General features: G+C 33.3%; 5 protein-coding genes and 1 long non-coding RNA gene across 7 annotated transcripts; 1 reads left to right on the top strand and 5 right to left on the bottom strand.

Moving 5' to 3' along the window:
* Positions 1 to 8,905: 8,905 nt before the first annotated feature.
* LOC131622903 (uncharacterized) lies at positions 8,906 to 10,866 on the top strand. 2 transcript variants are annotated; one of them, XR_009290038.1, is made up of 7 exons: positions 8,906 to 9,235; positions 9,362 to 9,434; positions 9,554 to 9,614; positions 9,710 to 10,008; positions 10,103 to 10,336; positions 10,441 to 10,476; positions 10,692 to 10,866. It is a non-coding gene; the product is annotated as an uncharacterized LOC131622903 (long non-coding RNA). The 2 variants fall into 2 exon arrangements; XR_009290037.1 differs by having other exon boundaries at positions 10,103 to 10,476.
* A 2,477-nt stretch (positions 10,867 to 13,343) lies between these two features.
* LOC131622861 (uncharacterized) lies at positions 13,344 to 22,765 on the bottom strand. The gene is made up of 11 exons (XM_058893882.1): positions 22,760 to 22,765; positions 22,432 to 22,651; positions 20,989 to 21,117; positions 20,814 to 20,912; positions 20,584 to 20,715; positions 20,159 to 20,323; positions 20,002 to 20,070; positions 19,461 to 19,896; positions 18,446 to 19,374; positions 15,149 to 16,357; positions 13,344 to 15,004 (listed from the first exon to the last, which is right to left on the bottom strand). Exons 1-11 carry the CDS (start codon positions 22,763 to 22,765, stop codon positions 13,344 to 13,346), a joined length of 5,055 nt encoding a protein of 1,684 aa, XP_058749865.1.
* Positions 22,762 to 23,627, bottom strand: LOC131622862 (uncharacterized). Its single transcript, XM_058893883.1, has 3 exons — positions 23,503 to 23,627; positions 23,263 to 23,417; positions 22,762 to 22,930 (listed from the first exon to the last, which is right to left on the bottom strand). Exons 1-3 carry the CDS (start codon positions 23,590 to 23,592, stop codon positions 22,762 to 22,764), a joined length of 414 nt encoding a protein of 137 aa, XP_058749866.1. The 5' UTR covers positions 23,593 to 23,627.
* Positions 23,628 to 24,333: 706 nt separating this feature from the next.
* LOC131622904 (uncharacterized) lies at positions 24,334 to 25,006 on the bottom strand. The gene is made up of 3 exons (XM_058893915.1): positions 24,905 to 25,006; positions 24,604 to 24,765; positions 24,334 to 24,491 (listed from the first exon to the last, which is right to left on the bottom strand). Exons 2-3 carry the CDS (start codon positions 24,754 to 24,756, stop codon positions 24,336 to 24,338), a joined length of 309 nt encoding a protein of 102 aa, XP_058749898.1. The 5' UTR covers positions 24,757 to 24,765; positions 24,905 to 25,006; the 3' UTR covers positions 24,334 to 24,335.
* A 3,508-nt stretch (positions 25,007 to 28,514) lies between these two features.
* Positions 28,515 to 29,989, bottom strand: LOC131622905 (transcription factor ORG2-like). The gene is made up of 3 exons (XM_058893916.1): positions 29,643 to 29,989; positions 28,993 to 29,352; positions 28,515 to 28,904 (listed from the first exon to the last, which is right to left on the bottom strand). Exons 1-3 carry the CDS (start codon positions 29,952 to 29,954, stop codon positions 28,773 to 28,775), a joined length of 804 nt encoding a protein of 267 aa, XP_058749899.1. The 5' UTR covers positions 29,955 to 29,989; the 3' UTR covers positions 28,515 to 28,772.
* A 15,445-nt stretch (positions 29,990 to 45,434) lies between these two features.
* LOC131622906 (transcription factor ORG2-like) lies at positions 45,435 to 48,303 on the bottom strand. Its single transcript, XM_058893917.1, has 3 exons — positions 47,910 to 48,303; positions 47,013 to 47,372; positions 45,435 to 46,771 (listed from the first exon to the last, which is right to left on the bottom strand). The coding sequence occupies exons 1-3, from the start codon at positions 48,213 to 48,215 to the stop codon at positions 46,679 to 46,681; spliced, it is 759 nt and encodes a 252-aa protein (XP_058749900.1). The 5' UTR covers positions 48,216 to 48,303; the 3' UTR covers positions 45,435 to 46,678.
* Between the last annotated feature and the right edge of the window lie 23,786 nt (positions 48,304 to 72,089).

Below are 72,089 nucleotides of genomic sequence, written 5' to 3' on the forward strand. Positions count from 1 at the left end.
CTCCTACTTCTCCCGCATCCACGGCTTCCACATCGATCATGCGTATGTGGACGCCTTGCCCAGGGCCGCCAGATACGATCTCCAGAGGGGGAACGATGCGGTGGGACCATACCGTTTGTACCTGGACCGCACGATGCACGACGACATCACCTGGAGGCCGTTCGTCGACTACGCTCAGATTGTCCCCTTTAACGGCATTGCACTTTATTCTGGCTGGTTGGCTTGCGGGACCGGCATCATGGTTCGATATCTCCCTGAGCGGTGCATGCGTCAGTTCGGATTCGTGCAGCGGATACCCAGGTCACCCTTTGAGGCTGCTCCCGACACTGTGACCCGAGTGCAGCTCACTGCCATATGGGAGCATTGGGAGGATCATGTGGTACCGCTGGAGTACCGTCTCACTCGGGTCACCCAGGACTGGCACAGTGAGGAGGGATACGTCACATGGTTCTACCGGGTGTCACATCCTCTTCTGAGACCTGACATTCCCGGCGCTCCTAGGCCAGCACACGAGGAGATCCTGGAGAACCAGCAGGCCGAGGATGATGACGCCATTGATCTCATGCCGATCTGCCAGCGGATATCGATGATTGGGCGGAACGCGTTGGATCGAGGTATCGTGGAGCAGGGCGGTCCAGAGGCAGTCGCGGTGATGGAGATGATCGTCCTTGATGCGGACCGTGCAGCGACATACACGCGGCAGAGGAGGTCTCAGGGCGAGAGGTTTAGGCACACCCAGTAGTGGTCGGGTTTATATATTTTTTGTTATCGGATTGTATCTTTAGCACACTATTTTTATTTTTTTCGGTTTGTATATACTATTTTCATTGGATTAATATATTTTTTTGTTTATTTATCATATTAGTATTTTCAGTTTATCTATTGCTTATTTTATTTGGCGTTTGCGTTTAATTAAAATGCGAGACTGTTATGAAAAAACATAAAAAAAACACAGTTTCTGCATAATTCGGAAGTTCATTTCCGAAGACACCCCCCATGAGTTTTCGGAAGTTCATCTCCGCAGACACCCCCCATGGGGTGTTTTCGGAGATGCACTTCCGAATTAAGGAAATTTTTTTAAAAAAAAAAAACGCTTCGGAAGTTCATTTCCGAAGCAGGGGTATTTTGGGATTTTCGCTGGGGGTGACCCCCATAGGGAGGTGGCCAAAGAAAAAACCTTCAATTATTATGTTTTAACGGGTACCATACATTTTTCTATTAAAAAATATACCTCTAAAACAAATGCGCGTCTCGTACTAGAACCCGTGCGAACGCACAGGTTTGTTACTAGTTTTGTAAGGATGACACAAAAGCATGAGGTTATGTGAAGATGACACATAAGCAAATTCTATATGAAGATGACACATAGGCAAATGCTAGAGTTTTTGGTCTAGAGTTGTCATCATCACAACCTTACATTTATATTAAGTAGATTGATTTTTTTGAAAACAAAATATATATTTTTTATAATAACCGTTATTATTAAAAATTAATTTTTGGCTAGATAAAACTCAAAATATTGATGCATGTTGATTAGGGGTGTTCATAGGTGCGGGTCGATATACGAATCCGCTAACCCAAATCGAACCAACACATAAATTATTTGAACTCATTCATTTACTAGTATATCTAACTCAACCAACAACAACCCATATAAGTTTGGTTCGGATATCGGATTTGAATTTTGCAACCCGCGAATTCATTGACTCAATCCATTAATGTGACATTAGTAATTTCTTATTTCTTATTATTATTATTTTAAATAAAAATATGAAATTATTATCTCAGTACTAATCATAATTTTTTCAAAAAAGTTTTATTCTCCATCAATAATACTACTAGATCAATGAGTTTACGTAACTCTAAGATTATATGTTTTTTTTTTATCATTTCAATCTTGCGTATTTTATAAAAATAACGTGTCGTATAGAATTTTATACTATTATACACTGTTATGTCATGTTAATGAATATTATTAAATATTATATAATGTATTTTATCCATTTTGTATGTTAGAAATGAATATAAATGTATTGAATCGTGTTATATGAGCGGGTCGATTCGAGTCGATTTTGATGATAAAATTGCAGATTAGACGACCAACCTAAACCATTAAAATTTAAACAAATTGAATAATGGATAGGCCAAACCCTATATCCAACCTAATTCATATACACCGCTAATGTCGATCATATATTTTTTAGTTGAAGTATTATGCATTGCACTATCTGTATAAAAGTTGTACGGTGTCAGCACAACATAGTCATTCACAAATATAATCTTAAAGTTAGTTATAAAAAAATCAAATATTTTTGATAATGTAACGATTCTGATCAATTAACTAACAAATATAAAACGTATTTACATTAGTAATAGGTTACTATGAATCAATTACATTTTGACTTTTATATACACTTTTGATCTTTAATATTTTTAAATTTTTAATCTTTCTAAATTTTTTTTTTTTGGTACTTAGGATGGCCAAGGCCCAAGAAACAAGGAAAAACTACAAGGAAATATCCCTAACAACACAATCAGGATCTTGATCCTTCTTCAAGTAATTATGCATCCAAATAGGCGCCGTTTGATAGATCTTACTCACACCAATCATCCTTTTACCCTCCAGCGCAAGAGTATTAGCACAGTTATTCGCCTCTCTGAATATGTGTTGAATCGTTACTTTATCAAATAACTGTATCTTCTCCAAAATAATCCTCACTAAATTTCCCACCATTCTATTCCTACAGCTTCCGTTAAGAATGCAACTTGCAGCTTGTCTTGAATCAGTTTCAACTTCAAGACTACGATGTCCAAGATCGAAAACCATAACTAAGCCATGATAAATACCCCATAACTCAAATTTATGCTGATTTATTAATGATGATTAAGACAAAAAAAATTATTAATTATGTGCCAATGATGAATAGGATAATTAACTATTTATTATTTTTTTACAATTAATAATTAATGATTTTATTAAATTTTTAAATACTAATTAATTAAAATATAGAAAAGACATTGCTAGGTTCCAGCCCACTTTGTTTCCGCTTCACCCCAACACACTTCTGAAGATACACCGCTGAAAATTGAAAATATTTTTAAAAACGCATGCTGCATGAGAAATTTCGGGATGAAAGATTGTCGTGTATATATATATTGGCGGATTCAGAATTTTTTTTTAATGGGGGCAAGAAATTAAGAGATATTTTTTAATAATAGAGTTAAAAAAATAAATACAATTATTAAACTGTATAAGTCGATGGAAAAAACAATGTCTATGTTGAACGAGTTAAAAAATGACTATTAATAATATTGATTTTTAAATAAATTTTTTAATTAAAATTATGCTATAAATGTTACAATATATTTCAGTTTATCAAAAAATTAAATAAATTAAATAAGTTGGTGATTTATATAAATATATAATTTTTAACCTCCCAAAAAATTTTAAATATATTAATTTTCATCAATAAAGTTGATACTACCTATTAAAATAAATTTATATTAGGCTATATAAAGGGACTAAAACTTAACATTAAATTTATTTGATCAAAATAATAATAAGAACTTAGAAGAAAATAACTAAATATTTATTTGGTAATTGATAATAAAAAATTGGTTAATTAAGAATATTGTTTAGTAAAATAAAGTTAATATAACTATTAACTTGTTTACTAAAATAAAATAGGAGATGTAATGAAAGATTAGGCAAAACATAGAAATTGTATGGGAACAAGAAATTTCAATTTTTATATGATGAGAGAAATACTATATGTAATGTTTAATGGCAAAAAAAAAATTTGTGGGGGCATCAGCCCCCATAAGCTTGTATGTACATCCGCCACTATATATATATATATATATATATATATATATATATATATATATATATATATATATATATATATATATATATATATATATATATATATATATATATATATATATATATATATATATTGTTAGAAAAATCAATTTAAACGAATGGAATCGAGGCTAGAATCGTGAACGAAATCACTTTCCTTATAGTATTTTAAGCACTCCCGATTTGTCTTGGAGTTTCTACGCAGGAATACCCAGGATAATTCAGCCTTCTCGAGTTTGCGCAAGACCGACGAAAACTCGAATATAGCGAAGAGTGCTCTGGAATTATTCTAGAGGATTTTCAATTTTCTGATTGTTAATTCTGAATCCGAAATCAAGCTTTTATAGGTCATGCTGATATTGTTTCACAAGGTAGCGACCCTTGGTGAAACAATTTCTTTTCCAAGAGTTATGACTTTTGGCCCACAACATGGTTCACCAACGGTTGCAACATTTCATGAAGAGTTGCCAACTTTCAAATTCAAAATTCAAATCCATTAGCATATTTTCCTTGTCATTTTGGAACACACCCATATTATTAATTATAATTAATAATTTACAACAATCCCCCACTTGTTCTAATAATGACAAGTCTAATTCTAGAATATAGAAAGCAAAAGAGTGCTAATACAGTTAAGTATCTTTCGATTTGAACTTAACCTTAGTAAAGATAACGCAAAGCCTAATCGGAACGTTAGGTAGCTATGCTTTGAACCGTTATCCCATGTGATCAGACCGGCGTTACTATACACACACTCTTTAAAGGTTCTTCGCCTACATATCTCGCCTAGCACTATTTATGGCCATGTGCTTTTCCTGTTTTCATGAATTTTTCATGAGAGAAACTCCAACTCTCACTTTAAGACGGCACCATCTTGAAATTCATATAGGTGAAGTTCAGTTTGTATCCATTTCTTGAGATACATATCCTCCTCGATATAGAACTTCATTAAGAGTTTCTAAAAACTCAACCCTCAACTATGTAATAGTCAACATTGTCAGAAAATGTTGCACCATCTTCCAAATCAACGACTTGTTGTTACCCATTGAATCTTAGGTTAAGATGTATTAACTTCAGATTGGGTTGCTATCATTGTTGGAACACTTATTCAAGGAGTTTCAACCTCACACCTCTTGAGATTGTCTTTACTAATCCATGACCATTGGTTTAGTAAATGAATCATTCAAATTATAGATCGATCGTATATATGTGAATGAAATGATTACATCTTTAATCAATTTTCTCACGAAAGAATATCTAAGGCCCGAGTGCCCAAACTTTTCATTTTACACTTATCTGAATTCTTTTGCTAAACTGGCTTAACTGTCACGTTGTGTTAACACCTTTGAAACACCGTGTTTATAGCCAATGGAACTTCCAACAGAAGGTCCCTCAATCATTCAACTTCTTTGACCAGTGGTAGAAATATCCACACACTATGGCTTCATGGTCAAGATAGTCATGCATCTTTATTTATTGCTCTTCCAAGAAATCTCACCCCAACTAGTGTACATATCCACTTAGTTGTAAATATATGAACTCCAACACTCGATATCCAACTCATATTGGTATATCCTTCTACTATGGTAGGAAACATACCATAATGGAGGTCAAGATTTTGTTTTGAAAGATAATCAAAATCCTTGTGATTTCCTTGGAATGCTCACCATTTGGATTGCTAGTAAATCTACTCATTTACTAAGTGCAAATGTTATGTCAGGTCTAGTACATTACATTAGAACACCAATTTCACTTGCGTATTCTAATAAAGCTGCATCTCTTCCATCATCATTTTGACACTAAGATCAAATTGAATATTCACTTTCTTGAAACGTGATAGTTTGAACTTATCAAGAACTTTCTCAAAGTGTCTTTGACTAAGTTCATAACCCCCACTATTTTTGAATTACTTTGATCTCCAAAAGAGTGTCAACTTATCCAAGATCTTTCATCTTGAATGTGGTTTTCTCAACCCCCACTCTTTCGCTTTACTTTAATCGAAAAAAGTGTCCACTATTTCAAGATTTTCATCTTAAATGTGGAAGCTAGAAACCTCTTTGTTTCTAAGATTTCATTCATCTCGTTGCTAATGATCAGCATGTAATCAACATAGAGACAAAGAAATATCACAATATTCTTACACAACTTTGTGTACAAACACTTATCACAAGAATTAGATGAAGAAGCTTTTTAGATAATCATGCATGATGATGCAAGAAGGTTTTTAGATGAAGTGAGAGATGAAATTATGAGCAATTTAAAACAGTATAATATAAATTGCAACAAGTACCTTGGTTATTTTTACTTCTCTCAAATCTTCACTTGAATTTATATCGTAAACCTTCTTGGTTAACTTCATCATTGACGTGCATGACAGTTTTGATTCTTTTTCTTCTTTGATAGTCTTTGTCTTCATCAAAACTAGATATAAGATATATTCTTTACAATCTCCCCCTTTTTGATGATGACAAACTTTTTGAATTCTTATTTTGATAAGATATGGGATTCTCCCCCTAACTTGTGTGTCTCCTCTTTAATTTGCAAATCTTGCAATGATAGAATCAAACTTTTGGTGCCATTGTTTTGGTGCATATTTTAATCCATACAAGGATTTGAAAAACTTGCACACCTTTTTGTTCATCAGTAGGAACAATGTAACATTCTGATTGCTCCATATAAATCTCCTCAATGAGATTTCTATTTAGGAATATCCTTTGACATTTATTTGATGAAGCTAATGCAAACAAAACTATAATTTTCATTATGCTTGCTTCTAGTGCATATGTGTCAAAATAATCAACATCTTTATTTTGTCTAAAACCCTTGGTTACTCATCAATCCTTGTAGATGTTTTAATGTACCATCACTATGATACTTTTTCTAAACATCCGTTTGCATCCAAAGGAGTATGATTTGACATTGTTGATTCCATTTTCTAAAAGTCCCTTGAAGTTACTTTTCCATTGTAATTCTTAGGATCATCATCTTCCACTTGAAGAATAATAGGAATATTACGAACATGATTCTCACTATTTTCTTTTACTAGATAAAAGAAATATGTCAACAATCAATTTTGTTCGGTTCTAGATCCTTAGTCTTTTAGACTTTCTGCTTATTCTAAGTTCGATTTGTTTTTCAACAATCAATTACGAACTTTGATTTGTGTTTCAACAATCCACGGAGAACTTTCCTCACAAGGTTCTCCATTTGTCGAAAACTTGAATTCCTTATCCTCCACGATAAGATTCTCAAAATTCCATATCTCGGGATTCAATTACATTAGAATCCAAATTCAAAAATATATATAAGTCATGATCCATTCTTGGATCATCCTTATATGCCTCATAGAAACCAAATCAAGACTCAATCACAGAAATCATGATCTTAATAAATTTGACTACATTGGTAATAATCGATCCATATTTATAAAATTTTAAATTTTTTATTTCAATCTATCTTTCCATTTATAATAATATACTATACATGGTTCACACAGGTCATAGAAATACATGCATCTATATCAATTATTCAATGCAAATAATTCATGTATTACATATCAATTCCGATTTTGTACTATGAATTACTTATCATCTTATCATATAGTATAGTTATATATCCAAACCATATATGCCAAATAACACATATATTGAAACAATGCTTTCCGAAAATTATCTATGCAGTGTTTCGTTTTATTAATTATGTATATTTTCACTTTTCGTAAATCATCATGTATACATATGTCAAAAAGAAAAAATTATATTGCCACAGCCCACACATACATATTAAAGCATATATAATGGATTGTTTGCGTTTTAGCAATAATAGTACACTCTTAATATTTATATGAAACTACTACTTATCAATTATCAAATCAATGAACATATATATTAACACCTTCAACATGTCGTACCGATGAATTAGGATAGAAAAATACCATAATATCAGTAACACGACTCGGGTACCAATTATTAGAAAAAATTCAAAAAGAAAATCGTCTGAATTTTTATTTTTTATATATTTTTTTTTATATTATAAATTTTACAATACACTAATTTCTTTAACGAATAATAAAACATACCCGAATTCATAATGGTGATTCTTCTTATGTTCAGAATGTATCAACGACACAATAGTTCCTCCTTTCATACTTGATATAGAGATCTCGATTGCCATTTAAACAAATACTATAAGATTGTTAGAAAAATCAATTTAAACGAATGGAATCGAGGCTAGAATCGTGAACGAAATCACTTTCCTTATAGTATTTCAAGCACTCCCGATTTGTCTTGGAGTTTCTACGCAGGAATACCCAGGATAATTCAGCCTTCTCGAGTTTGCGCAAGACCGACGAAAACTCGAATGTAGCGAAGAGTGCTCTGGAATTATTCTAGAGGATTTTCAATTTTCTGATTGTTAATTCTGAATCCGAAATCATGCTTTTATAGGTCATGCTGATATTGTTTCACAAGGTAGCGACCTTGGTGAAACAATTTCTTTTCCAAGAGTTATGACTTTTGGCCCACAGCATGGTTCACCAACGGTTGCAACATTTCATGAAGAGTTGCCAACTTTCAAATTCAAAATTCAAATCCATTAGCATATTTTCCTTGTCATTTTGGAACACACCCATATTATTAATTATAATTAATAATTTACATATATATATATATATATATATATATATATATATATATATATATATATATATATATATATATATATATATATATATATATATCATACAATATAATAAAGCAAAATGAGTTTTTAAGCAATTTTGACAAGTGTCGCAATTAGAGATAGTCTTACTATTTTAATTATTTCTACTTTAGGAAATCTTACTATAATTATTATAATATATTATAATATTTAAATATTTTTTATAATGTTTTTATATTTAATATTTAATTTAGACTTCCAAAACATTGGCCACCTATGCATTAATTTAGTTAATAATTTGATGTAGTTAATAATTATTTTTTATTTAATTTAATCTTGAATTTAGTTAATAATTTGTGACCTTTCATATATATTATTCTATCCCATACAAAACCTCAATCTCCATGAGAAGCTTCTACCGCTTCACGCTTTCACATACCAACCTCGATTCCTCAACAATTCATTAATTTCCATTTTTCAAAACCTGATTCATGAATTCATCCATAATTTCAGATGCTTCTCACAGCCGAATTGCATTTATTTTCATCAATGATTTATATTTTCCAACTAATGATTTACGTTTTAGGGTTTTTCTTCTATTCAAGAGAAAGTGCTTCCAATCCAATTCAAATTTACTACTTCCAACCATGGAGAAAAAAATATTCATTCAAGAATCTTCATAGCAGATAACATTACGGTCACAAGAAGAAGGTACCGCTTTTTTCTAACATTTATCTTGCTTCTTGCGGTTTAATTCTTAGGTTTATGTGAAAAAATTCTCTTTTCAATGTTTTTGTTTCATTTCTCAAATGGGTATTGTTTCTTTCTTTTCAATAGGTGCATCTTTGGGTTGCAATTAAATTGGCACATAACTTGCAGTTGCTTCTGTTGATCAAACTGCTCGAATCTGGTATATTGAACCACATCATGTTTTTCAATTGTAGGACAAGCTTACAATTCACATATTCAAAAACTCTTTTTTCAAAGTTTGTTTATTTATTTATTTATTTTGTTTTGGACTTCTATTAGATTGTTCCATTGTTGCTTGGAGAATGGAGCTGATGTTAATTCAAAAAATTATTCTCGCCAGGTATCTCTCTATGGCCCCTTTTTGATTTGAAACAAGAATTGTAGTATCATATGATTATTCTAATGAATGAAATATTTACAATTATTGGAATTCAGATGCTAAAGTTGGGAACTCTCCTTAGCAACCTCAACCTAATAGTTACATATCTAAAGCTGCTTCAGAGAGTAAATTTAATTTCAAGCTTTAGCTTTATGAATATCGCAAAATAATTGAGGTCTACTTTGATATTTCTTGGAAATTTGTATTTCTGTTAACAATATTGGCTTAAAAGCTCCAGTTTGGAATTTCTGTCATTGTTTCACTTTCTTTTTGGTGATAAAGCGCAAGAAGTAGCAGAGCTGCGCGAGAAAGGAGGTACTTTGAAAGTTCCTCTACAATTTGCCAATGTATCAAGGTATGAAAACATATGTTATATTTTTTAAGCAGATTATTAACAGAATCAGATTAAATGATGATTAATAGATGCAGATTATTAAACATATTTGTAGGTCTGATTTACAAAGTTCAATGGATGGATGTTCTGCTTCCATTCATGAATACAAAATCCCGCCTAAAGCTCTTCTCAGATTTCATTCCTATTGTCATGTTTACTTTGGTGCTTTCCATTCGGTCATTGCTGATACACATGTTCACATCAGTCTACAAAATATTTATGAATGAGCTCTTATGTCTCTAGCGAATCAGCTCTTATGTCTCTAAAATATATTTATGAGATTCCACTGGTTTGTTCAGACATGTCTAAATAATTATTTAAATTTGGCATTTAAATCCTTATAGCACTTTAACCTTGGTGAGTTTTAACACACGTCGTCGTTCCTGATGGCAGCTGATGCATTCATGTTATATTACCACCACTATAATGGTAATTATTTATTTTTCTTTTACTTCCCTTTGCTCTCCTTCAATTCATTTTATTCTTTCTATTTTGTATGGTTAGACAAATGTTGCAGATATTTCTGCTTGGGCAATTTGGCATGGTGTGTTGTATCATTCAGCAATTTCTTACCTAAGTAGTTTAGTTTACTAATTTTACTACTTGCCTTTTAAACCAAATTTCTTTATTTTTTCTTCTTCCAGAAAAAGCATCGACCTATTCCTCTAGCTTTGGCATATTGCACTCGGTAGTTTGAAGGCATGTCTGCCACAAGAGAATCATTTGCAGCACTTAAAAAACTAAGAGAGGGCAATTTTGATTCTTCTTTACCCAGGACATCCAAAGTGATTCTTCCCAAATACTACATGGTGTTTCTGATTGTCTAAGTCCATTTACATCACAATTATGTAGTTATCCAACATCTCTGCATCTTTTCAATTCACAAAGCAATGCTTAAAATAGATGTTATTAGTTGGAGGATAATTTATTTTTGTAATGTGATTTATTTATTCCATCTGGTTTAATATTTTAAGTGGTTAGATATTTTAAGTTCTTTCTAATCACACTCTCATGTGCATGCTATTCAATTTCAACCGTTCCATTTGATTGGTAAAGAGACTCATGATTGAATGTTTGTGTGTTGAATCATTTGAGAAGAGTGTAATTTGTATATTTTAATTATAAAGAATTATTTGTGTAAAAAGAAACTATAAAGAAATTGTCTTATGTAAATGTTACACAAGTTAAAAATTTTAATTAAGTAGTGGCTTAATGTCAAGATGCTTAGTTTATATTTAAATTTAAATTTGTAATGGAATAACCCATCAACTTTGTATATTTTACTTTAAAGATAAATGAATGATTAAAAAATATTTAGATATCTAAAAAAAGTAGACATTGAAATAAAAGAGAAAATAATTTAAATCCATTAAATCCGTTATATTTTACCTTTACATTAACTGTGTAAGTTTATTTAGAATTTACTTTTTATTTTTATGTGCATTTTATTTATAGAGTATTTAAAATGAGATATAAATTTATTAGTATTTTAATAGTCTTTTGTCATTTAACTTTCTTATTTAATTTGATTTTTATTTAGTTGTGGATATTCATTAATTAAATAATAATCCGTCAAAATATTTTTTTTACCATAGACGATTCTTTGTTTTTTTTTGTTAAGTTTATTTTTTATTATTTTAAAATAAAATAAAAATTAAATCCTTTTTAGATTATCTGTTGTTTTTGTTAAATAAAATTTAAATAAATTTAGTTAAAGAAATTTTAAGAAAAGATTTGAAGGAATGGGGCGCTCCTTCCTCCTTTTGTAGGATAGTTTTTATTTTATTTTATTTATTTGTTATTAATTTAATTTAATTTTATTAATAAATTTTAATCATTGATTAATAAATTTTTTTGTTTTCTTTTTAAAACCCTGAGCGCCCATTTCCCCCTTTTGTCCCGTGCCTTGCACGGGTATACGCACTAGTATATATATATATATATATATAAAGGTAGTAGATGATAAATGAAAAGAAGCTTAACATTCAACAAGTTTGTCAAACCAACTCTATCACTCTTTGGTACCTTTAAGTAAAATTATAATGATTGATATTCTCAGGTTCATCAATGCTAGATGAATCTATAAGCCTTTCCACCAAAATTTTAAAAACTTTTTGAAAATACCGCCGGTACTAAAAATTAATCTTCTTACATAATACATACTATTACTATATACGGTGGTAGCTAAAGCATTAAAACTTCATCTTATGACAGTAGACTCATTTAAAATTTGTAGTTTTTTTTTTTTTTTTTGATTTTATGTAATTTTTCTTTTTCGGACTTCAGCCCTCCTTATTATTAAAAAAAACATTAAAATTGGTCGTCAAAATAAAGATTTATTTAAAATTTAAAAGAATCTAGACTTGTGTGACCATGTCAACTTATTTTATTATTAATTTTTTTTGGTAATAACTTATTTTATTAATTTATTTAGCGGCTCAGGATATATAGTACTTAATGCATGTGAATTAAAAACACAGAGGAATGCATGTGTCTTTACTTGTTCATTAAATTCAATTTGAATGTCAAGTAGTAATGTATGTTATTTGGAAAGTTTTGTTTCTTCCTGTAACAAAGGATGTATTCATCGAATGTTTGGAGGGAAAGGTATAAATGTACATCAAAGTCAAATTGCACTGTTTTTGTGCATTCAACTTTTCTAAGTGAATAATGGATGCAGGTAATCGAACTTTCTCTGGATAAAATTTTCGCATGAACCACTCCGAATTGGGGGTCCTACCAAGGATGGGGGGTGGAGTTATAAAATTTTAAATAAACTAGTGTCTATACCCGTGCGAGGCACGGGTAAAAATTTCGTATATTAAAAAAAATATTTTATTGCTGTTTCAATTTGATTGAAAAAAATATTAGTTATAATCTTTGAATTAGAAATTATTTTGTTTTATGTTGTTTCAATTTGATTGGAAAAAAATAATAGTGATTATGATACATTGATTTTATACAAAGTATGTAATCAACTAATTCTTTAACCATAATATTTGTATTTAATAAAAAGAGATTACTGTGTGAAAATTGGAAGTGTAATAAACAGCAACAAAATTGAACAGTTTGTGATAAAGAGAATTGAAAAGTGTCATCAAAAGAAATACCATGAATAACATGAGAATTGAAAAGTGTCATCAAAAGAAAGATCATGAATAACATCCAAATTTCATTCAACAATAATAGGATATGCCATTAACTTTCACATCAGTAATAGCATACATCTTGAACTATCCAAAATGCTGGTCTTAACAATCAAGATACAAAAGAAATTTAACATACTCGTCTTATCCTTACAAATTGTCGAAAATCTCGCCATAAACAACATTTGTAGTGTCCGCACACGGATTTCCTTCATCATCTAAAATAAGAATCTTCAATCCTTTTCTAGACTTCACCCTTGAAATAGCCACATAGAATTGACCATGAGTGAATACAGGGCGTTGTAAATACAAACCGACCTGAGAAAGAGACTGACCTTGGCTTTTATTTATGGTCATTGCAAAACACAACGCAATTGGAAATTGTCTCCTTTGAAACTTAAATGGAAAACTTGGATCAGAGGGAATCAAATTCATCCTCGGAATGTAAATCTTATCACCAATATTTTTTCCTGTAATGACAGTGGCACCAATAATATTTGGGCAAAGTTCATTTATGAGCAACCTTGTCCCATTGCAGAGGCCATTGGATTGGTCTATGTTTCTTAAAAGCATAACCGGGACTCCAATCTTCAGCCTTAACCGATGGTTTGGCATTCCTGAACATTTCATTTCATTCAAGAATTCGGGTGTGAACCATTCTGCACGAACTGCACAATTTTCATCTGAAAGAACCGTCGAGTCAGCACTCAAATATTCCTTTTCATCACCTGGAATTAAGGATAAAACAAATTCATTAACAATATCTACGGAATCATGAGTCGGAGATAGTAATGCCCTTTCTTCATAGTATTTCAAATTGTTCATGTTCTGCAAAAGAAGTGGATACGTTAATTCAACCAGACACAAAAGAGGATTATGAGAATCAGTGACCAATAAATCTTCAGGAATATGAAGTGTGCTCTCTCCGGACTCATTCGAGGACTGTCTACCATTTCCAATATCAAGCATCCAATCTGAAAATTCTTTAACTTCTTTAGAAACTTCATTGGAGCTAGGAGTTGACAACCGCATGTTCTTTGACAGAGTCAATACCTTGCAGAAGTTCCATAAATCAGAAGAGTTTATCGAAGCTGACACGATGTCATGCCTACAACCCTTTCTAACAACAGGTAAGATCTGCCTGAAATCTCCACCAAAAACAACCACTTTACCACCAAATGGCTTATATTGGTTAGAGTCGTCTATAGTCCTCATTATGTCTCTCAAAGAACGATCGACAGCTTCAGCACAAAATCTATTTAACATTGGAGCTTCATCCCATATAATAAGCTTGGAATTCAAGATAAGATCACATCTATCAGTGCGTTTTTTGATGTTGCAAGCAGATGTTTCATTTGTAACTAACGGAATTCCAAACATAGAATGAGCTGTCTTTCCTCCAGGTAACAGTAAAGATGCAATCCCACTCGATGCAACATTTAAGACAATTAATCCTTGTGATCTAAGAGCAGCTGAGACAGTTTTCCAAATAAATGTCTTACCGGTGCCTCCATACCCATGCAAGAAGTAAAAACCTCCCGAATTCGTTAGCACTGAATTAATTATTTGATCATAAATCGACCTCTGTTCAGCAGTCAGTGTTTTCATCAATGACACGTGGGTTGAAATCATCTCCTCTTTATCATAGTTTAATTCACCAGCCATTAAACTATTTCTAAACTGAGCCATGTCTGAATTTGAAGGTTGCGGCATCGACTCAATATTAGAAAGAGACTTGCCATTCATGGATAACAATCTTTCAAACTCAATCAAACAAAGATTTTTCAACTCCTCATCGCTAATTTCAAGACCTACAGCACAGAAAATGTATTTAAACATACAAATATAAAGAAATTATGTTTATAAGTATAAGATTGATCACAGTAAGATTGATCATAATAAGTATGCAAATATAAGTGATCAATATATTTATATAATTTATGTTTAATTGTTACCTGGGTTATTTAGCCTCTTCCTTGCGTCATACAAAATTCCATCGGAGAGAAGTTTCCATGTTGCTTCCCAAACGACAAAGGGATTTGTCATTGAATCCATAAACAACAACATAACAAACAATCTCCTCATCTGATCACCAGAGGCTAAATGATTGGATTCAACAATGGCATCCACAAATTCCTTGTCGTTTTGCAACAATCCAAGTGCAACACATGCTTCCTTAAAGGTTTTGTGAGTTGTTCCAGCAACCGTCTTAATATCATCGTAACTTGTGCACCCTTTTTGGACAGTCAACAGGAGTCTAAAATAAAAAACATTACCACATCCGGGAGGAATATATGTAAGCCTTCCGATAGAGTTACCTCGTTGTCTCGGATACCACGCTCTAACACTTTTATCATAAACAAACCTTGAAGGATAATCACCATAAGTCAAGTCCCTTCCATCTGGAAATTTTTTATTTGCCTCAAACCAAGCCAAAAACATTGTATCAATTTCTTCATTACGATTCATGACAGACTCAACCGAACTACTTTCTGAAAACATTACAGACTGCTCGTTTTCTAGGTGAAACGAAAGCCTTATTACGGGAGGCCACCTCTGATGTATGTCATACTCAAAAATCCTCCAGACAGCCTCACAAGGAGCCAAATATCTACACTCATAGTACTGTTTTATTTCATCAAAAACTCGGCCATTTTCATCTTGATTTGAAATTCCAAGAGTGGCTCTGTCAGGGCCTTTATTAACATACTTAAACAAATACTTGATAGCATTTCCCTTGTTGCAATACTCAACATTGATATGTGCTTGGTATCTATCCAACAACTGTGGATTGTAAGGAACTACATACCTGTTGTCCAATTTTATTCCCTTTTTCTCAACAGACAAACCATTATCTCGTCGCCGGTATTTTGGATATCCTTCGTCACTAATTATAGTGGAATTCTGGTAGTCCTTTGGAAAATACTTCGAGCATTTACCATCTTTCATGCATGGGGAATTTACGTTGGTTTTTCCACAGGGGACGTGCAACATAAAACTTGAAACAACATTTGCAAGGTTTGGATAGAGACTACGATCGGGTAGTTCTGCAGAAATGAACTTGTCGATGTCAGTTCCGGTTTTCAGTGAATTTGATGCTTCAAGCCATAGCAAAATATGTGCGTGTGGCAGACCCCTCTTTTGGAACTCTATAGTATATGTCCCTAATTATGAAAGAGGTATAAATTAATTTTCAATAATATTGAACATTGATAACAGTACTGGAAACAAATATAAGTTAAAGCAAACAATATGACATTAGTAAAAAAAAAACATGTTGCAGGTTACACTACTTGAAACAACATGTCCCTAACTATGAAACATGTGTAAATTAAACTTTGATAATTCAATTACCCTATGGAATAATTTTTAGGGATAAATACTATTTACCCCTCTGCCAAAGTAGCGAGATTCGGTTTTCCCCCTTATTAAAAAAAATTTAGCCTTCGCCCCTTAGAAAACAAGATTCTGTTTCCAGGAACCCCCTATCACCTGTTTGGCTGACTGTGCTGGGAGAATCTTGCTGACTGGGCGCCTGATTTCCTTGTTTGGCTGACGTGGCTGCTGCATTTGGAAAGTTTGAAATATTGCAAATTAATAAGTTGCAAAACAAGGATTCAAAACCAGGTCACCAAGGCTAAATTGCTACAAGCTTACCACCAGACCATGCATGTTTAGTTGCTTAGAATTGTAATGGAGTTCTATATATTATAAAATATAATTATAAAATACATGGCTGAATACAATAATTAAATACATTGCTGAATACAATTATAAAATATATTTTAATGCATTATTTTATAACATTTTTAAATGTATTTTATAATTATATAATTATATAAATGCATAGTTTTATAACGTTTTTTTTAATAAAATATTTAAATATATTTTAAAAACGTTTATATAAACGTTTTTTTTAATAATTTTATTTAAATAAATTTTTAATAATTTTTTTAATTAACGTTTTTTTTAAATAATTTTATTTAGTTTTTTAATTAACTTTTTAAATATTTGTTAGGAATTTGCTCAGTTTTTTTAATTATTGCATTATCTATATATTAATTATAAATCATTTTTATATTTTTTTTATAATGGTTCTAATATATACAGTTTTTTTATAAACAAACAAAAATGTTTTTAATAACACTTTCTAGTTAATGTTCAGTTTTTTTAAAAAATATTCATTTTTAAAAGTATATATATTAACACTTCATTTTGTACATATTAATTTTCATTTTTATAAACTGTAACTAAAAAACATTAATATGTTAATAAACATTAATATGTTAGTTATTTATTTATTTATGTTTTAACATTTTTAAATGTTTATATATTACTTTATGTATTATTTTATTTATTTATTATTAATATTAGTTATTTATTTATTTAATAAAGTAAATAAATTCAGTAATAAATAAATATTAATGAACATATTAATAATACTAATAAATAAATAAAGTAAATAAATTCAGTATTATTAGTATTATTAATGAACATATTAATAATACTAATAAATAAATAAATAACTAATATTAATAATACTAATAAATAAAGTAATAAAGTAATAAATATATTAATAATATTAATAAAAAATAAAGTAAATAAATAAAGTAATATATAAATATTAAAAAACATATTGATAATATTAATAATAAGTAAATAAATAAAATAATACATTATAAGTATTAATATATACTAGTAGTATTATTGTAAAAGAAAAAAAAGACATAAAGTATGCTACATATTGAAATCCTCCCTCGTATTGAACAAGAAAGGCTTCATGGCCCAGTGGTTGGTGTTGTGCTTGTTTACCTTTAGGAGAGGGGTTCGAATTCTTGCTTTTGCATCTTAATTTTTCTGCTATTTCTACAAGCATCCAAGCATAAGTCCTGCGTGTCAACGTCCACGTATGCAGATTCATTCCAGTCAGCAAGATTCCACAAGCCCAGTCAGCCAAACAAGGGATAAGGGGTGTCTGGAAACAGAATCTTGTTTTCTAAGGGGCGAAGGCTAAATTTTTTTTTAATAAGGGGGAAAACCGAATCTCGCTAATTTGGCAGGGGGTAAATAGTATTTAACCCTAATTTTTAATTATGTTAAACTTTGATAACAGGAACGTCAAGCAAATAATCCATAAAGAAAAGAATGAAAATTATTGTTAAACAATTGAACACATCAACATGAATCAAGTATAAGTTATAGAAAAAACATGGCAATAATTTGAAGAGAAGACAAACTTCTACTAACATTACCTGCAACAATTTCTCCGAATATTTTATCGTGTTTAAACGCATTCATCATGTGATCAAGTTTTCCTTTAAAGATTCTACATACTATGTCTGGACGGTCACTGGCTGTAAGGCCTCTTGCAGCAACAAAGTTCTTTATTTCTGGCCAATTAGCATTGCATGTGATGGTGATGAACAAATCAGGATACCCAAACCTTTTGCAAATTGCCATTGCATCCCGACAGTTATTAAACATGTACCGCGGTCCTCCGGTAAAAGATGCAGGTAGGACGATACATTTTCCGACTTCAGATGGTTGATTCTCTCCGTTGTGAACTGCTTCCTGCAAACCTCTTAATATATCACATCTAATTGTTTCTTGGTTCAAGCGATGCCAACATAACCTTTGTGACTCAATCATGGAGAAAGTGTCGACAACAAACTGTTGAAACAATCTACCAGCATTCACAATGCTTCCATGTTCAAATTTCCTTTCCTGTATGCGAAATGCAACAAAATCTCTAAACGTAACTCGTAGTCTCTTCCTTTTTCCTCCTTTGATAACAGACTCTCTGTAAGGTATTTTTTCATGATATTGGTCTTCACCAAATGGGAACAACAACGGATACTGAAGAGGTAGGAACGAACAATGAGTTTCTTTGATGTGTTCCAAATAACCAGAATTCTTCTTAACAATAATATCTCGACCAGCTTCAAGGTTGTGAAAATCCCCAACAATCAAGGCAGCTACCTCATCGCACGACGGCAAATTATGTGTTCTTGGATCCTTTGTTCTATTTCGAAATAGTCGTAAACAGAAATTGGACGTGTTATTTTGTTGTATGTGGTCGCGAACCATTCTAAAAGACTTGGCCAAGACATTATGGTCATCCACCATCTTAGTGATGTCCTTAATTAATGTTCTGTCTAGACCGGTATTTTTATCGCTGGATCTGCATAATGTTTCCATATAAGAGTCTGTCACAAAAGAAAATGTACCAAAGCTAGTAGAACATAAAACACCAACATAGGAATATACCTGAAATGACTATATCTATTAGATATTTCATTTTGTGTGTCATAAATATACAATTGGGCAAATTTGGGAGTTGCTCCTTCATCTGGAATCAGGCTACCCATTTTGTGATAATTCTGCCCACTAAGAATAAATTGGGGAGGACCACCACTCGAGTTTGGTTGTACTTTCCCACCCATGGAGGTAAAACAAAACATACTGTTATAGGCTCGTATGTTTTCTTTGTAATGTTTGCTCCTTGGATCTTGACCATTCATCAAGTTAATTAGCAAATCCGGAGGTCTTACTTCGTAAGGAAGCTCAACAATTCCCTTAGAACAACAAAGTGAAAATCTAATAGTTATGGTGGTATTGTCACTTTTGTCAGATCTTTCCTCGTACCACATCTCAGCCCCACAATGCGAACACGTATATGATGGATCTCCAAAATCTACCATTTCTATTGATAATAACAAAAAATCATTAAGATCATAGGAAAAATTAATGGAATTATGCAGTCATTAAATCTAACTCAGTTTCTCAAGATCTGAATATGTATGCATACCTTCAGTTTCAGCCTGATCATATTTGTCGCAGCGAAGAAAACTTGTATCGTTATCAATGCTTGTACTTGCTGGGGTAATGGAACATGATATAACAAAATGAGTACTAAAAATTCTAAACTATATACAAATAAAGTATTGTTTCAAGAAACAATATACATTGAATGTTCACTGGTTTGCCTGATGGATATTCATGAAAATCGAATGATAAGGAAGGTATCGATTCAAGAACACTGACTGGTTGAGATACACGTTTTGTAACACGTGTTGTAGATAGGTTTAATATTTCGGACGCAGGAGTGTATGTCGTCGATTCAGCGAGGGCTATACAACAAAAAAATAGAAAACGTAAATGTACATTACTTGATATACAAATTGTATCGGGTTTGGCAGAATTGGATTGTAAAGGTGTTATACGAACCACAAACTTGTTTAGCTGGATGTGTCGTCTTGTTTCTAATTAACATCATTCTACGTCGCCTAGATGCCGCTGAAGTAGATAAATCAAACTGACATGGATCATTTAAAAGAAACATATGTCCAAATTAATATACACAAAAGTATATATGATTTGCATCCCTGACCTGCATCATTTGTATGCTCAAGCGTGGATGAGGTCAAACCAGTAGGATGACTAAGTATTTTCCTCGAACCGTAAGAATACGTGTCATAAGATGATGTAACAATGGAATTTGTATGTGTTAATCCACTGGCAGCTGCATAAAAGTTTCAAGATAAAAATATCAAAGTATTCATTTCAATTGAAAACAATGTCATAATAGTATTGAAAATAAAGATTGTTTTGAATATTTACCAACAATTAAAGGAGATAATGGAGTTCTAGGGACATGATATTGTCTACTTGTTGAAGCTTCATGGCGAAATGTTTGCGTAACTGGTGTACAATTTTCATCTAACAGAAAATAACTAATGTTTAGATATAATTGAGAGGAAATAAAATACAAAGAGTTCATTTTGCACGTACAAACCTTGAATTCGTTTTTGCCGTTTAGATTGTCGGTCTTTCATCAACATCTTCCTCCTATATCTGGAATTTGATGTGTTGATGAGATCCTTTTCCAGTAGTTTCAAAAGATGACAATAATGCAAGGATGTTCCTGTCAGTTTTGAAAGTAGTAGAGGTAATGTAGAACTACAAATGAGCTTGATGTTTAGAAAGCATAAATGAGTAGGTGTGTATGGACATAGTATAATATAAACAATAGCATAGCATATTAATTAAATATATGAAGATAATTTGTTATGCTTATTGGTACTGTGAAAAAATTAGAATGTAGAAAGACACCTTAGAAATAGTGCATACTTAATGCTACAATCATACAATACCTTGAGGAATGCAAAAAACATATAGTTATAATTAGTATTTGTTGATAATAGAGCCAGTGGCAGCCAAGAATAATAAAAACGGATGATCAAATAGCTCAATTATGGTGTTATCCATTAGCAAGGCAAGTAGCATGGGTAATCTAAATTTTGTTCCAAAAAATTATATTTATATCAACTCAATATCAGTTCAATTCATCAGCTAGTATACCAATATGATATAGTTAATTATGTGTAAGCTGGAAATTCAAAGATTTGAATCTTAGAATGAAAAATCTGTTTCATTGATATTACTCAAAATGAGTTTGAAATTTCAATTACATTCATGATGGACATGATAATGATAATTAAAAATACAGCATCCTAATCACTAATTCGAAAGAAGTGCTTTATCCAAATGAGTAGTCTTCAAGTATCTTCTCGCCATGTAACACTTTCTATTTCCAATTTATTGCTGCAGCATCTTCTAACCTGAACAAACATATAACATTGGTTAGAAAACTTCACAAATAAATAATAATAATGAATTATGCTTAATTTGAATGTCCTTACCTTTAAGGGAAGCATCAACAACAATCACACAATTTTATAATTCACATGTCAATTTGAACAATTTCCACTACTCAAGAGCATGACAGTTGAAATGCCATAGCAGTAGAAACATTACTAATAACAATAGTAATGACAGTAGATCCATTGTAATGTAACATTAAGAATAAACCAAGATCATGCATATACGGGTAAGGTGCTACAAAACTTAGTGTTTACGCAATGAAACTTAAAACAAAACCAAAAACAAAGGGCAGAATTAATGTTAACATGTCCTCGCAGAAAATTAAACATAAACCAGTCGGGCTAAACACATGCCCCCAAAACAAAGTAATAATAATCGGGCTAAACACATGCCCCCAAAACAAAGTAATAATAATCAGGCTAAACACATGCCCCCAATATCCAAAGTAGAATTAGTTTAGGCCATGAAAAGTGCCATAAGTTTTAATAAATAACTAAGGAAAAATTTAACGTAAATTAGACGAAGCATGTCAATCAATCCTTCTCAATCTTTATATTTTTGGTAATTCTCGTACTGCTCCCATCATCCTCATTAGCAACTTCAACAAAATCCCTTTTAACAGGAGAGCATTCTGCAGCATCACATCCAATAGGCTTGGAAACCGAAGAAGTGTCTTCACACATATCATCAGTAATGGTGTTTTGAAATTTGGAATTCAAATCCTGAACAACCCCAACATCCATAGATCTTTGATCAACACCGACAGCTGAATCATCCTCAATACCAGTTGAATTCTAATCAACACAAAAAAAAAACAACACAGTTGTTACTTATATTACTAATATGAATACAATTGTCGTATCAGCCAAAAAGTGTCAAAATCATAAGATAGTAAAAAGTACCTTCATAACAGATTTGAATTTGTTGACAATTTCTTTATCAACACAAACTTTTTTGACACGGAACGACTTTTCAAAACCAGAATTGTCATCATTCTTGACATCAATCTTAAACAGCATTGTTTGTTCAACAAAACCAGAAATAATTCTAGGCACAATAGTTGGCTCAAGTTCCTAATACAAAAAAATTTAAAAACAAATCACATTTACTAATGAATGTTATAATAATAAAGATCAGATAACAGTAAAAAAAGAAAAAAGGTGCATATTTGAAAAACACTAACATTATCCATCTCTTCGATCAAATCAAGACATGTTTTCATTGTTAGCGAATAACAGTCATGGTCAAAAAGCACAAAAGTTGCAGAATCAGTTTCATCAATAACTCTCAGTCTGATACGATACTTATAAAATTAAAATGTGATGAAATTAAATAACGAATATACAAAATAGACACAAAGAATCTTAAAAACCAATTTAATATAGAAACACTTTATCATGATCACCTTGGCACAATAGTCCAAATATGCTTGTTACATTTAGGGCAAAAAAATCTTTTCGAATCTGCAATAACTCCCTTGTTGCAGACACATGCGGCATACCACCAGTCATTGCCACTAACAACATGGTTGATTGTGCCTAGAACTACACAAACCATGTCCTGCACACACAATAATGGAATAAGAATAGTTGAATCATAATAATTAAGAAAACTAAATATAAAAGATAGATATAATAAACACTACATTTTGAATGTCTTTTAACTCCTCAATTGTTTTTCGTTGACTCAAATTCAAGAACTCTTCTTCTAAACTCAACTCAGAAGCATCCTTCATATAACTGAATGGTTGAGTAGGAGATCCAATGTTATCACTGACAAGCAAGAAACAAAAGTAACCATAAATAATGAATGATAAAAAACAATATAAATGGATTGAAACAATATTTGTTAACTACTTACCTGAGTTTTAAAGTATTTGCCTCAGGGATTTTTGGGTTGAACATTAGATTCGTACAGTTCATTGCATTTTGCAATTGGACTTTCCCATTATACATCTTGACCTTTAGATATTCAGCTAGCACAACAACTTTTCCAGTGTATCCAGTTTGGAGGAACGCATCAAGGGCATCAACATAAGTTCCAAAAAGCGTGCAGTCAAGTTTCATTCTGCATAAAAATTAAAGAGCGAAGTCACCTAATGACATTCATATATGGCAGCTCATTTGTAGTATTTTAAGTATAGTATAATATACAATAACTTACCCATTGGCTTCTAACTCAATCACCTTAAACCTAGTAGTAACACGGTTCCTTTCATAAACCCTCTCACGTCCAACAGATGATACAATTGCCACAACATCTATTTGAATTTATTAAGAAGGAAAATATCAAAAAATTAAGATCATAAATTGGTAACATAGTATTAAAACCAGTACATAAACAAAATCTAGTTACAAAACTGATTTTATCGATCAAATAATCCATGTCAATTTTCCCAACAATTTCTGGAAAAGAAACCAATCTATAAGGAAAGGCCGTTATCAGATATGTTTCAACTTTTGTAACAACAGTCCCACTCTACAAATTCAACTTGAACTTGTGCTTTGTAGTCCTATAAGCTCCAGAATTAGCGGCGACACCAAAGGATTTCAAATTATACACAGCTCCATCGCACAGCTTAGATTGAAATCGTGACAATAGGGCTTTCCTAACCGAAGCCTGAATCTTGTCGCCCTTTAAATTCACAAATAGAGATAATCAAAATCTAAAAGACATCATATATTATAATGAATAAGGAATAACATTATAAAGAATCATGATTAATAAAACCAAACAAAAAAACAACCTGTTCATCCATCAAAACCATTTCCATTGCATAGAAATTTTGTTTGGAATTCAAATCTGGTACAAACCATAAACGAACAACTCGAACAACAATGTCCCAGGATTCCTTGGCAGGAGTGATGTCGTTAACATAGTCGTATTTTCCGGCAGCCATGAAAAATTCCTAACACAGAATCGATAAATGTTAAGTGCAGAAGAACAGAAGAGAACTGAAAGAAAGCGTGTTTTGGAAAAAATGAATTGGACCTATTTATACACCATAAATCATATGAATTGGAAGAGATGTTATTAAATGTACTCACATGATTATCTGGATGGAAGTAACAATATTGATTATCAGAGTCATTTGAATTGAAAAGCTGCTTCGAGAAGAACAATTTACAATGATGGTTGAAGGTAGCCGCTGTAAGCATAAAAGCGTGGAATGCATAGGTCGATTGAAATTCTCAATAAAGAAAAGGTTTCAATTTGTTTGTATTCTCCAAAGCCCAAAAAACGCATGGTATCATACAATAATTAGGCTAAAGCATATCTATTTCCAAGGCCCAAAAATAGGTATCTCAATGGGTGTAAAATAAATTGAAAAACTAAAATTTAAATTAACACTATTTAAAATAAATTGGAAAATGTAAGATAATTATATTAGTCAATTAATATTATTAATAATATTCATAAAGCATCTATTTTTAAGGCCCAAAAATAGGTATCTCACGGTGTAAAATAAATTGAAAAACTAAAATTTAAATTAACACTATTTAAAATAAATTGGAAAATGTAAGATAATTATATTATATGATAATTATATTAGTCAATTAATATTATTAATAATATTCATAAAGCATCTATTTTCAATGCCCAAAAATAGATATCTCAATCGGTGTAAAATAAATTGAAAAACTAAAATTTAAATTAACACTATTTAAAATAAATTGGAAAATGTAAGATAATTATATTAGTTGATAATTATATTAGTAAATTAATATTAGTAATAATATTCATAAAGCATCTATTTTCAAGGCCCAAAAATAGGTATCTCAATCGGTGTAAAATAGATTGAAAAACTACAATTTAAATTAACAGTATTTAAAATAAAATGGAAAATGTAAGATAATTATATTAGTTGATAATTATATTAAAATGGAAAATGTAAGATAATTATATTAGTTGATAATTATATTAGTCAATTAATATTATTAATAATATTCATCATTGATAAATTAAATTTATAAATAATTTAAAATAAATTGGAAATATTTTTCCTGATTAATTGATTAATATTATTATTAACATCGATTATTAACTAAATATAATAAACTGAAAATGTGTATATCAAATAATAATTTCACTATAATTATTATTTTGTCAAAATTAAATAAAATAAATAAATATGTGTATATGTGTAATACATCTATCGAGAAATCATATATTTAGTAAAATTAAATTTCATTATTTGATAATAAATAATTGATAATTCAAATTCAAAATTTAAAATTAAGTATTAATAACAACAATCTATTAATAGTAATTTATCTAAATATAGAAACTTTTTAAATAATAAGCATGCTAGTTTTGTGACAAATGGCAAAGTTGCCAAAGAACTCCTTCTGAAATATTATTATCTATGATGTCATTGGTGTTCCAAATTTCACTACTATGTTAAACTATTTGCACCCTCTTGAAATTTGCTGAGATCTAACCAACTATAGTATTGCACTCTTTATTATGAATTGAGCATATGATATTTTGTCTCTCTTTCAAAAGAATTTTACCTGACACCCCTTCTATTAGACGTAGCACTCACACACATTCCATAGTTTGACTATAATATCCTCTTGGCTACAAAGAATATATAATTTTCACTATTGAAAATATTATTCCTTTTGGAGTTTTTCAAAACAAACTTGATTTATATCAACAATTTTGATTGAATATCAAGATATTTAGTAAAAATCACATTTTTTTACCGAACTTTTGAAATCGTCGATCCCATAATTATGGATTTATACCGATAATTTAGAAATGTATGGTAAAATATAAAAATGTTAGACGAAGTTGTGGTGATGAATGTGATCATCGATTTGGCTAAACAAAGAAAGGACAAATGCATTATTTTCAAAGTAGATGTTGAAAAAGCATATGATCACGTGGATTTGAGATATTTGAGTTATATGTTAAATATGACGGGTTTTGGGAATAAGTCGATTAAGTGGATGACATGTGCATTTTTTCGAGTCATATGTCAGTGCTAGTTAATGGCAGTCCCACAAAGGAATTCAAAGTAGGGTGAGGATTGCGCTAAGGAGATCCATTATCCCTATTTTTGTTCTAGATAACGACTGAAGGACTAGCTAAGTTAACATAAAGAGTCACTTAATTGTGTAAGCTGGAACAATATCTGCTAGAGGAAGGAGGGTTAGAAGTAAAAAATTACTTGGAAGCATTTAATTTAACTCTACTAATTAGCCTCTATTTAATAAAAATAGATGATAACTTACGATTGATATCTGATAGCTTATAGCTGTTAAATGATAATTGATAAGTTAATTTGAGTGTTTGCTAAATTAGGGATTACACCAACTTATAAAGACAAAATTATATAAAAGAACATTCTTAATTAAAATATTGAGGTCTCATTATTAAGTTATATTATATTATTAAATTAACTTTTATCCGATAAAAATAAATATACTAATAAACACATGCAAAACATTATATATATATATATATATATATATATATATATATATATATATATATATATATATATATATATATATATATATATATGAGAACGTATCAAATGAGAACTTTGTTTATTGTGAGAACTGAGAACTTTTAATAACAACCATACGATTTAAAATCAATGCTCAAATATACATTTATGTGATATGTATTTAAACTAGAAAGTCAACTCACGTTGAGACACATAAGGTATTGGAGTTTCTTTCTTATGTAGCAATTCTTTGAGACGTTTGAAGACAACCTAATAATGAGAAAACCATGTATCATTTCTCTCGAATTTAAAGTAGGTGAGACTTTTAAAGTCAAAGTGTCTATGCCCGAGGTTCTATAACAAAGCTTCATCACTATCACATCAAATTTAGAGAATTGGGAATTAGTTGTATTTACCCAGACTTGATATGTTCTATTCATATATAAAGGTTCCCTCAAAATAGTCTTATGATGTGCATCAAAAACCTCCATTTGATTATGGGCAATGTGCATTGTGAATCCAATATCTAGCCATTAGGGATGAAAATTTGACCCACAAAAATTATGCTCACTATAGGGTAAAAACCCATAAAAAGATAAGAGAATGAGCTTGAGAAACTACCAACTAAAATAAACGGGTAAAAGTGGAGTATGAGCACTTAATACCAATCTCGCTCCATATCCTCACAATACACGTTTATATATTTTTAAATTTATATTAGTATATAACAATGTATATGTTTATCAATTTAAAAAAAAGAAGGTAAATGTTAAACCTTTACATATTTAATAGAAGTGTTTGTTTAATTTATAATTTAAGGATATATTTATTGTAAAATATTTTATTATTCTTAAAAACTTAAATGATTTGATAATTTATAATTGGTATATATATATATATATATATATATATATATTAGAAGTATGAGTAACGACTACATATATGAGTACTTACCTATCCTCAGAGTTTAAATATGATTGCTAACGTTGGTGCACAAACAAATATGAGCTGGTATATGAAGATTTTTTTTAAACCACATGTATAAGAATGAGTACTATAGAAATGTGTACTATAATAACCTACGAAAACCCAGCCTGTTGCCATCTATACTAACAATTGACTCGTGTTCAGAAAAGTACTCTTCATACTTGGAACATGATTCACAACAACGATGAGTGATTGATGATCTTACATGTTTTCACAACTCATTTATAATCACTAAAGTGATAACTTATAAACCTCATGGGTCATGCTTACAACACACTAATGAGACTAAAGACATGATATCCAACTTAGTTAACTAATTATTTACACATCAAACTAACTTCACTAACTCAACTAACTTATCACTAACAAAACAAGTAATCACTAAATCACTAAATTGAATTAAATTCAAAAGTGATTATTTGCTATCAAAATATGTACAAACTACTACCAAAACTCAAATCCCCAACTAATTAATATATCATAACACTCCTGATCGTCTGATCTTTAGCTCCCAACTCTACTTGATTACTTCGCTGCCTCTCATAGACTGACGAAAGCTTCTGAATAAGATCATCACACTCTAACCTTTGAGTTTTATCCACCTGCAAACATTGCATAAAAACAATTAAATAAATAATAAATACCTAAAACTAAATTAAATCATTAACAACATAATATCACAAAACATACCTGAAGATGCAAGTTATAGAAGAGCCTCCCTCCAAAGGTTTTAGAAGAAGAAGAATTTAATAGAAAAAATCCATTATCTTCTAAACACATCAAAATCTCAGATAATGGAATCTTGTGAGCCTCATAAGATGAAATATGAATAGCAAGCTCATTATCATTAAGCCTACTTGTTGAAACCACAAAAGAAGAATTATAACTTGGAATTATTTTCCTTTGTGATTCTTTGTTCACTGCATATTCTTGCCTAGAAATTCTTGATAGAAGCTCTTCTTTTTTCTTTGCTAATCCTTCCACCTTCTTTTGTAATTCCGGTATGTATTTTAAGACTCTTGCAATTGTTACCGGAATGCTCAATTTTTTCTGCAACATCAACATTGAATAAAGTATATATTAATGACTATTTTATATTAGTTATAATGTTTTTCTTTATATAAAAAAAGTTAGAATGCTGATCCAAGAATAAAGCTACTTGAATATGACATGTTAGAATATAATTATTCAAAACCGCCCAACTCACACAAAATAATATATAAATAAATAAATAAGCTGATAATCAGTATGATCTTAATCTTATATCTCAAATTCTTGAAGTTTTTTAATTTCGAGTAAATAATTACTAACTAATGAGAGAGGTGAATTAGAATTATTACCGTTTGATCGTCACCGGGAAGAAGTGATCGAAGTGAAGAAATCAAGTTATTGACCTTCTTGCGGCGATCACGTTCACTAGCATTATGGTTAAGCTTCTTCACTGTATGTTTAGGGGATGGTGGTGGCGTTTCAATCTCAACATGTTGTTGCTTTAGTGAAGAGAATTGATGATATTGAGGTGAAGAGTACTCTAAATTAGTTACATAGTTCTTCTCCTTATCGATAATATTTAAAGACTCTGCAGGCCCTAACTCTTGGAAGAGCCATCCCATGTTTGAGTATGAGTACTGAGGAGAACAGAATGCAACCATGATGTGGATTTCTTAGAATTGAACAGTTAACTTAATTAGTGGCTTAGAGATTACTAAGACTATATAGTATATATACACATACATATATACAAGTTGTCCCTAACATAAGCGTCATGTTATTTTTACTAATTAAGTAATGAATAGACAAGTGGTCTAAAATAAACCGTAAGAGTATATGCAATCGTATATATAAAAAAACTAATAACTCGAAGTAAATAAAAGTATATATCTTGAAATTTTTAACACTATTGCATACAAGTTTAGGGTTAGATTCAAACTCTAGGAACTTTGATATCTATACTATTTTATTTAGGAAGGAGAAATAGTTGATGACGAAGTGAAATGAGACTCAAGTATGGGGAGAATGGGACTCTAGTATGGGGGAGTGAGCTTCAGATACAACGGAGTTGGGTGAACCGGTAAAGTTAACACTGTAACATACAAATTAGTGAATGAATGAGAAGTAATATGAGTATGAGAATGTGTAAAATACTTGGGTCTTGGCGCGTGAAGAGATTTATATATGGAAGATAGTTAGAACTGCCTTAGGTCAGTCGACATGGAATGCGGAGGACCCTTCACTTAATTTTGACGGTGGGAAATCATCTGAGGGAAACAATTAGGTTACAGTCTTTTGATTGTGGGATCACTCGATCTTCAACATTCTATCATCCATGCCTTTGGATTGGGCCTTCTCATAATCGGGCCACTTCGTCTCTGGGTGTAAGGTCAGCCCAGAACACTTGCACCCAAGGTTTGCCAATGCGTAGAAGTTTCAAAACTTGAGATTATTGGGCCACTTCATCCTTTACCAAGGTACTCCTGACGAGCTCTTGGATGGTAGAAGCAAAAAAGGCTTGGTGAGTGGGAACAAGTGACATTGGTAACATGTGCACTAAATGTTACTCTTATTACTAAATCATTTCATGTGATCGCTCTTACATGTGTCCCTAGACCCCTAGGATAGGGTGTGGCTTTGTCATTTAAGGTGCTTTAGTGTACTCGAGCATCGTTGCAATTTTAAGGTGAATTCATTAGTTGATTTTTATCTTCCTACCTTCCTCTAGTTTGGATTGTAGATCTGCTTACCTTGCTCAATCATATAAAGATTATTTTCCCTTTCAGGTTACATTTCCATTATTTGCTTAAACCATCTCTCGCTTTTGCCCATTCCAATTCTCCTTCCCTGAACTCCGTAAATACTTTGTCTTGTTCATATGTTTCTCTTCTAGATTTTGTAGCCCATTTTCATCTTTTTCATTTTTTGTCGGCTCCTTTGATGTTTCTTTAACATCATCTCTTCAGGTTGTCTCAAAACCACTTGTATCTTTCTCGTTTACTGTTGTTGTTTTTAGCTCGTACCTCTTATATATGGTCAACCTAAGAGATGGGCCAAAAAACTTGATAGATATATTTTTCAACAACGACATAAGTGATGCCTCGTATAGTACAAGAGTAGTGGATCCAAAGTTGTTGGATGTTGCTCCTTTGGTAGTTACTCATCCCCTTGCAGATCTTGTAGTACTTATTGATACTTATAAGTCTATGTGGATTCTGTCAAAAGTGGTAGTGAACTCACGAATCCCCATTAAGATAGAACGACAAGGGGGCCCATAAGAGAAGATGGATGAGTGAAATTTGTTCGTCCCAAAATAAGGAAATTGTCCATGGCTTCCACTTTTGTGAATAATCCATGGTTTGTGGAGGCGTAGTGGATGATCCCGTTTTAGGTACTTGAATGATCGGTAGCCTAACAACATAGAAGTTATGCAGCATATGTACTTTTGGGGGAATTCTAGAACTCATGATAGACATTTTATTTTTGTTAATTGTGGAGAAGAGATGGTTTAAAAGGACCACAAGGCCTCAAGTTTCTAGCATATGCTACTCAATATTAGTTGGTTAAATATGTTTTTGGTCCCTCTAAATATTGTCATTTTCGCTTTTAGTCCCTTAAAATATTTCCAAAGAATGGTCCTCTTAAATTTTTCCATATACACTTTTGGTCCCTTCTGTCAATGTCTCTCAACAAAAGTTGATGTGGCACGACACGTGGGAGTGCCAGCTGTCAAAGATGCTGACGTGGCATGACGCATGGCTAAGCTCAAGAAAATTAACAAAGATCCTTGCCGTTCTTTGAGGCAACACTTGTTGGAGTTCATAAAGAAGATCCTTGTTGCCTCCTGAGACAATATTTTTTGGACTTCATACTAAAGATCTTTTCTGTGCCTTGAGGCGATATCAACTAGACTTCATAAAGAGTATCCTTGTTGCCCCTTTAGACGATGTTCGCTGAACTTTATAGCAAAGATCCTTGACGCCCCTCACAATAATACAGATGAGCTACCCAAATTCACGCTTGAGGGACTTATGATCTAAATCTCCAGACTACATATTACTTCTCCTACGTCACTTACATCTCCTAGGATGATTAAACTGATGATTAAACTCTCGCCTAAGGGACTTAGCGTTTCCTCATGCGGGATCAGACACAAATATCACGCCTAAGAGGCGCGATCTAAGTCTGGCCTAAGAGACTTAAATCAAAAATATTGTCTGATGGTCTGATAGAAGTCCCTCCTGGTAGGTCCAACATCGTGCATGAGAGACTTGCGATCTCATCAGTCAGGCTACATATTAATTCGCATGAGGGAATTAGTTCTCTCCGACTAATTAAATTCTCGCTTGAGAGATTTAGATCTCCCAAGCTATTTAAAACTACTCCTGGAGGACTTACTGTTTCCCCAGGCAGGAAAAAAACACATAAATCAGACCTAAGAGGCACAGACAAAGTCATGTCTAAGAGATTTAAATCATAAGTCTTGTCCGTGAGTCTGATAGAAGTTTCGCTCGAGAGGTTCAACACCGCACTTAAGGGAATTTCAATATCATCACATCGGCTACATATTACTTTGCCTGAGGGGCTTAGATCTCTTAAGCTTATTTAAATTTCACCTAAGGGACTTAGTGTTTACTGTGTGGGGTCAAAAACAGAAATCACGTATAAGAGGTGTGACCAATGGTTGGCCTTTGAGCTTTGAGACCTAAATCAAAAGTCTTGTCTGAGGGGCTGATAGAAGTCCCACCCGAGAGGTCCCACGTTGCACCTGAGGGACTTACAATCTCATCAACCGGGCTACATATTACTTCTCCTGAGGGACTTAGATCTCCCAAGCTAGTTAAACTTTCACTTAAGAGACATAGTGCTTCCTTAGAAGTGATCAGACATAAAAGGAAAGCGTAAGAGGTGCGACCGAGGTCCATCCAAAGACACTTAAATCACAAATCTTGTTTGAGGGCCTGATAGAAGTCACTCCCGGGAGGTCTAAGGCCGCGCCTGAGGGACTTATGATCTCATGAGTCGGGCTATATATTACTTCGACTGAGGTACTTATATCTACAAGGATAATTAAACTATCACTTGAGAGACTTATGGTTTCCTTGGGCGGTATGAAACAAAAAAATCATGCCTAAGAAGCACGAGAGAAGTCCACCCTAAGAGACTTAAATCAGAAGTCTTGTTTTAGGGCCTGATAGAAATCCCACCTAAGAGGTCTAACGTCGTGCCTTAGGGAATTATGATCTCATCAATCGGGCTACATATTATTTCTCTTGAGGGACTTAGATATCCCAAGCTAATTAAACTTTTTCTTTAGAGACTAAGTGTTTTTTTCGGGCGGGATTAGTTACATAAATCACACCTAAGAGGTGCGATTGAGGTTCGACCTTAGAGCCATAAATCACAATCTTGTATGAAGGCCTAATAGAAGTCCCATTTGAGAGCTTCAACGCCACGCCTGAAGCACTTATAGTCTCATTAGTCGGCGACGTGTAACTTCGCCTAAGGGACTTAGATTCCTCACACTAATTAAATTCTCGCTTAGGGATTTTGAGTTTTCTCAAGTGGACCAAACATATTGATTTTTCGTAAATAAACCCCCAAGCCTAACAAGTCACATAAGGAAAGTCGGGACCTCATGATATTTCGATATCCATGATCTAAAAACACTCCGGCCTCTTTCAAGGGTCTCGTGCTTGAGGGACTGTATAATGATATACTTGTAAATGGCTTATGCAAGGCGACGACAATAAGCCACCCCTAAAAAGAGACGTTAGTATGTCTCCCTCTGGGAGGTACATGAGATAAGACGTTTCAAGGGGAGAGAGATGTCAGGACCAGTAACTGACTCACGTCCCAGTGAAAATAGGGATTCAACGGCGCACCATTTGACTAGGTGGGCGACAACCTTTCCCAAGGATACCATAGGCCCAAAAGACCTCTATAAATACTTCACACCCGTGGGGAGAAATGGGCATATTTGAAGCCATAGAGATCACATCCATATACGCTTATACCTAAGCACATCATTAATAACAGAGTCTCTCAACTTGTGCGAGCAAGACCTCTAAATCACCGAAAAACACTACCATATAGTGCTTCTCGCTGTTGTGGACAAATCTTAATAACCATACAACGTAATATATCTACTAAAACCTCTGAGTGTCCTTGCCCTTTGTAGGACAACACACATGTATTTTTTTTACCGGTACACTTTATGTCTAAAAATATTTCTTTTTAAATTTGTAACATATATGTGAATATAATGAAACCTTATCCATGCATTTACAAAAACATATTTTTTATCTCGTTAAACCTCCTCAATTGATAGTTGTACAGGAACATCAGACAATGTCAGAGTTAGCCACTTTAGAGAAATTCAATTGAGCCCCCTTAAACTTTAAATATTTCTCCTAAATGTGCATATGAATTGCACTCTTAACCCCTTAAAATATCTCATTTGCACCATTTATTCACTTGGTTTTGAATTTATTTATTGTTGCACCCGAAATCTAAGTTCATGCATATTTTTACATTGCATTTTGAATCCCTAAATTTTTTTATTTGCACTACTATTTTATTTCGTAGTCTTGAGTTTATTTATTTTCACACTTCTTAACCTAGAGTCCTAACTACATCACTAACATAAGAGACATATGTTTTAGTTCGAACTCCCCACATACCACTTATTCATAATTAAAGGCTAAATTATCTGTCACTAAACTACTTAAAAAATAATAATTCTTAAATTTATAACAAAATGCCCTAACTTTAGAATTAGCCAAGCAATACCTTACCAATGCACGCGTCCTCAACGTGGCGCCTATGTTTTGTCCGTGTAGGAGAGAGGTTTAGCAGGTGTCAAAGCTTGATTTACAATAATAGTACTATAATAATAAATCTATTTGTTATAGCAACCGAAGTGCACGTTCTAATGCATGGCATGCACAAGCCTTTAGCTTCCATAACCGTGGTTTGCACGAGTTTATTTATTAACATTGTTTGATAAATTACGGATAAACAATTGCTAACATGATGGTGCATGACATAAGATAGTATGTGTGTTGATTAAATTACTTCTACACTAGACAGTTGTTAAATAAGAGACAGTGAGTTGTTTCTAGAACGGCTATAATATTAAATATGCTTAGATTATTCTTCTTCCCCATATTGGATCAGGTCCTCTGATGATGATTTTTTCTTAAAAATGTTCTGTAAACCGAAATAATAGATTGAGTGAGAAAAAAAGAGACATAATGATGTTAAAAATGTAATATATTATCATTTTAATTTTTAAATTTTTAAATTTTGATCCTCATTTTTAATATTTTTTCACTGATTCACTTTTTTTAGGGTTTAAAATCTGCTTTTAAATTTGAGATCAAATTTTAATAATTTGATTGTTTACTTGATGTAAATGCTAGGTCATTTTATTTATACAATTTTAAATGTTAATTTTATTAAGTTATAACTTTCGTCAATGCTGTGGTCCTTGTTTTGCTAGTTCTGATTAAGATTTTTCAATTAAAAAGTTGTGGTCCCAATTGGTTGTGGCCCTTGTTTCCGTATCAAATGTTGCTCCATTTTGTATAAGCTAACACAAAAACAAGTAGTTAGACTTGGAATCTACCCTAAGGCTATGTTTGGGAGTTTGGAGGGGAGGGGAGGGGAGGGGAAGACTTTCAAAAACAAAATTTTAAAAAAATATAGGAAAATATTTGACATTTTTTGAAAAAATGAATTTGTTTAGAATGATAAAAGAGTTATTATCATTACTAAATTTTTAATTTTCAAAATAGTATAACAACCTAAAAGATATTTGGAAAATTTATGTAAGCCCTTCAAAACCCTCCAAAACCCTTCTTCAATACAATTTTTGAGTTCCCCCATTTTATGGGGTTTTTGGTGTTATGAATAAACTCAAACCCTCCAAAACCCTCCTACCCAAAATCTTTTTATCCTTTTCACTCAATTCCTTCTATTTTCCAAAGCCCTCCCCTCCCTTTCCTTCCAAACTCCCAAACATAGCCTAAGAGTAAACTAGCCTATCATCATGTGAAATAATATGTTGAATGAATAATTTATAAAGTGAATTGGGATTGAGATGTGACTTTAATGTCCAATATGAAAATTGATGGTGTGATAAAAATAAGGGCATGGTATGCAACCCTAAGTTTTCATTTGTTTTTGGATTTAGGCTATTGAATAATTATCATAATGTTCAAAAGTTTTTTTTTTTTAAAGATGTTAAAGGATTTGAGGTTATTGATGTCTATTTAAAGATGTTAAAGGATTTGAGGTTATACGAAACAAATCAAACATAGTTATATTTATAATATTGAGACTTAAGAGTGGTGATTCAGATAACCTATATACTATACTAGTGAGTGATGTTTAGTATGAAATGGAGGGTTTTCTAATATTTAAGGAAATTACAAAATTTGAGCTTCAAATGATGTTCAAAGATAAGTTTCAGGTTAGATATACCATAAAAGAAAATGCAATGAAGAATAAGTAGAATGTTGTCATCAAGAAAATGATAAGAAAAAAATAGTTGTTAGAAGCATGAAAAATAGTTCTACTGACGGCACCACTATTATGTTGAGCGAAATAAAATTGATTGATGATTGAAAGTTGTAGGATACAATGGCGGAAATTGTTGGTGCACAATGAATAAAGATGGTGACAAAGAGAATAATAGAATAACGGCGCAAAAGAGATGAGAGAATAAATGTTGTATTCTACTTTAATGATAGCTATTACAAGGCTATTTATAAGAAAAGAAAAATCTTGCCACATAAGCCCTAAAATAGTAAACTTAGTGAACAAGTCTAAGGTACAAACAGTACTACAAAATACTAAAGTACCCTTACTACTAAACAGCTAAGCTAATGGGACCCAGACAACATCTTCTGGTCAATACTATCTTCTGAGTAACCATCAGAAGATCAGTCCATCTTCTGAATATTGAATTACTCTTCAATACCATCCCTTAATTCATATTCTTCAATCAAAACTGACAACGCCAATTCCATCCCTCAAGAGCAGAAATTGATCCGTCTTGATCGCCTTTGTCAGAACATCTGCCACTTGCTTCTGAGTGCTACAGTGCACAACTTCTAATGTTCCATTCTGGACTTGGCTTCTCAAGAAATGATACTTAGTCTCAATATGCTTGCTTCTTCCGTGTAACACCGGATTCTTGGCAAGATTGATTGCAGACTTGTTATCAATCATCAGCTTCAAAGGCTTCTTCACTCTAATCTTCAGATCTTTTAATAGATTCAGAAGCCACACAGCTTGACATGCAGCTACAGCGCCTGCGATGTACTCAGCTTCACAGGTTGATAGAGCAACAACAGGTTGCTTCTTGGAACTCCAAGAGATAGGGCTTCCCAGAAACATGAACAAATATCCAGAAGTACTGCTTCTATCAACTCTGTCTCCACACCAATCAGAATCGGAATAACTCAATAACTCTGATTCTTCCTTTCTCCCAGAAGGAAACAATATGCCAAACTTCAGAGTTCCCTTGACATATCTCAAGACTCTGACAGCAGCTTGGTAATGGGACCACTTAGGTTTACTCATGAACCTACTAACCAATCCAACTGCATAGCATATATCAGGCCTGGTATTACACAAATACCTTAGAGAACCAACCAGCTGTTTGAATACCGTAGCATCAACATCTTCACCTTCAGAATCAGAGTCCAACTTCTGATTAACTTCTGACGGTGTAACAGCAGCTTTGCAATTCTCCAACTTGAATTTCTTCAGAAGTTCTAACTCATACTTCAACTGATGCAGAATGATACCATCTTCTGAGTACAGAATCTCCATCCCTAGAAAATATGACATTTTCCCAAGGTCTGTAATCTCAAACTCATTCATAAGCACCTTCTTGAACTTCATCAGATCTTCTGGACAACTCCCTGTAAGCAATATGTCATCAACATACAAACACAGCAGAATCATATTGCTTCCAGAATGTTGCACATAAACTCCATATTCCATCTCACACTTCTGAAACCCTTGCTTCTTGAAAAATGAATCAATCTTCAAATTCCAAGCTCTGGGTGCTTGCTTCAATCCATACAGAGCTTTGTGTAATTTGTACACCATCCCTTCCTTATTCTTTTTCACAAAGCCAGGGGGTTGTGACACGTATACCTCCTCTTGTAATGGACCGTTCAGAAATGCAGACTTTACATCCAGATGCATCAAGGACCAACCTCTGTTCGCAGCTAACGCAATCACCAGTCTGATTGTTTCATGTCTAGCTACAGGAGCAAACACCTCAAAGTAATCTAGTCCAGGTTTCTGAAGAAAACCTCTAGCCACTAGCCTTGCTTTGTGTTTACCAACTGATCCATCTGGCTTCAGCTTTACTTTGAAAACCCATCTGACGCTGATGGCTTTCTTATTCTTTGGAAGTTCTGTCAGCTTCCAAGTCTTGTTTCTTTCTATAGCCTCAAGTTCTTCTTTCATGGCATTCAGCCAGACCTTCTTCTTGAGCGCTTCTTCTATACTCACTGGTTCAGAATCTACTAACATAGCACACTGAATGACCTCTCCTTCTGAGTCAACTTCTGTGTCTTGCAACATGTCAAAATCTGCAAACCTTCTTGGTATAGTTCTGACTCTTTGTGGTCGCTGAGCTACTTCAGAGTCAGCTACTCCTGAGTCACCACCTCCATGATCATCTCCAGAAGCTTGTCCTCCAGACCCTATGTCTTCAGAGTTTTCCCTTCCAGAATCATGACTACCACCAGAATCTGGATCATCATCAGAATCTGGATCAGAATCAGATTCTCCATCTGACTCATCTTCAGAAGATGCTTCATCTTCTGACTCGTCTTCAGAAGATTCTTCATCTTCTGGCTCCAACTTTTCTTCAAAAGTTATCTCTACATCAGAAGTTGGTTGAGACTCTCTCCAATCCCAAACTTCTGATTCCTTCACAATGACATCTCTGCTGACTTCAACTTTGTTAGTTTCTGGACAATAGAGCTTGTATGCACCTGTACTGTGGTACCCCACCAATAACATCACTTTGCTTCTATCATCTAGCTTCTTCCTTCTTGCTTCTGGAACGTGTTTGTAACACACAGAACCAAAAACCTTCAGATGACTAACACTCTGTTTCTCTTTAGTCCACTTCTCTAAAGGAACAATTTCCTTCAGCCTCTTCGTTGGACACCTGTTGAGCACATATGCTGCAGTAGCAACAACTTCTCCCCATAGATTATGAGGAAGCTTCTTCTCTTTAAGCATACTTCTCGTCATATCAAGCAAAGTACGGTTTCTACGTTCAGCAAGACCATTGTGTTGAGGAGTATAAGGAGCAGTAACTTCATGCTCAATTCCATTATCATCACAGAACTTCTGGAATTCTGTAGAGTTATACTCGCCTCCACCATCCGTTCTGAGAATCTTTATCTTCTGACCACTCTGCTTCTCAGCCTTTACCTTGAACTTCTGGAATTCTGTAAACACCTCATTCTTAAACTTAATGAGAGTTACCCACGTCATTCTTGTGAACTCATCCACAAAAGACACAAAATACCTATTTCCTCCAAGTGAAGGTTCTGGAAATGGTCCACACACATCAGAGTGCACTACTCCCAGAGCATGCTTTGCTCTTGGAACAACTTCTGATACAAATGGCAATCTGGGTTGTTTGCCTTTCATGCATACCTCACATGACTTCTCAGGCTTCACAATCTTTGGAATGCCATGTACAAGCTTCTTAGAACTTAGATGCCCCAGGCTTCTATAGTTCAAGTGCCCCAACCTCTTGTGCCACAGCTTACTATCACCTTCTGGGCCTTCAGCACTCAGACACTCTATTTCAGCTGTTTCTACATTCACCTTGAATGTTCTGTTGCTTCCCTGTTCAGATTGCATAATCAACTTCTGATTGGAATCATACAACTTCAAGAGGTTATTCTTCATAACAACTGAGAAACCTTTCTCAATGAGCTGACCCACACTCATCAGATTGCTTCTGATTCCAGGAACATACCAAACATCCTTGATCAGAACAGTCTTTCCATTCTTCACTTTGACTTTGACATTTCCCATACCTTCTGCATATAGGTACTTATCATCAGCACATCTGATCTTTGTCCTCCTTTCAGAGTCAAAGTCTATCAGCCATTGTTTGTTTCCAGTCAAGTGATTTGAACACCCAGTGTCCATATACCACCATTCTGACGAACATCTTTTGTCCGACTCTGAAGCCATCAATAGCACAGGTTCATCATCTGATCCTCCTCTGGCTATATTTGCTTCTTCTGATCTCCTTCCTTTGTTTGCCAAACAGTCTCTAGCAAAATGGCCAAACTGTTTGCAACAGTAACATTGAACTTTCTTCTTATCCTTTCCCTTCTGATATCTCTTATCATCAGAAGTCGAGGCTTCCTTCTGGAATCTATCACCACGTCTATGCTTCTGGTCCTTCTTGACAAAAGAAGCCTTCAGAGCTTGCTCAACTTCTCTCTCAGAAGTTCTCTCAGTCAGACGCAACTCTTGTGCTTCTAAACTGCTTTGCAACTCTTCTATTCTCATGGTTTCCAGATCTTTAGAATGTTCAATGGATACAACAATATAATCAAATTGAGGAGTAAGTGACCTCAATATCTTCTCTATGATTACTTGTTCAGAAAGAGTTTCTCCACAAGCCTTCATCTCATTAGTGATCACAATCACTCTAGAGATATACTCAGAGACTTTCTCATTGTTCTTCATGTTGAGATTCTCATATTGCTTTCTCAGGGATTGAAGCTTCACCTTCTTCACTGATACGTCACCACCGTAACACCTGACCAGTATATCCCACGCCTCCTTTGACGTCATAGAATCAGCAATCTTCTCAAACACATTCACATCCACACACTGATGGATGAAGAACAACGCCTTTTGGTCTCTCTTCTTCGTCTCTCTCTGCGCTTCTCTTTGTTCTTCCGTTGCATCCGCTGCAACCGGAATATACCCTCCAGTGACAAGATCTAGAACATCTTGAGCACCAAATAATACACGCATTTGAATCATCCATCTATTCCAGTTTTTACCATCAAGAACTGGAAGTTTGGTATTCAAGTTGCTTCCACTCATCTTTAAACTTGTGCAGATAAAAAAAAACTGATTTCACTCACACTCACACAGTGTTTCCCAACCCACAAACAATCAAGAAAAAATGTGATTCAACACAACTTTGTTTCCCAGAAACAAAATCAATCACACAGTCACACAAACTCACGTTCACTCGTGTTTCCCTGTGTTTGGAACCGGAGCTCTAGATACCAATTGTTGGTGCACAATGAATAAAGATGGTGACAAAGAGAATAATAGAATAACGGCGCAAAAGAGATGAGAGAATAAATGTTGTATTCTACTTTAATGATAGCTATTACAAGGCTATTTATAAGAAAAGAAAAATCTTGCCACATAAGCCCTAAAACAGTAAACTTAGTGAACAAGTCTAAGGTACAAACAGTACTACAAAATACTAAAGTACCCTTACTACTAAACAGCTAAGCTAATGGGACCCAGACAACATCTTCTGGTCAATACTATCTTCTGAGTAACCATCAGAAGATCAGTCCATCTTCTGAATATTGAATTACTCTTCAATAGAAATGAGTTTTTGATGCTAGAGGAAGCATGTTACTCTGACGCTCAAATCAATATGTGAGTAATATAGTTGAATGAAATTTGAATTTGAATTGGATACTTAAAAAATGGAGTTCATCCCTTTTATATAATAGGACATCTATAACAAACTGTTAAGTTTTAGACGCTGGATGTTGGGAACTATTGGATGGATCTTGATTCCAGATTTCTTGTGCTATACTCTAGGACAATATTCTTATCTTGTGGGTGATATGGCCAATTATTATCTTATGAGCCACAAATATAAGGCCTAATGATCGGCCCTGAACAATTTTTATTTATTAATATTACTTTCATTCATATGAATCATTTCAATCATATATAAAACAAATAGATAATAATACATATATTTTTAGTATTTTATTTGTATACAAAAACTCAAAATAAAGAAAAGAAGATAAAAACTTGATAAATAACAATTGCACATAACTAAAGTAAGGATTAACATAAAATAAAAATAAATTTAATTGATAGGAAAAAAAATTCTAACAAAATGATTTTGTTAGCATATTAATTGAGTTAGAAATATAATTCTAACAAAAATTAACTGATTTTTTTTTTCAATTCCCTTTTCACATCTCCCTTTCATTCTAAACGAATTTCATTTTTTCTTTCACATTCTTACACAAGCCAATTTCAATAGCCATTTAAGTCACAAACCAAATACAATACTATAACATTTTATAAAACTAATATTCCTCTCACTCATTACACTCGCGCCCAATACATAAGACACGAGAAAAATCTCAAAACAAGAAACTTCAAGCGCATCATGCAAAAATCGCTGAAAGAGAAACCTCACATACAAAATGAGAAAAACCCACGAAATAGAAACTTCATGTGGGAAACATAGAAACCCCATAACTAACAATTGCAACTTGCGAGAAGCTCATTACTAATAAACAAACACAACTCTCATTGTTACGCAACCCGCATCATTGTTCTAACTTCTTTCAAGTTATCAATTTATTAAACTAGTTTTTTTTATTTACTTTCTTTATTTGGATTATCATTTTCCTATTTTAATGCTCACATAATGGTTACAAGTGGATATGTTTGACTACAAAACCATGATGATTGCAAAATCATCTCTTATTAGTCTATCTTAAGTGGAGGTGGCGGTTGCTCTCGAGAGATTTAGCTGTCTGGAGTGATATTTTGTTTGTTATATATGGTGTTATTTCGTCTTCTACTATCTTAGGAAGTAGAGTTGCATGTATTTTCTCTGTGTCTCCTTAGTGGAGAGATGTGTCTTTTCTCTGTACAAAATTGGACAACCCCTTAGACTGGTTTCAGGACAGTGTGGTAAAGACAACTGGGTATGATATTCTCACTAAATTTTGGAGATATCCCTAAGTATGGGATACTCTTCTTAGCATTAGATTCCCTCGACTTTTTTCCATCTCAAACCATAAATATTGTTTAGTGGGAGAGGTTAGTAAATAGGTGGTGCGGGCTTGAGTTTGGGATCTTAAAAGAATAAGATATTGTATTTTTGAGCATGAGCATGTATTGATATTTGATCTTTTATTAGTAGTCATGGGCTTGATCCCTTCCTCACATCTCGATAAGTGGTGGTGAAGTTATTCCAAAGATGGTTCCGATTTAGTGGCTTTTGTGTATTTTTTCCTTCTCTCTCAAGAGTTTCCTACAAATCATCAGGTCTCATTATTGGAGTTGGTTCTCTCTAGTATTTGGAGTAGCCGCGACTCCCCCTAAAGTACTGATTTCCTCCTAGAAACTACAACATGATAGCATTCCTACAAGAGAGAATTTACTCAAAAGGGAGATCTCTATAGGTTTAGAGGGTGTTTTTTCCCCTTTCATCTCGAGGATTCTAGAGTTTTCCTCCCATCTCTTTTTGTCTTGTGATGTAATGATTTTTGTCTGGTATAGGATTTTCAGCTGATTGGGGTAGTATATAGTCTTACCCAGGGATCCATTGACCATTTTGAGATGTTTTTTCCCTCATTATGGTTCGTTTAGGCTTAGGAGTGTTATCTTATGATTTGGTATGTTGTGGTTTGGTCGATCTAGAAATCTCGGAGTGATATAGTGTTCGAAATTAAATTGGTGAGAGCAAGGACGTGGAAGACATGCACATTCTTTTTGGATTGAAAATGATGTCTAGGTAGGTTTGTGGACAACTGATGTACTTTCTCTACCTAGCTTGAGAATCTTATTCGACACCTGAGCCAATAGCAGCTTGAGTGTCTTCGGCCTCTTTCTGGTATGTTCTTGTTGCTTAGTGGACATTGATTTTGTCCATCGCGACTCTTTGACTAAGGAGATCTAGCTTGTGTTCATTATGGTGTTGTTGGTTTTTTTGCCTTCTTATGACCTTCTTATTTTTGTATTATTTTTTTTTAATTTTTTTTATCATGTTGTATTAGTGTTTTTCTATTATGACTACTGTTTTATGTTTTGCTAGTTATTGTGGTACGCTTTGTGCCGTCAACCAGCCTCTTATTTTGTACTCATATTGGCCTTATACCTCGTGTTATATATATATATATATATATATATATATATATATATATATATATATATATATATATATATATATATATATATATATATATATATATATATATATATAGGGGACGACTCAAGTGAGAACGCTTGGTTATTATGAGAAATGAGAACAATGAATCACGGCCATTAAATTTTAATTTTGTTGATTTTAATGGACACGATTGGTTTCTCTTTCTATATTGATTTAAAATAAATATTAAGGATCATAGAAAGAGAAACCAATCGTGTCCATTAAAATCAAAAAAATTAAAATTTAATGGTCGTGATTCATTGTTCTCATTTCTCATAATAACCAAGTGTTCTCACTTGAGTCGTCCCCTATATATATATATATATATATATATATATATATATATATATATATATATATATATATAGTTTTATTTACTTTAAAAAAATATTTTGTCTTAATAGTTGAAAATGGACGTAAGTAGGGATGACAAAAAAACCCATACCCACGGGTATCCGCGGATAAAATCTGTTACGGGCACGGGTTGGATAGCTTAACGGGTATCCACGGATATTATAAACGTATATTTAGTTACCCGTTTACTTACGGGTACGGATATGGATTTGATGGTATCTATATACGCGGGTATCCATAAATATCCTTTTAAAATTAGTATACTTTAATATCTTTTTAACATCAATTAGTATACTTAAATATTCTTTTAACATTTTCTCACATTCTACATCAATATTCATTATAAGATGCTTTTGAATTAATATAGTAAATGTATAACACATACTTTTCTATTAATAAAAAGATAAATGTTCTATTTAATATATAAAAAATTAGTAAATTTCAATTAAAAAAAGAATCCATGGGTATCTATAAATACCCGCGGACAGATATCCACACGGGTATGGAGCGGATATGGATATCACTTTTATTAAACGGATGGGTAGCGGAAGACTAGTATTTGGACCCATGGGTATCCATTGCCATCCCTAGACGTAAGTTAGCTAGTTAGAAAAATTAAACGTGCTATTCAAGCAACCCTATCTAAGAGAGATTTTCTTGATAGTTTTGTTGTTGGAGTTTGTTTGAAGTCTCACATTGCTTAGGTTCCTTCACCCTTAAGTTAAATCTTGGGATTGAAATACAAGCATATATTTTACCCTTTGGGCTAACTTTTGAGGTTGAGATTCAAGCATATTTAACATGGTATTAGAGTCAGATTAAGAACTGTAATATGAGCATTTGATCCAGGCTCACGCTAGGCGTAACGGTGGGTGTTGAAGTTGATAGTTGTGTTGTTGGAGTTTGTTTGATGTCCCATATTGCTTAGATTCCCGGGTTGTTGATTGTATAAATATGTGAGAACAACCTCACCCCTTGAACTAGCTTTTGAATTTCAGATTCAAGCATATTTAACATGTTGAAGTTGATAGTTGTGTTCTTGGAGTTTATTTGAAATCTCACATTGCTTAGGCTCTCATATATTTGAAAGTATAAATATGCAAGGGCAACCTCACCCTTTAACTAACTTTTAAGGTTGAGATCCAAACATATTTAACATATATCAGTGCCGGATTAAGGATTACAACATGGACATCACATTGCATAGGTTCTCAGACAGTTGAATGTATAAATATGTGAGGACAACCTCGCCCTTTAAACTAATTTTTGGGGTTGAAATCCAAACACATTTAACAATGTACAACTATAATTAGGGGAAAAATAAATATAATAAATTAATCTAGTTTAATATAAAAAAATTGATTTATACTATTAATATAAGTTGAATAAACTCAATAAAGCATAAAATTTATAAAATGAATTACATTATGCAAGGTCTTACTTATTATGCTCTTATAAAAAAACAATTACACTAATGCAACTTACAAAACTCCTCCAGTACATGCATATATAATGGGGAGCATGTGTCCTAGTCCTACTGTTCGATCATCCGTGCTACCAAAATATGTACAAACTTCTACCCTAATTTTTTATTTTGGCAAAATATTTTTTTTCGCATGTGGTCATTTTGATCCCTTAATTTTAAAAAGTTTTATATTGATTTCTTAAATCTTTAAAATGAGTCATTTTAATCCTTTAATACTTTTTGAAGAATTAAGGGGCCAATATAAAATATTTTGAAATTAAGGAATCAAAATGAACCCTGAAATTAACATACAAGATAAAAAAAAAATACTTTGCCTTTTATTTTTACCTTCCAACACTAGGATTGCATTGCTTCTCATATATTGACAGAAGCTTGTGAATTAGAACATCACACTCTAAACTTTGAGTTTTCTCCACCTGCAGAAAACATTACATAAAATAATTTAAATAACTAAATTTATGTCAAACCAAAATCATTAATTTAATATTAGTAACTAACATTTGTTCCTTTTTAATAAGTATTATTTTATCCATGTTTACTTCTTTAATATATTATATTTAAATATAACTTTGTATTTAGGGGCAATATTGAATTTTTGAATAAAAAAAACTAAAAAAGCTTATATTTAAAGTCAATTTGTAATATTATTAAACGTACCTGAAAATGCAAGTTGTAGAAGAGTCTCCCTCCAAATGTTTTAGAACAAGAAGAATTTAGTAGAACAAGTCCATTATTTTCCAAACACAACAAGATCTCAGATAATGGAATCTTGTAAGCCTCATAAGATGCAATATGAATAGCAAGCTCATTATCATTAAACCTACTTGTTGAAACAACAAAAGAAGAATCATAATTAGGATTAATTTTCCTTTGTGATTCTTTGTTCACCGCATATTCTTGCCTAGAAACTCTTGATAGAAGCTCTTCTTTTTTCTTAGTTAATCCTTCCACCTGCTTTTGTAATTCTGGTATGTATTTTAAGACTCTTGAAATTGTTACTGGAATGCTCATTTTTTTCTGCATCATCACAATGGAATAAAATATCTATTAATGACAAATTTTAATATTTTTATATTGACATGATTCCATTCATATTATGAATACAGCACTTTCATTTTATAATAATTGTGACATACTTCCAAAATATTATGAAACAAATAGTACGAACTAAAACACCATATTTTAAAATTAGTTGCTAAAGAAATTAGAAATAGCCATCAAAAAATATGATTAAAAAAATTTATAAATGATCTTATATCTAAATAATATACCATTATATCTAGGGTTTTAAAAAATTGCTCGCGGTCGCGATTTCGTTCAGTACAAATATTACGACACTGATTATGGTTGTCGTGGTATAAATTTACCACAGTTTATTGTTCGATATAGGAAATGGTGGGATGTATTGATGTGTTTAAGGTATATTCTTATGCACGGTGCATAAATACTCAAATAGCAGAATCGGTATTGGCATCTGCCAAAACCATTTTGTCGCTTTTTTAAAACCCTTATACCAATTTAAAGAAAGTTTGAAGGAGAGAGATGAAATATTACCGTTTGATCTTCAGCTGGAAGAAGTGAACGAAGTGAAGAAATCAAGTTATTGACCTTCTTACGGCGATTACGTTCGCTGGCATTGTGGTTAAGCTTCTTCAACATAAGCTTAGGGGTCGGGGATGGTGATGGCGTTCCAATCTCAATATGTTGTTGCTTCGGTGAAGAGAATAGATGATATTGCGGTAAAGAGGAAACAAAGTTCTTCTCCTTAGGGACAATATTTAAGGACTCTATAGGCTCTATCTCCTCTAAGTTCCATCCCATGTTTGAGTAAGAGAAGTGAGGAAGATAGAATGCAACCATGATGTTGAATTGTTAGATTCAAACGGTTTTCTTAATGAGTGGCTTAGAGGTTATACAGACATATATGCAAGCTGTCTCTTATAGAAGTGTCATGTTTATCCGTATTAATGAATGAACAAGTGGTTAGATTTGCTTTATTATTATGTTTTTATGTTCCTAATCTATTGGATACAACTGTAAGGGGTATTTAATATAGGAGAATTTCTTAACTTTTCCTCTATGCATCTCTCACGCATCACCTAATTGACAAAACTGTCATCACTCTTCCGTAGATGTATCTTTGGAAGTACCTTTTTTTTTTTTTTTAAAATAGTTTTTTCCGTAGATTTTCCCAATTAATTGGAAAAATCATAATGTTCCGTACATATATATCTACGAAGATTTCATGAACTTAATTAATTTGAGATTTTCCCAATTAATTGAGAAATTAATTTGAGATTTTCTCAATTAATTGGAAAAATTTCTAAATTTTACTATGTTTTAACAATTACATAGATGTCATCAAACTTAATTAATTTAGAATTTTCTCAATTAATTGTGTAAATCTCCAATTAAATTACAAATTAATTTAGAAAATACCAAATTCTCAATTAATTGAGAAAAATCTTTACGGAAATGTTTGATGGGGTTTGATTAATTAGAAAAATCTCAAATTCTTAATTAATTGAGAAAAATCTTCCGTAGTTACATCTACGAAAAGGTTTGATGGATTTTGTCAATAGAGTATTTCGTAGATCCATCTACGGAACTTGGGATTTTCCTAATTAATTGGGAAAATTCCAAGTTTTATTATGTTTTATACGCTTTGTAGATCCATCTACGGAAGGAAGCAAATTTTTTTCAAAATAAGGGATGTTTTTCGGATGTGCATCTACGGAAGCAGAGGGCAAAATTGAAATTTTGCGTGGTGTATAAGAGACCTATGGAGTTGGATGAGAAACTTTCTAATATAGATTCGGTTTAAAGATGGAATAATTTTGTGGTAAATTTTTTATTTAAATGCAATTTTGACCTCAAGTTTCTTAAATATACAATTTTGACCCTCTTATATATTTTTTGGTGCTATTTTAGCACACAAGTTTATTCCTTTTTAACTATTTAGTCTTTTTTTTTTGCGCTATTTTAGCACACACGTTTATCCTTATTTACCATTTAATGTTGTTCTAGGTCTGTTACATAGCCGAAAGAGAAAGCTTATATCTGATTTAAAATTGGACCACCTCAACTAACCTTCATGTATATAAAGGATCCATGCAGATAAATGTATGATTTTAAATTTATTCATATACACACATTATTTCTCATTCTTTTACTTAATTTAACGTTAGAGTGATAATCTTGCGCGTCAGCCCCCTCTATTATACCAGAAACTCGCTCCAACGTACCAAGGCTCAACTTCACTCGTCACCAGACAACTTAGTTTCCACACTGGAGCAATCTATGAGAATCGAGTTCTAATTCCTATGAATTTCCACAAACCACACCCATATGATTTAAATTGATTTGGATTTGTATAATCTTTTATCAATTATTTCTTAACATATATTTGCTATAAGATATAAATCATAAGCAGCAAATCTCCAGGGAAACTACCAAAAACGCGCCACGAACACACATAAAAACTTGGCCTTCATACTGGGTCAGATGATGCTCACATGCTGCTACATCTTGTCTCACATTTACATATTCACCAAAAAAACATCTTGTACTTCCCATGTTGTTTTACCTAATGAAGTCAATCAAAAGGAGCAACATCAAAGACGGAGGAAATAATCAAAATAATTAAACGAACTAGTTCAATTACTCAATGATAAAGGTATAAGTTCAAGCATTGAAGAATCAACAACTTTATCAATCTCCGATCAATCAATCCCATTGCTTCCTTCAAATGAATATAATTAGTTATTGAATGATTTTTGAAAGATTCAACATCAAATTAATGAACCTCATTTCTAAGAGGGTGTGAAGAAGAAATATCGTCTAGGAGATTCTTTGAAATAATAAGAGAAGACGAAGCACTTACGAATAAAAAAGAATTAACCTCAGTGAGAAATATAAAAGAATCCTCTTCAAACGAAAAAAAATTGACGTCTGCTTAAAGGCGACCTATGAGGAATATGATTATGAGGCAGTAATACACTTACATAAAACCCTAGAAAAATTTACCAAAGGGGAATAAAACCTTGGCTTTATCATATCAAGTCAAAGGCCCCTTAAATAAACATGATTTAGGATTCAAAACAGATAGGATACCTAGTAAAGGTTTAAATCATAAGAAAAATAATCGTCTAGTTTATAAATGCACTCACTACAAGAGACTTGGCCACTTAGAGCTCTTATATTTTGAAAAATTGAAAAGGTCTAAAGGTAATAACCATAGAATTTTGGAAAAACTAACGCACCTAGACCCAAAAAAATCCGGGTACCAAAGGTGAACCCTTAACATGTTTTGCAGGTACGCTTTTAAGTTCGATGTCTTGGCAAATATTGAATGAAGTTGTGCAAATAAAAAGATATACTCTTAAGTATACAATGGAATAATACGTACCTTAGAAGTTCATGAAATCTTTTGAAGGTTTGCATGCTGAAAGAGAGTCTTTTCATATACGTCATCTTCTTTTGAGAAGAGATTGAGTTCTTAAATAGCCATAATGCAGTCTATGTTCAGGAGCTTCAGAACCAATTACTCATAGTGTCACGAGCTTTATTTGTGATTCAACATCTTTTGGATAAGCATCTTTTGAGTCTTTGTCATCTTGTTCTTCTGTAGCTACTTCCTCACTTACAGCGACCAAGTTCAACCGTTTCGGAGCCTATGATTTTTCAATTCTAATCATCTCCGAAACCCCACGATGTCCTCAAGCTTAAGTTCTAGGCTTTGGAACATATGCCTTCTTTCCGCTAAGTGTTGCAAGCAACCAGAGTCCAGTTACCATGACTGGTGTTTCAGCTGCGCTTCTAAGAATATCTGCAACATAAATTATCTCTTTGTTAGGTACCCATAATTTCTTGGGTCCTCTCTTGTTAGTTCACCCAGGGTCCTTAACAACTTTGGGTTTAACAACAAAATAATCATACTTAATGGAATTAAAATGATAAGGTTTAGCCAAAGGTTTTGCCTTAGATTTAGAAGCATATTTCTCCTTTTCTTTTCCTTTATCTTGAGGCACAAGCCCAGCAGAGACAAAATGGGAGTGAAGAGTATTCGGTTTGTCTTCCTTATCAGAATTGGATTTTTCATAGAAGTTATAGCCAATACCATTTGTCCCATTTCTGCTCACGCCATAGAACATAGAAGCCATCATGCTTCTCCATATGGACTTAACTGAGTCCCTATTTGTGATCTTCCCATAATAAATATAAGAAATAGATTTCCTTTGTGATGATTCTTATATTGCTTCTTTTATTGATTAGTCATAGTTTTCCTTTCAAGCTACTTTTCATTTACATCTGTGGGATGTTCATAGCCACTACTACCATATTCCAAAGATCAACACCATGACCTAAGAGAAACTTTCTAGTTTATATTTCCAATATTCAAAATTTTCACCATCTTTGATGGTAGGTTTAGAGTTTTAGTTATCATTAGAAAATGGAGCAGGATGTGGTGTAGTAAGATCAACCATAGTGTTTCTAAAACTCGTATGGATATTCATATGACACGGTTAAATGTATAAAACTAGAACCAGAGCCCTGATGCCAATTGAAGGTGCAAGAAACACAAGAAAGGGGGATTTAAATTGGGTTACACCAAATATAATCTTTTCGCAACACAACCACAAAGCTAACATATGAATGAAAAGGATGAACAAAATTATTTTTATCCTGGTTAACTGTTAACGAAGTTACTCCAGTCCAACCTCCAAGGTGATTTCGCCTTATCAACAAGGACTTAATCCACTATAATCCAACTGATTACAGACAACAACAATAAGCTTATGATCAACCTTGTTGACAACCCCAACAAGTTCAGCTGATCCTTATCGTGAAACCACTATGACCACAACCAAATTCTTCTTGAGAATTCTGACTATCACTTAGTCCCCCTAGGCATCTAACATCCAACATTGATTACAAGTGTGTATACAAAGATGCTTCTAATAAGCAGATTACACGATGTTTAAGTATAGAAACACAAAAGTGTTGAAAGGAAGATACGTACAAAATTCTTTACTAAAAATACAAAACTATACAAAGAATATCTGAACAAAGTTTGTATAGTGCTCTGGTGTAGATTTGTAATTCATAGTATTCAAATTCTTCTGAGGCTTCCTTTATAGAGAAGGATATATCCGTTGGAGGGTAGAAGAGGAAATACAAATCCAGCTGTCAATTCACCAACGGTCATGGTGGGAATAGTAGATAAAAAGTACAGTTAGGATTGTCCTTACGCCACCTGTAAGAGTAGATGTCACAATTTACGTTTGTACTTTTATGCTCACCATCACATGCAAGCTATTTTTGATCTTCTAAGTCTTCAGAGGCTTGTGATGTAAGTTGATTGAAGCATGTTATAGAAGGATCAAACTTGAGTCTTCAGAAACCTAAGTCTTTGAGTCTTCAAAACTTGATCGGCAAAACCTTGTCTTCAAAGTCTTTAGCATTTGGTCTTCATAATTGACGTCTCCAAATCTTCAGAACTTGTTCTAAAGTACCTTGTTTTCAAAATTTTCAAAACATGGGACATTGAAGTAAAGCTTTAGAAGGCCTATAAAGCTTCCTTATAAAAGTCACGACCAGAAGCTCTTATACTAACATTCCTTAAAACTGTTGGAGAAGTAGCATTCCAGAATCTTGACTTCCATTGTAACACAACACAAGCATTCTTCTAGAATGTTAAGTTTAGAACCTGATGATATCTGACGCCTTCTTACCAGAGTCAGAACCTGCAAAAAAAAAAGCTACATACTAGAAATAAACTATTAGTGTAACAATTGTTCTTTAAGATAACATGTAAAGTTGTCATCAAAACTTAAGGCCAGATGCAAAACCAATCTTGTTTTTACAACATACAGGGGGTAGAAGTAGAAAATACCCATATATCATGCCAAAAACTATTCTTTTCCCATACATAACCCTAATTCCATAACATAAGGAATAACAGTCATACGCCTGATCTAAAGGAGCCCCTAAAATAGAAACACCTCTCCACCAATTAGACATTCTTTTAAGGCTACAATTCCTACCTCCCAAAGGGGATCCAAAACTCTCTAAACCATACCTCTCCTTATTAATGTCTCTCCAAAGTGAAGGCAAGCCCAAAAGAATCATCCACCTCCGCTTATTGAAAAAGGCAAGATTAATAATCCTAAGGAATTTCACCCTAACACACCTGCCCTCTTAGCTTTACTCACATCCTTCAACTTTACTTGTGCAACCTATGTGCTTGCAGGTATGAAGACTACAATAACAAATTAACTTGATTTTGATGTTGATAACACTATTAAGAGGAGTCTTCATCAGTCTTGTTGTTCAAGCATATGTTTTCTTAAGTGATGGTGATTAACAAATTAATAATCAAATGATGGTTCTTGTTATGTTACTCAAGTTATGGTGTTTGATGTATATACTCAAGTCATGATGTTTGGTATGTTACTCAAGTGATGTTTCTAACGTGTTTGCTTAAGTGATTGTGCATGACAAGTTTTTTATCAAGTGATGATGCTTGGTATGTTACTTAAGTGATGGTTCTTGATGTGTTTTCTCACGTGGTGGTGTTTGACAAGTTTTTTATTAGGTGATGGTGCTTGACAAGTTATTTATAAAGTGATGGTGCTTGGATGGTTAAACTCTCAACTCTCAAATGATGGTAATTACCAAGGAGATATCTCAAGCCTCATCAAGAAGACTCAAGGATATTTCATGATGCTAAAGTCAAAGATAATGATGCTAATGTGAAAGCTTGCTTAATTATGTATGTTTGAGTGATCAGTGTCTTGTAACAACACAGTGTCTTGGAAACATTATGGTTAAGTCACACACGCACACACATAAAAGTATTGAGAAACCTTTCATGCTATAAAAAAAAATCACCAAAAAAGTTATTCTCGGAGCCTAGCATGCTAATTAGAGGATTGTCTATTTGATTAGGAGAATTTTTATAACTATCCAACCGATTATGTTTTTGACCTAATTGATTAAATGATACTCTCTTAATGATTAGTAATAACTCTCTATTAAAACCTTCCATTTTGGAACTTAATAATCAATTTATCGAGGTATCTAATTGATTAGGCTAACCGAATAGATGAATTAGTTTTCGCCAAAAAACTTCCAAATTTATACCATCCTTTGGCCTATAAATAGAGAGTCTCTCTATCAATTTTCACATCTACAAAATGTGAGATACCTCAGTTTTTGTCTCTCCGAATGTCTCTCTAAATTATTTCTCCTTCTCTCACATATCTTTAGCCATATGTAAAAGCTCAGTAGGTTCAAGATCAACTTGTTAAATTTCTCTGTTTGGTTAGGGTCAACCCGTGTAAAACCTCGGTTCAGTTTCAAAGATAAAAAACTCAAAACTGCTACTTAGATTGCTTAGTTTTCTTAGAGACTAACCGCTTGAAGCTTTGTTCATTGTTTGGGCGAGAAGATTAAACGCTTCACTCCTCTGTTCGTTGTTTGGTTGGAAGTTAGCTTGAAACTTCATTTTCTTGTATAAGGGAGTTCGTAGGCTTAACCTTCTAAAAGATCTCAATCATTATTGGATACTCTTAAGATCAGATCTTGTGATGAGGATTAGGTCACTTCTTTAAGACCGAACCATTATAAATCTCTAATGTTATCTCTCTTCTCTAACTCTTTTATTTTCCTCTTAATTTATTTTTTTATGCTTAATTAAACAATGTTTTTTAACTGTGATTTAGAAAATGATTTTGTTTTAAAATATCATTTTCCAAACCTCCACAATCCCCCCACCTCTCTTATGTATGGAGTCTCATGTTCAACAAAATTTACTTTAAGGCCCGAGAAAAGCTTGAAACTTCTTAGAACCACCGCAATAATCACAAGATTCTCAATTGATGGTATCCCCACCAGTATTGTATCATTGACATACTAGATTGATAAACCTCAAGCCCTTCCGACCCATCTTGAATCCTTGAAAAACATCAATCAAAACCGTATTTTTCAAAGGAGAGCTAAGACCTTCCACCATCAGAAGGAAAATAAAAAGGGCCAATAGATCTCCTTGCTTCACAACCTTTTGAATACAAATCTCTTCCATTAGACACCCATTCACCAAAACTGAGAGGCTATGCGAAAAAGCACTTACACGCATCCAAGCCTTCCAACAATCATCAAAACCAAACCTTTGTACCATATAATTAAGAAAATACCAACTGACAGATTCACATGATTTCTTTAAATCCACTTTAAACATAAAAAACTCACTTAGACACCTTAGAAAAGAACAAAACTTCATTAAGAACAACCATTCCATCCACCAACTGCATCCCCTTTAGAAAATTTGGTTGCTCTAGGGAGATAAGCTTCCCCATAAACCTTGCCAATCTGGAACCAACACTTTACCCACTAACTTATATAAAGAGGCAAGCAGGTAAATAGGTATAAAATTTCCTAGATTAGAAGGGCATTCCACTTTTGAGACACGAGTGACAAAAAAGGATGTCAGACTCTTGTGCAACACCACATTTTGAATGAATTACTTAAACATCATAAAACCATTATCCTTGATTAATCCCTAGAACTTCTTATTGAAATAAAATTAAAACCATCAGGCTCAGTTCTTTTTGTCCGTTCTTCTATCTCAAGAGGCAAGAACCTGGTTGAAAGGGACTCAACCTCAACCAAGGAAATAGTAAGAAGAGAAACCTCATCAAGATTGTCCTAACAACCTTTGAATTGGAAAAAAGCTCTTGAAAAAACCTAGTAATCTCCACTATAACCTTATAATCCATATCCAACAAAATTCTCCAACACGGAGCAGAATCAAATTATTCCTTCTATTCATCCGCCTAGCTAACATAATTGTGAAGAAATAAACCCAATTAGTGTCCCCCTCTTTCAAATAAGCCAATCTAGGCCTCTGGAAAACCTGAGAATCACGAAACTAGATTATGTCCTACAAATCTAGACGCACTCTTAATCTACTACCCAACTCCTCCTAGGAAAGAGATGCAAACTCAACTTTCAGCTCAAACTCTTGAAGTTTTACCGAACAAACCTTTATCTTAAAATTCAAGTTGTCAAACACCTCCTTGTTCCAAATCTTAAATGTCTCTCTAAGATATCTCAAGTCATCCTTCAAGTTACACATCATCCAACCATAAAGAACCTCCAACCTCCAGGATTCACAGTCCACCATCTCAAAATTAGCATCCCCTAACCAGAAATTGTTAAACATAAAGGCTTAGCACCCCACAACTGAGAAGAGTACTTCAAAAAAATTGGACAATGGTTGGAGACCTCTCAAGATAAGGCCTACAAACTATCTTGGCCCTACTCCTCTTCCCACCCAGTCGATAAAAGAACCTGATCCTACCAGCATAGGTAATTCCATCAGCACCATTTACTCAATAAAAGCTCTAAACTCTAGGGACTCCGCACGGACTGAATCTTGTTCCCCCATAGAAATGTTAGAAATTCGGGTATGATAATCCTGGATAACTTCGAAGAACCGTGTTCGTACACTTTCCGAACAAAGTATTTCGACCCTATTCTTGCCCGGGTTCACAAAATCTTTGTGGGGATAATTCTCGAAGAATAATCTGTTTCTGGCAAAAGAAAACTGATCAGGAATGTAGAGAGAAAGTATGGCTTTTCGTAACCCAAAATCGAGGCCAAATGACTCCTTATATAGGAGATCAATAACATAAACCGAAAAGACACAACTATTCAGAAAAACGGTCATGTGGATTGGGAAAGGGTTCAACTGTTCAGAAAAATTTTCGAACGGGGCGCTTCCCCTTACCCCGCCAGGGGCTTCGCCCCTTGGAACCCCGTTTCAATTATTCGTATTCAATTGCATGTTTGGCTCGACGAGCGTGTACTCCGCACTACCCTAACTCGTTTCAAGCTTAACGCATAATTGCATCGGCCTATAGTAAATCACATTACTACCTAAATACATTGATGATACTAAAATCACCAACAAGAAATACTCTTTTCTCTCAATTTGATTGAGAATTGCATTGAAGTCCCCCAAAATGCACCAAATAGACCCTGAAAGCCACTCACGAGCTCAAACCTAATGATCCCACATCACTCTTTTCTCAACCAAAGAGAACTTAGTATAAACATTAATAACAAACCGGGGTCGAGCGTTGACTCCGAATTTAAGACAAACCCAAAGATACCTTGGCCTAGAAAGATAACTAAAAGAACATCTCATTTTCACACTACACCAAATTGAGAGAATCCCACTATTAGCATCCATCACAGGGGAGAAAGTCCAGCCACATGCCGAATTACTCCATAAAGATCTACACAAGAAATCGTTCACCTCACTAAGCTTAACCACTTGAATAGCATGAAAATCTATATGAAAATCGCTGACCAAATCTCTCACCTTCCTCTCCCCCTAAACCTCTAACACTGAAGGATCCAAGAATCATGGAAAACCTACATCATCCCTAACCCTTTTAGCCAAAACTTTCCCAACTGAACCAACTTCTTAATTAGAAGTAGATCATCATATGAGAAACAAAACCCGACCTCTTTAGTCCTGACTAAGACTTAGACATCATCCTAATGTTATTGACCTTGACAAATTGAACTTCTGAGATGGAATGCTTGGTTGAATCACTAGATGAATTTGAGAAAAAGTTGATTGAGAGTGTCCCACAACTATAGTGAATACACTACTAATAAAAATTAATTATAATATTATTGTTTTACTAAGATACTGATTTATAAAATAAATAAATAAAATATGATGATACAAATAAATAATTGTTAAGATTGAACCATAAATCAGTTGCTTACACCCATTAAACTCAACTAGAACATGTTAAGTTATTTCAGCCACCCAATATACACGCTAGTTAAATGATTGATTAAATAAAAGATATGTGAAATTTACTTAAAAAGAATAAATATAATGTATCAAGAATATCATGGTAGTTTACAAGGAAGTTGATATATCTAAGAGCAAAAATATGCTAGTTAGCAAAACTTATGGTTCTTTTTGTTAAATAAATACATACATTGACTAACTAGCATATTTTTAAATAAATACATACATTGACTAACTAGCATATTTATTCTTTTTAAAAAATATCTTTTATTTATTCTTTTTAAGTATTCTTTTTAAAATATACTAGTATTTTTATGTCTTTTTTGTTAAATAAATACATACATTGACTAACTAGCATTGACTAACTAGCATATTTTGTTTGAATAGTTATATAATCCAATTTTTTTTCATAGATGAAATACCTAAAATTATATTTTAAAAATAACTATTAAAACAAAAAATTTATTTGAAGCTTTTAAAAAATTTCTTTGTAAAAGCTGATTAAAAAATATCTTTAATCCAATACCCTCAAGATATTTTTAAATAAATACATACATTGAATACTAGGTATTTCATCTTACATACATTGACTAACTAGCATATTTTTAAATAAATACATACATTGACTAACTAGCATATCTTTTATTTGTTTCTTTTTTGTTAAATAAATACATACATAAAGAATATTTAAAATTATATTTAAAAATAACTATTCAAATAAAAATTTTATTTGAAGTTTTTATAAAAAAATTCTTTGTAAAATTTTTTTCACAAATTTATGTAACATTGTAAAAATCATTTTTAAAAAAAGCCAAAACAAACTGGCCCATAGTGTATTTAAATAAGAGAATAAATTAGAAGGTAATTTCAATTCAATTATGTAAATCTTTTAAAATGGATTAATTTTATGAAGTATTGTAGAAATCAAATTTTAAAATATTTCGAATACCATTTTAAAAAATAAGGTTTGAAATTGAACCTCTAGTTTATTTATAAAATAATTAGCTCCTTCTAAGCTATTCTTACTTTAATAGTTTAATAGTATTATAAGGTGAGCAAATTTCAGCTGACTGATTCAAATCGATCGATTTATTGTAATTTTTGTGCAAATGATTTGGATTACATTGGGTGTCGGGTTGTTTCAGTTGTTTAATTTAGATAGTATATGATTCGTTGGACTCAGATGATTATTTTAAGTACTTTATCAAAATCAAATCCGATCGAACCCAGCTGATATTTAATTTTTTTTATTTTTATTATTATATATTGATACATTTTAAAAATGAAGTTCAATATTATTGTTATAATATCATCATTTTTATAATCTAATAATGACATTGTTTATTTACTAGAATATAAGAAAATGCAATATAAAATTTTGATTATTATTTATTTTGTGATTTAAGGTATGACAATGATCAAATTAATATCAAATGATATTGAAAATATTATTACGTAATAATAATTTTTTCAATAATATTTTAATATAATGCTATTCCAAAATTTTGATTTTTTTTAAAAATAAAAAATAAATGTTACTGAAATTTATAAAAAATAATTTGTATGAAATTAATTAGTTTAATAAATATTAAACCGATTAAATCCATCCGGTTTATTCGACAAACTGATTTAATCGAATCCACCAAAACTAAAATTTTACCGGTCGGAATTAGACCTTTAAAATAAAACCGTTGATTAGGTCGGATTTAAAATTTAAACCCTATATCGATTCAAACATTTTAGTTTTAGTGACAACCGTATAGAATATTGTCGATGTTAATTTTTTTTTTGAAAGCAAGATATCATTAACGGAAGAACTAGGGATTCTTCAACCCGCTTACAAAAGAAGGATAGCACCGGTCTAAGAAAAGATTACCGACCAAATTACATTTACGAAATAAAGAATAAAGGGTCCATATATCGATGTTAATAAACTTACTTGTGGTAGCCATAGGAAAACACGTGCCAATGCATGGTATACACAAGCCTTTAGCTTCCTTAATCGTGTTTTACACAATCTTATTAATTAATTGTTTGATAACATCAGGAATAAAGAATTGACAAATAGGTATATGATGGTGACCTAATGAAGTATACATCTCAATTAAATTATTTCTACACAGTTGTTAAATAGAGACAACGACTATAATGTTAAATATGTCTGGTTATTCTTATTCCGATAATGGTTAAACTCACATTGAGAAGTTAGAGAATTGTGCATGCTTGAAATAATCAACTTCCAATAGAACGCTTGGACTTTACTCGGAAACTTTGTAACTGCTCTTCAGGCAAAACAGAATGGAAACTGCTCTTAACTGAAAAACTGCTACGATCTTTCCACTACACAATATTATCAGCCAAACCCTGTTGCGGTTGCAACTGTGCTAATAGTTATGCTAAGAGATTCATCTGTGACTACTCTTCAACATTGATTACCCAACCATATGCATTTCCAAAATTGATAAACTTCATGTTTCTAAGCTTATAACTGATATTGGAAAACATCCAGCTTAAGTCAATAATAGAACAAATGTCACACCACCACAAAGAATCACTTTTGGAGACTGAATAAGAGAGGGTAACATAATTTATTATCTTATCCTTGAGATCTTCATATCTATGAAAAATAATAAAAACGTACCCGGATTCATAACGGTAATTCTTGTCCAATTCTTCATTATTGATTTCAATTGTTCCCTCCTCTCTTTCTTCTTCCTTATATGTATCTTTGATGATGAAGATACATTTGTATATTTATGAGCAATGAGAAGGAAATGAGTTGTTTTACTAAAGGTGCCCTTTTATAGGCACTTTATTCCAACAATCATATTCTATCTCAAGAGTCATGTCTCAATAGTCATGAAGAGAGAGAAGAGGAAATTAAATTTTATTTTGAATTTCAAAATAAAAACGTCATTGGCTTAATTATCCATCAACCTAAATAATCATCGCCAAGGTTGTCAGAATCGAGTTTTTACCTTGACTCATTTTAACTAGGTAAAATCGAAACGTAAAATCATAGAGTTTACCTCATATTAAAATTATATTAAATTTATATATACGACATATATACATACTTATATAATATTCTAAATGCATTAATTATTTAAAATTTTAACTTAATTATAAAGCAAAAATATATTATATCATCATAATAAAGTGTAATATTCAGAAACTTGTATCAAACTATATAAATTGTCCACCAATTCATAAAATATAATATCCTAAAGATTATAAAAAACAATAGTTTCATAAGTTTTTCAAGTTCAAAAAAACAAATCTTTTCATCATATTCTTCAACTTAATCAAAATTCAATCCTTCTACGACATCATTTCCAAATATTAAAGATTCTTTAATATTATAACCAAGATATGAATGTGAATAAAATTTAAAATCTATAGAAAAAATTTTATGGGCCAAAATATAAAATGTGATTTATAAATTTTGACAAAAAAAGTAAAATCAGGTCAAAGAGTAAAATCCAACGATTTTACATGATTTTACACGATTTTACCGATTTCAGAAAGATTTAAATCACTTAAAATCGTTCTGGAATACAATTTTACATAAAAAGGTTTTTACCTGCGATTTAACACGAAATGATGACCTAGAAACGTGAAATCTATAGAGTTTAGGTTTTAAATCGAGATTTTAACAACTTTGATCATCGCATTAAGGTATCTTTTATCTAAAGCTAAATTTTTAATTTCATGAGTCATATTTAATGGATTAATAAAATCAACCAACATGTACCAAATTAGAGAAGTGTCATGAGTAAAACGTCAATGCCATTTACTAAGAAGCGTCGAATTAAATCTCCCCACGTTTTTCACCCTTAAGCCTCCCTCCTTCTTAAGCCTACAAATAGAATACCAACTACTCCAACAAATTTTATGTTTGTCCGCTGCACCACCCCACAAAAAACTCCGCTGCAAGTTAATTAACTCATTCAAAATAACTTTAGGCGTCTTATAATATGAGAATAAGTGAACTGCTTGATTGGTTTAACACCATGTTAATTAACACGATTCTACCCCAAGAGACAGATGCATATACTTTGCCAAGAAGACAACTTCTTGCAAAATTTTGCCTGAATTAATGCACATGTTTCCTTCCTCCTTGGATTCACGCAAACCGGAATTCCCAAAAAATAGAAAGAGCTAGAAGAAAGAAAGGTGTAAGAAACCTACATATGAAATCCTCATTAGCGTTAACACCTATAATCTTACTTTTGGAAAAATTCACACAAAATCTTTATGCCAATTCGAAGCCCTTTAGAATCCCTTTAAGACTCCATAAAGTGTCCCGTGAAGCTTCACGAAGAACAACCGTATCGTCTGCGAATCGGAGGAGATCAAATTTGATATATTCATTAACTTGAAAGTTCGAGAAATCACAAAGATGCTTTGTGGAACAATCTAGCCAGCCCCATAATATGGTATAGGCTATTAATGAGACAAATAATAGGCCTAAATTCGTCCAAAGAATGGGGATTCTCCACCTTCAGAATTAGAGCAAAAAAAGATGTTGTTATTTATTTGGGTAAGAACCCTTTACAGTATAATTCATGCACAACCTCGAAGACATCACCTTTCACAACATCCCAACACTCTCAGAAAAATTAAAACTAAAACCATCAGGGCCAGGAATTTTGTCCCCCGATCCTGACCAAACCACATCTCTAATCTCCTCCTCCTCCAAGAAGGGAGCTTCCAAACACGCCCTCTCTTCGACATGAAGATGATTGAAAATAACTCCCCCAAGGAAGGCCTTCTTTGATTAAGGTCCTTAAAGATGGCCTCAAAGTGAGACTCCACTCCATCTTCACTTCTTCCACCTTAACCAATCTACATGCATCAGTAACCAACCCTACCACCTTATTCCTAATAAATTTGATATTCATCACTTTATGATAGAATTTCGAATTTGAGTCTCCCTCTTGAATCCACTTATGTCTAGCTTTCTGCCCCAAAATGTTCTCTTTAAACTTCATAGTTTCCCTAACCTTACTAGAAGCCACCTATAAACTTTCTTCCAAGAACTCCACATCCGCCTGCTTACCATTTTCTACCACCCTATCTAAATCATTAAGCTTTGAAATAGTCTCTTGCATATCTAAATCTATGATTTCAAAGACCTCCTTGTCCCACACCTTCAACTTATCTTTTAAAAATCTAAGCTTCTCCTTTAAAACAAAAGTTACCCTGCCCTTAATATCACAAGACCCCCAAATATTTGACACAAAGAGAAGAAAGTAATTATGCCTTAACCATGCATTAAATAAATTGAAAGGTTTAGGCCCCCAATCAAAAACATTACCTCTTATGCCCTCTTCCCAACACATTGACACTCTACTTTCCAAATCAAAATTAAGTTCTCAATAAGAAATTTTTTATCAATCTTGCTAATGGAGCTCCTTTCAGTATTGAACCAAGTAATTTTTTCTCTAAATAGAAGCACATCAATCAGATCCAAGGAATCAATAAAGTCACCAAACTCAACCGATTATGATTGTTATAAACCAAAATCCATCCCTATCTTTCCTCCCTATATTTGATGCCATTAAAATCACCCACAACATACAAATCCTAGCTAAAAATTTTCCTTTGAAAGCATATAACTCACTATAAAGCTTACACTTATTACAAATTAAGGAAGAAAAGTACATATTAACCACATAAATAACATAACCCTTCCACTCCAAGCTAACCCTTATAAAACCTTCGCCTCTAAAGATAAAATTGAGAACGAACACACTTGATTTCTACATAATAAGGAGACCACCCGAAGGACTTTGAGACCCTTTATCAGATCACTCCATCTCTTTACCTCCCCAAAAGAATTTACCATCCCCTCACTAATACTCTCTAATTTCATTTCCTGCATCAAACCAATATCAAAATTTCCTTCTATAATGGATTGATTCAGACTCTTACATTTTGAAGCACTACCACACCCATGTAAATTATAGGACAAAAGATTTATTGAAAACTAATTGCATTTGACTCCTTCAGACCCTAACTTAAATGATACATTTTCTACAAACTATGAATTTCCTCTATGTGAATAGTGTCTTCCGCCACCGCTTTCAGCCCGAATTTCTTAGATTTCTCCCAAATCTTGATTGAAAAAACTATCTTATGATTATTCCATAACCTAGAATTTCCTTAAACCACGTCCAAATCAATCATGGAATCGCAACAAGGGTCGACCCCTCAAAAAAATATGTTGAAATATACGAAAATCAAACTCAAATTTATCAAACTATATATATGTGTGTGTGTGTGTGTGAGTGTTGTGAGTGTGTGTGTGTGTTCGTGTGTGTGTGTGTGTGTGTGTGTGTGTGTGTGTGTGTGTGTGAAATTGATGTAACTAACTAGTTCATAGGATAGTGTAACTGAATCTTAACTAATTTTTAGTTAGTTATCAATGGGTTTGATGCATGTTCAAGTTAGATATATGTTACTTATTATATAAGTAACTATATTCACATGTGTGCATGCATGATGATGAGTATTGAAAATCCTACAACATATCTTTCTTCTTCACTTTTTTTTGTATTTTACATACTGTTTACCCAGAAAAATGGTAAACAAGCGCTAGTTTCCTTTTTAAAGGTTACTTTTGCGGAATCAACTAGAATACTCCAGGACTAATTGCTTTAATTTGTTTATTACGTGTATCTGGTTTGTATTAAATGCAGCAAATAACATTAAAGTAAAAGTAAATGCTGAAATTAAATGCTTTAGAATAACTAAAAGCAATAGAAAGCAGTAAATGTGCACTGAAAACGAAATATAACGTAAAATGATTGCATAAATTAAACTGGTACGCATACGTACATTCCAAAGTTGCACTCGTCACTCATTATTGCACAGAGATTTGAGTTTACTTATGTTTTGTAGAAAATGCCGACCCTAAACTGTTCCTATGGAACTTGCTTAAATAGTAAAAATAAAATAACTACTACTAACGGTCGACTGATTATTAGTCAACACGTGTCTTCGACATGCAAGATCTTCAACTGTGAGACCTCCACACGTCCTGTGAAAACTGCCAGAAAACTGCTTGAAACTGCCTCTTACTCAGAAGCTAACTTCTGATACCTTCCGACTTCAGGACTATACTTAAACAAAACGTCTAAGTTTTTTTTGTTTGTTCTAGTCAAACATGCATATTGACTAATTCTAGTCGAACCTTGACAATGATGATTTATAGGTAGTCGAACGTTAGCTTTGACTAAATAAGACCTTTTAGTCAGACTTTTCTCTTTAGATTCTTTAATAATCTCACCTGTTTTCAGGGATTATTTACCACTATTTAATAAGTCGAAATCCTAGGGTAACAAATTGCCCCCAAGCGACTTCTTTCGACTGACTTCGGGAAAGAGAAAAATGGCGTTTCAGTTTCTTCTTAGGTTTCGACTTTTGTTCTCTTCTGACACCATGATTACTTTGCACATCCCTAGGCACTAATTATTACCTAAATCTTAGGTAGTGGGCTATAACTGCTCCCCACTTTCTAAAAACCAGTTTTCAAAGCGTTTCTTTGACATGACCTTTGATTTCAACAACTTTTTTGCACGATTTCTGATGACGTCACCACCAGCTTATATATATGTGCAATTTCCTTCTCCTTTTTCTTTCTTTCTTCTCGTTTCCTTCTCTTTCTAAAACGTTTCAGAAAGAAGCAACTCTTCTTCTCTAACCTTTAACCATTTTCTTCTTCTCCTTTCATACATAACAATGGCTGCCACAACTACCAACACTACAGTTTACGCTACAGGTGCGAACCCTTTAGGGTTTATTATGTCTCGTGAAGAAGAAGAACAAGGGTTGGATTTTATTCCTCAACCCAACCTCACTGAATCCAAAGCCATTATTTGGCAAAACCAGATGTTAATCCCTTTTCAGATTACTGATAAATTAATGGCTTTCTCAGGGCCATTACCAAACCATCGTTATCATCCAGAACAAACCACTGGTTTCTTTCATTGCTTCCAAACCGCCATGCCTGTAGCTTTCGACAAACCACGTCCCCTCGACTTGAAGTTTATGGACCCTTCGCTCAGGGTGTTTCGTTCGACTCCAGCTCCTGGCAACAAAGAGTATTTGGCTTGGCTTAACAAAGTCCAAGCGAAAAAACAACAAAGATGGGAGGAATTGGGCATCTTCGACGCCATACAACTATCCAGAACTGGTCATAGGGTTTGTCCTCCAATGTTACTTGTTTCAATATTTTTCTGGGAAGGTTCGACTAACACCTTCCACCTTCCTTGTGGAATGATGACTCCCACTCTCTTCGACGTGGCTGCCATCACAGGGCTTTCGCCATTGGGTGAGATCTTCGACCCAACTCTTCCCAGAGAAATGAATTTCAACTTCACCAACGCTACCATCACCAAGTATATGCAAGATCATTATGACAAGTCGACAGAAGAAGTCTCTGACGAAGAGCATGTTGCCTTCTTCACCTACGGGCTCTCATACTATCTATTTTGTCCAGGATCAGTTCAGATTGCTAAAGCTTACATACCTTTGGCTATTCAGATTCATGAAGGTCGAAAGGTCTCTTTAGGTAAGCTTCTTCTTGCTTATCTTTACCATACTTTAGGCATAGCATCTCTAAGGATCAAATGCCTGCACGAAACTCCAAAACAACTCTCTCTGCCGGGACCTTATTGGCTCTTGCAACACTGGTTGAATGCCACTTTCGAGTCACAGGTTGGCTATACTGTCTCTCGATCTATTCTTGAGGTCATGTATGATAGGAGAGTCGAAGGTGTCAAACATGCTTTCCAAACCCCCCCCCCCCCCCAAGACGAATCCAACAGGCCCAACCTTATTAAGTATGTGAAGTTATTTTCTGAATGCAAAACATTCATTGCTTCAATGGCTCCTTTCTCCAACAGATGTTTTGGGCCGACTTGGTTTAAGGCTGTTTTCTCTGGGAACACTCCAACCCTTCGAGCTCAACTAAATGCTATTTGGGCTGCTTTTCTGACCCCAACACTTCTCTCTCATCGTATTGAGTCAACAGGCAAGTGCTATGGGTTTGTAAGTTATCAACCAAATTTGGTCTCTCGACAATTTGGTTTGAGCCAGATGCTGCCCAAAAGCCTATATTCTCATGACAATGACATTTGTTACTCCGGTTGACCATTTACATCTCGTCAACACCTTGACTGTTTAAAGTTTCATAACAAACAATCTTTGGAACACCCAACTTTCACCTTTCAAAACTCCTACTTTACAACTAAAGAGTTCAATGAGTGGTGGTCTGAATATTACCAACTATTTGATGGAGATTCTTTTATCAAGAAACTGAATACTGCGTTCGACAAGTTGGAGGATCAACTTACCATAAGTAAGTATTTTATATCTGCTTTCGTTTTCGTTTATGGCCAGCAGCAATATTCTAATATTAATTTTAGATCTTTTAGGGCCTGATCTTACCAATCAAATCGAAGCTCCTGCCCCTAAGCCAGGTCGAAAGCGCCCCAGTACGTCGAACAGCACCACCACCAAGAAAAACAAAACTGTTAGAAAGGTACTTAACTTGATCTTTAATCTTGTCAAATCTACCTTAACCTTCGTTAATTGTTACTTTTTCCTTTTCAGTTGGTAGTTCCTACTGAATCGGACGAAACTACGTCTCCACCGAATCAGGAAAGTGAGATTTTTTCACGACCCCCGCTTCTGACTCCACCAAAGAGACGAAAAGTTGTAAAGAACATTCCCAAAGTGGTTGTCAAGCCTCAAACAGCTCCAACAATTTCTTCGTCTCAAATTCTTCCCGAGGTAACTTAACATTCTCTTCCAATATATCTCTTTCAATATCTCTGTTTTCTAACACTTTTCTTGAATAGAATGCACCAACTGTCAACCACACTCAGGAGAAAGTTGTCGAGGTTGCTGAAAAAATTGCTGAAGCTACTCCTGACTCCAACCCTTTTAGCCCTCAAAGGACTGACGCTTTTGGAAGCAACACTGATTCGGCTAACACTCCAGGTCGAAGTCGAACAGATCCCCAGGACAAACCCATCGTCGAACAAACACCCGTCACAAAAAATGTTGAAGATGTCCCTCGACCAGAACACAATGCAGCTTCTCAGTCCAGACAACACCTTATTGCTGACGATACTAACTCCAACAGTTCTCTTAGTCAGGAAGAAATTCTGGACTTGAAGAAGATTAATCCTTTAGAAGCTCTCTTTCGACCTTAGAAGCTGCGACCAAGTTCTTTTGAGATTCCTGCTCAATCAACCAATCCTGATGCTGAGATTGATGCTTCTCTTGTCGAAGCTATATGCCAGCTAAAAGCCCATCTGAACGAACCTGAGTTTCTCGCTGTTCTTGAGAGTTCTGAACACCTTGGTGGAGAAATTCGTAAGATCCTAGACTTACTAATCAAAGCTTCTCTTCCAGCAGTTGTTGTTCAATTCTTCTTTGATTTTGAGGCATACTTCGACCAACTCTAGAGGGACCTTATGACGAAGAAGAACATCACTCGACAAGCAAAGAACAAAGAGCGTGAAATGGAGAGGGAATGGGATGCCAGTGCAGCTTCGACCAAAAAGGTTGAAGAATTTCAGGAGAAAACCTTAAAGTTTTCTGATAAGAAGGGAGAGATTGACAACAAGATTGCTGACTGCAAGGCTCAAATTGATGCTCTCAACCAGAAGATTCAAGATCTTGAACAAGAGAAACTCAATTTGGCTCAAACTGAAGAAATCCCTTCGCCTGAAATTATTAACCAAGAAGTCTTGAAAGGACTTGGTCATGGTGAAAATGCCCTCAAGTTGGAAAGCAACATTCGACAGCTTAGACAAAATTTGTCTCGACTTGATTCTAAGATCAACTTTGAATCAGCCAAGTTAGCCTATTTTAGGAATAACTTTCCAACTTTGTAATTTTGTTTTTGACTTAGCTGGCTATCTTTTTTGTAATGACTGTCAACGTACTTTATAAGAAACTTTTGTAATGATTGGCCAAGTTTTGGCCATTTAATATAATTCTTAGTTTTTATTCTCTTATGCGAATTTCTTGAAGTATAGGTTTATATTTTTTCAAATATTTACCATTTATCCTCAAGATTCGACCATCTGAATTTAGTTCTTCAATTTCATATGCATTGTTTGAAAACCCTTGCAAAATTTTGAACGGTCCTTCCCAACTTGGGGACCACTTACGCAATAACTTATTCCTTTGATCCATGTACAAAATAACTTTCCATACATAATCACCTACCACGAATGTTTTTTCTTTGACTTTCTTGTTGTAAGCTTTCGCCACTTTTTCCTTTTGTCTTACTAACCTATCCAACGCTATTAGTCGTTCTTCGTCTAATTCTACTAATTCATCTAACATCATACTCCAGTATTCGTCAGACGAAAGACTGTTTTGTCGTTGAATTCTTGTTGACTGTAGATGAATTTCTGCAGGCAATACAGCATCATGCCCAAAAGTCAAACGAAATGGGGTAGTATTTATTGCTTCCTTTGGTGACGTCCGACAAGCCCAAAGGATTTGGTCGAGCGTTTGATGCCAATTTCTTGGCTTTTTTCCCACATGCTTTTTTATCAAATTTATAATAACTTTATTAGCAGCTTCGACCTGACCATTAGCCTGAGCGTAATATGGAGTGGATGTTAGCAATTTAAATCTTGTTTCTGCTGCAAAAGCTTGCATCTTTCGACCAACAAAAATTGATCCCTGATCAGTAGTGATAGTTTCTGGAATTCCATATCTGTAAATGATGTGTTTTTGTATAAAACTAATCACTGCTTCTTGATCAGCATTAACCAAGGGAATTGCTTCTATCCACTTGGTAAAATAATCTATTCCTACTAAAATGAATCTTTGTTGCTTAGAAGATGCAGGTTTGATTTCTCCTATTAAATTCAAAGCCCATCCTCTAAAAGGCCAAGGTTTGACAATGGCATGCAATTCACTGGCTGGAACATGTTGAATGCCTGAAAATTTCTGGCACTCTTGGCATCCTCTTGCATATTCAATACAATCTTTCAGCATTGTTGGCCAATATAAACCTTGTCTATACAACAACCACTTCATCTTATGGCCTGAGTGATGAGCTCCAGAGACACCACTATGAACCTCTGACACAGCCAAATATGCTTCAGCTTCACTTAAGCATTTCAACAATACGCCTTCAGCTGTTTTCTTGTATAAATCATTTCCTAATATCACATAGTTTAGAGCTCTGTATTTAATCTTTCGATCAGTTCCTCCGACTGGATTACTTAGGTATTATACCAATGGATTTCTCCAATCAGAATCAGTCATATTGTCGATGGCAAAAATTTCCAAGGCATACAAATCTTTACTTTCAACTTTGTCATCTACCCCCTCGAATTTTGACGTCGACAATTGACCTAACTTGTCTAATATTTCATGAGTTTCTTTCTCTTTAATCTCGACCATATCTTCTAACTTGTTTTTAGAAACTCTATAGCCAGAAGCAATCTGTGCCAATTCATTGGCAATGTAATTATTAGATCTCAGTACATGCAAAATTTCAACATGGTCGAATTTTTCTAACAAGCGTACCACGCTTGCATAGTACATTATTAGATTTTCTTTGATGCATTTATACTCTTTCTTGATTTGTCGAATTACCAGCTCAGAGTCACCTCGAATTTTAACTCGCGTTGCCCCTAAGTCTTTTAGGGCCTTCAAACTAGTTATCAAGGCTTCGTATTCGACCTCATTATTAGAGCATACTTCTTTCATTTTATAATGGAACTTTGTTGGAAGTCCTTTAGGAGAAATAATCAAGACTCCAATGCCTGATCCATTTTTGTGACTAGAACCGTCAAAAAACAACTTCCAGTTAGTTCGTTCGACTATATTTGCAGAGAACTCGACTAACCCATGTTCGATTATAAAATCAGCCACAACTTGTCCTTTCATAGCTTTTAAAGGTGTGAATACAAGATTACACTCAAAGATGTTTTTGATTTATGGCAAACTCAAATGAGCATTCAAACAACAAGGAGGAATCAGAAAAGCAAAGCATTTGATCACTTATGAAAGCACAAGGTGATCCACTATGCATATAAGTCGACTCAACACAAGCTGGACATGAAAAATGCAGAAAATCAGCAGTTAGGTCGACCTACTGTCAACCTAGGTCGACCTAAAATGAAGGAAAATCCATATACCTCTGCTAGGTCGACTCACAGACCATTTAGGTCGACTCAAAATGAAGAAATCTTCATATCAGTCTGCTAGGTCGACCTACATGGCAACTAGGTCGACCTAATCTGTGAAAATGTCCCCAGAATGCATCAGAAGAGGATTCTGGTCGACCTACTCCTTCAACAGGTCGACCTAACTGGGAGCAAAATTTTGCAAGCTCTGTTAGGTCGACCTAAGTACTACAAGTGGTCGACCTAACTGATCAAGAAAGTTCAAAAATCAGTTTTTCTTGGTTCTAACTGTTATGCAATTATATATATTGTGCAAGGGTAATTATCCAAGCAACACCAACGACTGAAAGATACATAAACGCTTCTCATCTTCGTTCTTCATCATCTCCAACACAATTACACATAATCATTCTTGCGTTGCGGGTTAGTGATGAGTTCGATAACGTCCATGGAACGGAATTGAAGATTCCTAGTGGGTGAAGGTTTGTGGGGTTTGTTGGTGAATAAAATCTGCGGGTTTTGTCCTCCACGACGGGTGGTTCTTGGGGGTTTTTATCAAGAGGCGTTCATTGAGGATTCGGCTGAGTGTAACGATTGAGGAACGGGGAGTTCAAGGAATCAAGACACTGCAGAAGGGAATCAAAGTGAAGCTCTTGGATAACCTTGATCTGGCTCAAGATTAAGGGGGAAGAAGATTCAAAGGATCGACATAATTGGTTTATCGTT

The sequence above is a fragment of the Vicia villosa genome, unplaced genomic scaffold, assembly GCF_029867415.1.
Source record: "Vicia villosa cultivar HV-30 ecotype Madison, WI unplaced genomic scaffold, Vvil1.0 ctg.000045F_1_1_1, whole genome shotgun sequence".
In the NCBI taxonomy this organism is placed as follows: domain Eukaryota; kingdom Viridiplantae; phylum Streptophyta; class Magnoliopsida; order Fabales; family Fabaceae; genus Vicia; species Vicia villosa.

What these genes read in the sequence shown, in the direction of transcription:
- LOC131622906 (XM_058893917.1), bottom strand. Translation starts at nt 48,215, where the DNA reads ATGGTTGCATTCTATCTTCCTCACTTCTCTTACTCAAACATGGGATGG. An exon ending in TTCCAGCTGAAGATCAAACG is followed by an intron (nt 47,373 to 47,909) that starts GTAATATTTCAT and finishes GTGATGATGCAG; the next exon opens with AAAAAAATGAGCATTCCAGT. An exon ending in TCTACAACTTGCATTTTCAG is followed by an intron (nt 46,772 to 47,012) that starts GTACGTTTAATA and finishes TGTTTTCTGCAG; the next exon opens with GTGGAGAAAACTCAAAGTTT.
- LOC131622904 (XM_058893915.1), bottom strand. Translation starts at nt 24,756, where the DNA reads ATGGCTGCCGGAAAATACGACTATGTTAACGACATCACTCCTGCCAAG. An exon ending in TGGTTTTGATGGATGAACAG is followed by an intron (nt 24,492 to 24,603) that starts GTTGTTTTTTTG and finishes GTGAATTTAAAG; the next exon opens with GGCGACAAGATTCAGGCTTC.
- LOC131622905 (XM_058893916.1), bottom strand. Translation starts at nt 29,954, where the DNA reads ATGGTTGCATTCTGTTCTCCTCAGTACTCATACTCAAACATGGGATGG. An exon ending in TTCCCGGTGACGATCAAACG is followed by an intron (nt 29,353 to 29,642) that starts GTAATAATTCTA and finishes TTGATGTTGCAG; the next exon opens with AAAAAATTGAGCATTCCGGT. An exon ending in TCTATAACTTGCATCTTCAG is followed by an intron (nt 28,905 to 28,992) that starts GTATGTTTTGTG and finishes CAATGTTTGCAG; the next exon opens with GTGGATAAAACTCAAAGGTT.
- LOC131622861 (XM_058893882.1), bottom strand. An exon ending in AATAGATATAGTCATTTCAG is followed by an intron (nt 19,375 to 19,460) that starts GTATATTCCTAT and finishes AACATTATGCAG; the next exon opens with ATCCAGCGATAAAAATACCG. An exon ending in ATTCGGAGAAATTGTTGCAG is followed by an intron (nt 16,358 to 18,445) that starts GTAATGTTAGTA and finishes TTTCATAATTAG; the next exon opens with GGACATATACTATAGAGTTC.
- LOC131622862 (XM_058893883.1), bottom strand. Translation starts at nt 23,592, where the DNA reads ATGAAGGATGCTTCTGAGTTGAGTTTAGAAGAAGAGTTCTTGAATTTG. An exon ending in AGTTAAAAGACATTCAAAAT is followed by an intron (nt 23,418 to 23,502) that starts GTAGTGTTTATT and finishes TTGTGTGTGCAG; the next exon opens with GACATGGTTTGTGTAGTTCT. An exon ending in ATTTGGACTATTGTGCCAAG is followed by an intron (nt 22,931 to 23,262) that starts GTGATCATGATA and finishes TTTTTGTATTAG; the next exon opens with GAACTTGAGCCAACTATTGT.